The sequence below is a fragment of the Tasmannia lanceolata genome, unplaced genomic scaffold (genome assembly GCF_043159265.1).
Source record: "Tasmannia lanceolata isolate RefF3 unplaced genomic scaffold, GAP_Taslan_0.1 ptg000013l, whole genome shotgun sequence".
Lineage (NCBI taxonomy): Eukaryota > Viridiplantae > Streptophyta > Magnoliopsida > Canellales > Winteraceae > Tasmannia > Tasmannia lanceolata.
The window spans coordinates 35,728,193-35,800,281 of NW_027518690.1; the positions used below are offsets into that span (position 1 = coordinate 35,728,193).

At 37.8% G+C, this 72,089-nt stretch overlaps 1 protein-coding gene and 1 non-coding gene across 3 annotated transcripts; one reads left to right on the forward strand and one right to left on the reverse strand.

Moving 5' to 3' along the window:
- Window positions 1-14,495: 14,495 nt before the first annotated feature.
- Window positions 14,496-14,578, forward strand: TRNAL-UAA (transfer RNA leucine (anticodon UAA)). Its single transcript has one exon. It is a non-coding gene; the product is annotated as a tRNA-Leu (tRNA).
- Window positions 14,579-15,627: 1,049 nt separating this feature from the next.
- Window positions 15,628-36,896, reverse strand: LOC143890041 (O-fucosyltransferase 1-like). 2 transcript variants are annotated; one of them, XM_077394564.1, is made up of 9 exons: window positions 36,612-36,896; window positions 36,357-36,513; window positions 33,918-33,996; window positions 33,687-33,757; window positions 32,083-32,171; window positions 31,877-32,000; window positions 31,336-31,619; window positions 25,892-26,021; window positions 15,628-16,644 (listed from the first exon to the last, which is right to left on the reverse strand). In XM_077394564.1, the coding sequence occupies exons 1-9, from the start codon at window positions 36,617-36,619 to the stop codon at window positions 16,066-16,068; spliced, it is 1,521 nt and encodes a 506-aa protein (XP_077250679.1). In that variant the 5' UTR covers window positions 36,620-36,896; the 3' UTR covers window positions 15,628-16,065. The 2 variants fall into 2 exon arrangements, with proteins under 2 accessions (XP_077250679.1, XP_077250680.1); XM_077394565.1 differs by lacking the exons at window positions 33,687-33,757; window positions 36,612-36,896 and having other exon boundaries at window positions 36,357-36,494.
- Between the last annotated feature and the right edge of the window lie 35,193 nt (window positions 36,897-72,089).

A 72,089-nucleotide genomic window follows, 5' to 3' on the forward strand; every position in this document is an offset into this window, starting at 1 on the left:
TACCTGAGCAAGGATATGCTCAAATCTATAACTATTTAGGTTCAAAAGTTGCTTCATGAAGGGGTTCTCTAGACAAGGTGCAGACAAGTCTCTTCTAGAGTATGGATATTGAAATACAAGTGTGACAACCCAAGAGGAGGGGTGAATTGGTTAATTAAAAATTTTGGGCTTAATTAGATGGATTATTAAAATTAATTTACTAATTAAGCACTTATTAATCTAACCCTTGTTCAAATATTCAAGATAATAAAATTTAGGGTTTAGATATTACTTTAAGCCTATTTGCCCTAACCCTTGTTTTAATAAAACATAAATACAAGAAAGGGTAGAGATTACCAATCACTAAAATGTGCAAGGAGAAAGAGGAGAGCAAGCATCCACAAGGCACAAAATTTATAGTGGTTCGGTCTATCACAAGACCTACTCCACTCTTCCAAGTTTACCTCATTGGGGCACTCCACTAAAATAATGAGATTCTTCAAAGGGCGAATCTCGAAGCCGTACACCCGACTCCTCCAACTTTAAAGGGAACAACCCTTTTTCCTTGAAGCTTTGACGAGGGATCACACCCTCTTACAACGTCTTCACCTTTCTTAATGGGCCGAAGAGTAGACCCTCACAATGTCTTCACCTTTGTTACCAGGCCGAAGAGGAGACCCTCAAAATACAAGGAAGAAAATAAATGAAAAAAACTCTCAATGCCTCTTAATAGGCTGATTACAAACTTTGACAGCTCACCAACACTCCAAAGAAAGATAAAATGTAAAGCCTATGGCATTCCTCTTGATAGAATGTGCAAGTGCAAGATCAAAGAGGTTTAGCTTTTGATAAGAAGGTTTTGGCTCAAAGAAATAGGTTTCGATCTTTCTCAAATGTTCAAAAGCTTCTTTAGATAGGTTTTAATCATGTATATATAATGTATTTGAAAATATGACCGTTTGGGGGTAAAACTGTAAATAACTGAATTGAAAAGTCAACCTGCAAAAGCCCCAACAGCTAGTTTGTCCGACCGTCGCGGTCGACCGAGCCACCGCGGTCGCCCGCCCCTATCGGGGCGCCCTTTTATATTTTAAAATTTCTTACCGTCGCGGTCGACCGGCCCCATGGCGGTCGCCCGGCGAGGGCTACCTGTTCGTTCAAATTTTTGGCTCATAAACCTATCCCGGTCGACTAACCCACGGCGGTCGCCTGCCCAAACCCATGACAGAATGGTTCTATTTCAACAGAACCCATTTCGTGGTTGCCCGGCTCTACCCGGTCGACCGGCCCTCTATTTTTCACAAGTGCTGGAATTCCAACAAGCTTGCGGCGGTCACCTGGTATACTCAGGACGACCAGCCCTGTGTAAATTTCCATTTTAAATTTAAAAGTTCAGGGGCTTTTGGGCCACAGTCTTTGGGCTTAAGTCCAAGGTTTTCAAACACAATTTTGGGTGTGTGCAAGTTTTTCAAAGATGTAAAAAGTTAGATATGAAAACCTTTTGAAAGTGTAATTTTATATAAAATCAAGAGGACTCTAAATACATTCTAAAAATGATACCGTTGAGTCTTCTTGAATGTATCGGCTCCTTCGCACTTTCTTGGACTTCTCCGGCTTGAGTGAACACCTTGAACTTGATTCGGCTCTTGTGACTTCTCCTCCAATCTTCAATACATGTTGAAAGGTGCATGAGGTATCACCATGGCATGTTCAACTCCAAGCTCTTTCTTGACACTTGCTAGGAACTTGTGGAATCTTCATGTTGAGCTCCTTTACTTGAACATATTCAAATGAGGATGTCTTCACTGTAGGTACAAGCTCTTGGTTCCTTTGCTCCTTGATCCACAAGCCATGTGTTGTAAAAAGTTGTGTAATGACGATTAAGACATGAAATTCCTGTATACAACACAACACCTCAAAGCAACACATTAGTCCATAAATGCTAACCAATTTGAGTTTGCTAGCATCAAAACAAGAGGTAAGGTGAATGATTAGACCCATGGGAACCCTTGGGCTTACAGATATGCTCTGAACTATAATATAACTTTTTGAATCTAAGGTTACTTGCCCCTAAAGAATTACACATATATGAAAGTGATAGCTCCCCCTGACTATGTGCATCTAATCTAGATGCAAAAGATCCAAGCACATAGGCCTTTGATTCTAAATCACATTGACCATTCAAAATTTTTGCTCCATTCAAATGACAATTACAATTTGAATTAGAATGGATGATTATTAGACTAAGAATATGACAATGAATAGAATACAGTCTAATAAACACATGGATACAAGACCAAGAGAATAAGGAACACATCCATGGCATGCAAATGGTCATGTATATATAGATAAAATAACATACAGCTCCATATACATGATCAAAAGATGGAAGAGACATACCCTCTTCTCTTCTTAACGACATGTCAAAGATACACAGATGGGTGTGAGAGCCTAGTGCTATTCATCACCACTTCACAACTGAAACACATGATACTCTGAACATGATACCAAAATGAAATATAAAGCCCCTTTAGGCATCATCCATACATCCATAATTATGACACATATGGCATATCCATCCACATACTACAAAAAGAGAATAAAAGCCCCTACTGGGCATCCATCAACAATATCCATAAGCCCTTCTAGGGAAACATCCATAGCAGTCATAAAGCCCATACTAGGCAAGAGAGAACTAAACAAAAGATGATGATCAAGCAGCAATCAAGATAAGGCAAGCTCCAGTGCATCTGTTGCCAAAAGGGTGCTGGGCATCTGTCAGTTCTGAGGCGGAAGCCGGTGGTCACGAGGTGGACTACTGGAGTAGTATCTGGTGCTCTGGCTCCTCAAAAATTCTTGTAGCAGCTCAACATGCTGCTATGCTCGAACCTGTAGCATCTCAGTATGCTCCTCTGCTCGAGTCTGCCCCTGGGCAATTAGTAGATCCATCATCTAAGTATGATTAGTGGCTCTCTGACTCTTAGCAGTCGCGAAGCTGGTAGAGAGGTTGTCGAATCCAGTTGTGAGATCCTCTAATCTAGTCTCCATGATTCTAACATCTCTGACAAGCTCCTCATATGATCCAGTGGTGGGAGCCTGGCATTGCTGCTCCTGTACGCGAATCTGCTCATGTATCTGGGCCACTTCTTCATTTTCTTTTAAAGCCTCTTCAACCTCATCTGCTCCAACCACACTAGGACCAGTTCCACCTGAAATAGGGATTCTCATCAGAGTAATAGTGGTGCGGTTGAGAACAGGATCCGAGCTTGTATAGAATGCATTTTCCAGGTTGATCTTCTTAAGCCTCATAAGCTTAGTGATTTGTATCCCATATGGTAGACCTCCTTGACCTCTTTTGACGGCTTCATCCATGTATCCTAGAATGATGAATCCTAGGTTCAACTTGATATTTTTCATAATACAATGAATTAGGAGGGCTTCAAAAGGTTTTACTACATCAAAATTTCCGGCTATAGGAGTAATGTTGTAGGCTATAATCTTGTGAATCAACCTCGCAGTAGGATTCATCACATTGGCATTGATGTTCAATTTATCTGCAGGAGGGGGAATGGTTCCTAGTGCCTCATACACTTTTTCTTTTGTAAAGTCTTTTTCCATTTCGTCCTTTTTCCAAAAGAAGATCCTTCTACCATCATTAGGCACATCAAGCCATGCACAAAGGTCTTTCAAATTTAGCCCAAATACATTTCCTTGCATATATGTATCCATCACTACTCCTCTATGGGCAATATCTAAATTGCATAAAAATACCTAACTAGCTCAGGATAGACCAATGAGGAATATGTGAGAAAGAAAGTCCAACCTTGAAATTCGAATAGTGGTAGGAGGTCAAACTTCTCAAAGTCCTGGAAGATTACTTTTCTCCCGGAGATGACGCCTCGCTTTTGAAAATCGGCAAATCGATCCATTGCCTTCTTGTTTAAGAAGTATTTGGTGGGGAACACTTCCTCTCAAGGCTCAGTTCTCACCTGTTTGCCCTTTTGTGCGGTGGTCTTCTTCGAGGTAGACATTTTGGAATCTAGGGTTTTGAGAAAGGATGAGAAAAACAAGAAGAAAATGAAAAAAAAAAAAGAAAAAGAAGAGGGGTGATGAAAAATGTATGGAAGAGATCGAAACACAAAGAAATGGAGAGATTTGTGCGAGAAATAGAGAGATATGTGAAGAGAATCAAGCAAAGGGTGATTTTAAAGAAAGAAAAGAGAAATGGAAGAAATGGTGAGAGAAGTGGAAGGAAAGAGGAATGGAGGGTTTTTAATGGAGGAAAACGAAGGAGGATGAGAAATGAGAGATCAAGAATGGAAGATGAAGAAACTCACCCAAAATACCCTAATCTTGAAGCTTTGACACTGAAAATTGATTTGGGGACGAAGAGGAGCAAAAACCTTAGGAGAAAAAGAGAGGCGGAAGTTAGAAAAATGACTCGCGGAAGCCCGTTTAAAATGCAGTTTTCGAAATCCGCGGTCGACCGAGATATAACTGTCATCCGCCGCGACTCACCTGTCCATTTTTATTTTTCTTATCGTGAGCATCCGCGGTCGCCCGCCAAGGTTCGGTCGCCCTCCACGACAAACCTATTTCTTTTTATTTTTCTCCTTTTTACCTACTGCGGTCGGCCTCCAAGGCTCGGTCGACCGCCACACACCTGTTTTCACTTTCTTGATATTTTTCATGGGATTTTGTGGTCTAACCATTTTTCTCCTATTTTTCTATTTTCTAAGGGATTATGATGAGCATATAAACTTGATCCCTAGGCTATGTGAGGACATCTAAAAATTCATTTCTATTTTTCTAACATCTAAGCTCAAGTAGATGATTGGACATATATTTTCATTTGAGATTTTTGTGGATGTTCTATTGATGGATTTTGCTAGAATCAAAATGTATACATGTTTGATCTATGTCTAGCAATGATTTGACATGATAGGCTTTCTAATTGTGGATGCAAAGTGCATAAGGAGACTTTGCACTTAGATGGATTTTTCAAGAAAATTTTCAATATAGCACAAAATCTAGTCAAAGATTAAATGCAACATTGTTTTCCTTATACACAATGACTAGAAAATGATGTGATCATTAAGCTCTTATGAATATAGATACATTCAAGTTAAAATTTCATACTTATGAATATCTATATTCATGGATAACAAGATATATCAATTAAGTACAAGTGTTCTAGATACAAAGAATGATGCAATAACATGAAGTATCTAGAAGAAATTCATATGATATAACATTTAAGCACAAGCCCCTAAAGATAATATTCAATGAATAGCTTGAATGGGGGACTTTGGAACCCAAATTACTTTGGTTTCATTCAAGTTTGTTTGAGGAAGTGTATCTTTTCTTATCCAAACAAACTTGTTAGACTTCACAAATCTAAGCTTACACCTATATTTGTGATGTCCTTATCTACCACAATATGAACAAGAATAAACATTGGTAGATGAGGAACAACTAGAACCATGAGCATACACATGATGACAAACATGTTTGTCCTTTTCTTGTTGTATTCTTTGGTTCTTTATAAAGAGTTCTTTATTTACTAATTTAATCTCATTAAATTGATCTTTAAGGCAATTTATTTCATGAGATGAATTAGCTTTTAATTTTTCTTCATTTTCTCAACCAAGTTAATATTCTTTATTTAAATCCTTGTTTGTGTTTTCAAGGCTTTTTTTTTTTTTTCAAAGGCATTGCATCATTGAATTAAGTCATCATTTTTTTTTATCAAAATTTTGCTCAATTGACTTATTTTTTTCTTTCTTTTCAAACTTTCATTTACTTCCGATTTCAAATTATTTATTTGACTTTCCAAATCGAAAATTGAATGTTTGAAAGACTTTTCATTTGCTATAAATTTTTGTAAAGTCTCTTTTTGTCCAATTGTTTTATCATTTAAAAAGAGACAAATATTTTTCTCAAAAGTATTTTCTAATAAGGTCCAAATATCTTTTGCATTGATGCATGTAGAAATTTTCTCAAAAATACTTGGAGTTAAACCATAACATAATAAAATCATTACCTTTGAATTTGAGGAAAATAGTTTTAAATCAATTTTAGTACATTTCGTTGAGATTAAAAATCCCCTCTCAAGGACATCTAACATGTCATAATCTATGGATTTGAGATAGGCAAGCATTTGCACTTTTCATGCTCCATAATTCGTTGCATCAAGAAATGGAGGAATTATGGAGGATTGCCGTCTCTCAAAATTCATTTGGATTGTCACGGATCTTTCTCTTGTAGATTATAAATTTTAAAATCTCTTTAAGAGCCTTAGCTCTGATACCAAATGAAATGTAGGTATGATTATCGAATAGGGGGTGAATTGGTTGATTAAAAATTTTAGGCTTAATTTGTTGGATTATTAAGATTAATTACTAATTAAGCACTAATTAATCTAACCCTTGTTCAAAAGATTTATATAATAAAAGCTAGGGTTTAGATGTTACTTTAAGCCTATTTGCCCTAACCCTTGTTCAATAAAACATAATCACAAATTAGGTTAGAGTTTACCAATCACCACACATGCAAGAGATGAAGGAAAAGAAGAAGCATCCACAAGCCACAAGATTTATAGTGGTTCGGTCTATCACAAGACCTACTCCACTCTTCCAAGTTAACCTCCTTGGGATCTCCACTAAAATGATAAGATTCTTTAAAAGGCGAATCTCCAAGCCTTACACTGACTCCTTCAACTCCAAAGGGGACACACCCTTTCTGCACGAAGCCTTACCGAGGAACACTTCCTCTTACAATCAATTCACCTTTGTTAACAGGCCGAATCGAAGACCCTCGAATACAAATAAAGAAATAGAAAAGGAAAAGAACTCTCTTGCCTCCTGATAGGCAGATTACAAACAATAAAGCTCTCAAACTCTCCAAGAAATAGATACAAATGTAAAGCCTATGGAGATCCTCTTGATAAAATGTAAACATACAAGTTCAAAGAGGAACAACCTTTGATTTAAAAGTTTAAGCTCACAAAGATAGGATTTAATCTTGCAAAAAGGTTATTTATAAAGGTTTTTATGATGTATATATAGCCCATTTGAAAATATGACCATTTGGGGGTAAAACTGTACTAAACTGGGTTGAAAAAGTCAACCTACAACGGCTCTTTTGCTAGACCGGCGCGGTCAACCGGGCCACGGTGGTCGCCCGCCCCTATCGGGCACCTTTTTATTTTCAAAATTCAAACTGTTGCGGTCGACCGGCTCCATGGCGGTCACCCGGCGAGGGCTACCTGCTTCTTAAAAATTTAATCGCAAAACATTTTCGCGGTCGACCGGCCCTTGGCTGTCATCCGCCCCAAACCATGCTGGAATGGTTCTGTTTCGATAGAATCATTTCCACGGCCGCCCGGCTCACCCTGCTCGACCTACCCGCCTTTGGAACGCAAGTGCTGGATTTCCAGCCTTGCTTCCGCGGTCGTCCGGGAGACCCCCGGTCGACCGGCCCTAGTTAAAATTCCATTTTAACTTTAAAGTTCCAGGGGTTTTGGGACATGATCTTTGGGCTTATGTCCTAGATTTTCAAACACATTTTTGGGTGTGTTAATGGTTTCCAAAGATATAAAAAGTTAAGTATAATAATCATTTGAAAACCTTTTGAAAGTGCATTTTACATAAATCAAGAAGACTCTAAATACAATCTAAAAGTGTATACCATGAGTCTTCTTAGATTGTATTTGCTCATTTGCACTCCTTGGACTTGAGAGAACATCTTCAACTTGATATGGCTCATGTGACTTCTCCTCCAATCTTCAATGCATGTTGATTGGTACATGAGGTGTCACCATGGCATGTTCAACTCCAAGCTTCTTCTTGACACTTGCTAGGAAATTGTGGAATCTTCATCTTCGATCTCCTTGACTTGAACATATTCAAATGATGATGTCTCCAATGTAGGTGCAAGCTCTTAGTTCCTTTGATCCTTGATCCACAAGCCATGTGTTGAGAAGAGTTGTGTAATGGCGATTATGACATGAAATTCTTGTATATAACACAACACCTCAAAGCAACACATTAGTCCAAAAATGCTAATCAATTTGGTTTGCTAGCATCAAAACAAGAAGGTAAGGTGAATGATTAACCCATGGGACCCCTTGGGCTTACACTTTCCATTATAGTACTTATTATGTACTCTACCAATAGCAGTTGTGTTGTCACAGTGAATTAAAACAGCGGGAACAGGTCTTTCCCAAATATGTATATCATATAAGAAGTTTCTCAACCAACTAGCCTCTTCACACACAGAGTTTAGTGCAATCAACTCACATTCCATAGTAGACCGAGCAATAATAGTCTGTTTCTTGGATCTCCAAGAAACTGCACCACTACCAAATAGTAAATACATAACCAGTGGTAGCCTTGGAATCTTTTCACAAAGTATTCCAATCACCATCACTGAAACCCTCTACGACAACAGAAAATCTTTGGTAGTGTATCCCATTATTAATGGTTCATTTAAGATATCCCATGACACTTGGTATAGCATTCCAATATTCTATATTATAATTACTAGTATATTTGCATAATATACTGACTGCATATGCTATGTCAGGTCTACTACAATCTGTAGCATACCTTAAACTACTAATAATACTAACATACTCATTTTGATTTACACTATCACCTTCATTAGAATATAATCTAATACTATGATCAAAAGGAGTACATACAGGATTCCAATCAAAGTACTTATACTTTTTAAGTATCTTTTCTTTATAATGGGATTGGTCCAAAAATATACCACTTTCTGTTCTTGTGATTTTAATTCCTAGAATTACATTTGCTTCTCCGAGATTTTTCATATCAAAATTTTGCATAAGCAAATTTTTTGTTTCTTTAACTACTTCTAAGTTTGAACCAAAAATTAAAAGATCATCCACAAATAAGCAAATAATAATACAATAAATATTAGCATACTTATAATATATACATTTATCACTTTCATTGATTTTAAAACCATTTGATATAATGACATTATCAAATTTCTCATGTCACTGTTTTGGTGCTTGTTTTAAACCATACAGTGACTTCATCAACTTACATACTTTATTTTCTTGACCTAGAGTTATGAAACCACTAGGTTGGATATATCTACTCTTCTGGACTACCATTTAAAAAGGCAGTCTTTACATCTATTTGATGAATTACTAAGTTATGGATTGTCGATACTACAATCAAAACTCTAATGGATGTAATCCTAGTGACTGGTGAGTATGTATTAAAGAAGTCTGTGTTTTCTTTCTGTCTAAAACCTTTAGCAACAAGCCTGGCTTTATACTTGTTTATAGTTCCATCTGGTTTCAATTTTCTTCTAAGAACCCATTTACATCCTATGGTCTTAAATCCTGGAGGTAAATCTACTAATTTTCAAGTTTGGTTTGACATCAAAGACTCCATCTCATCATTAATGGCTTCGCTTCAAAAGTCAGCATCTGAAGAGGACATAGCTTCCTCTAAGAAAGAATGATCTCCCTCTAGGATAAAGACATAGAAATCCGACCCAAAATCCTTTGTTACTCTAGGTCTCTTGCTTCTCCTAGGTTCAATTTCAACTTCAGAGTTTGCCTCTAACCAAGGCTTGGTATCCCCACTATCTCCAATAGACACGGTATCCCACTGTCTAAATTTAAATAGAAACTTGTCTTCAAAAAATTCAGTATCCACTGATTCTACTATTATGTTGTTATTAAGGTCTAAAAATCTATATGTTTTACTTGTGAGAGAGTATCTAATAAAGGAACACTCTATGAATCTACTTCCTAATTTGGGTCTCTTGGTATCATGAAGTCTTACATAGGCTAAACAGCCCCAAACTCTAAAGTAACTCACATTGGATTTCCTATTCTTCCATAGTTCAAAAGGTGAAACTTTAGTTTTATAATTAGGAATTCAATTAAGAACATAGCAAAAAAGTTAGAATTGCTTCTCCCCATAAGTTAGATGGGGCTCCTGAACTTATGAGTAAAGCATTCGTAAGTTCCACTAATGTTCTACTTTTCCTTTCTATAACCCCGTTTGAGGCGGGGGAGTAAAGAGCGGTTGTTTCATATAAATTTCCTAATGACTTAACAAATTCAGTGAATTCTAAATACTCATATTCACCTCCTCTATCACTTCTAAGTCTCTTAATCTTCCTACTAAACTGGTTCTCAACTTCTAATAAGTACTCCTTTAACATCTTCAATACTTCACTCTTATGTTTAATTAAATAGATGATTGTAAACTTAGAGAAATCATCTATAAATATTATAAAGTATCTTTTACCACTGTGGGTTAAAATACCATCTAGTTCACATATGTCAGAATGAACTAATTCTAATAGTTTAGAATTCCTTTCAACACTTTTGAAAGGTTTTCTAGCAATTTTAGCCCTACTACATGTTCCACATTTTTTAAAGCCTTCTATGGCTACTTTAGGAATCATACCTATAACACTCATGTTATGCACATTTTTCCTATTTATGTGACACAATTTAGCATGCAATGAATTAACACAAGAAACCAAGTAAATAGAAGAATCACTTTCATTCATTATTTCAACATTCAGTTTGAACATTCCATCACATGCATATCCTTTACCACCAAAGGATCCAAATTTGGTTACAACATACTGGTCAGACTTGATGGTTTGTTTAAAACAATCCTTATTAAGAAGAAAATTAGAAACTAAGTTCTTCCTCATGTCTGGAGTATGAAGAACATCCTTCACCATCACTTTCAGCCCAGAAGTGAAGCAAAGTCCAACGTCCCCAACACCAAGTACATTTATTGTGTGAGAGTCCCCTAACAGTACTTTCTTCTCATTGTCTATAAGTTCATACGTCTTGAACCACTTTCTGTCATAGCACACATGGCGGGATGCTCCAATGTCAATCCATCACCCTTCAGATCCTCCAACAACATTAATTTCAATGATCATGGCCACAAGTGGCTCTTCGGTAGCATTAGTTTGAGGAACTGGTGGATTCTTCTTTCGTCGACACATCCGTGCTATATGACCTTTGAGACCACATATATAACACAACTTTTGAATAGTCATTCTTTTCAGAAGTTGTGTTTTGGTTATGACGTTTAAAGGTACCTCGATTCTGGTTTTGTTTCTTTTTCTTCAACTTCTTTTTGGGCTTCAGATTCACTTGCAGTTTCTAGTTTTGATTCTTAACTATAGATATGGCATTTACATTAGTTACATTTTCCATATTCCCTTCTTTCTTATCTTGGTTACGGTTTTCTTCTTCGATCCGAAGACGAACAAGAAGACCTTCCATTGACAGTTCTTTAGTTTTATGAAAAAAGGGAATTTCTTAACTCTTTGCAAGTAGGGAGTAATTTGTCAATCACGACTGCAGCTTGAAATTGTTCACTGACAGTCATTTCTTCTACAAGGATGACGTGAACAAGTTTTTGCAACTCTTGGGTTTGAGAAATCACCATCTTCTTATCCACCATATGATATCTAAAATACTTGCTAACCGCATCTTTATTAGACCCGACCTCTTTCGTATCATACTTCTTCTAGGCTTCCCAAAGTGTTTTGGAATCCTTACTGTGACTATAAAAATCGTACAATTCGTCGGAGAGGCAATTGAGAATATAAAGTTTTGTCATAGGAAATCAGAATCTTTCTAGTTCCTTTTCAAAGCAGATCTAACTGGTTCAAGTTCTTATCTCCAAGGCCTTCGGTCATCCAAAACATAGGCTACTTTCTTGGTGGTTAAATTGAAAAATATTTTCTTCTTCCATCTCTTAAAATTAGCACCACTGAATCAACAAGGCTTGTTTGGATTTGAGGAATCCGACATAAGCTCATCATGGGATGCCATATTTTAGAAAGAGGAAAAACATAAACGAAATTCACCTTAAAATTGTTGAAGAATTTTCTTCTTAAATTTAAATATCGTGTACCTAAATTTCTATGAAAACAAAAAAAATAGATGATTAGTAAAACCTTTTCGATGCAGCGAGATGAGGCATGGACTAGGTTGCACTCTTCAATAGCCCGACGCACCGTCGCTATTTATCTGAATTGCACGATCAGATAAATCCGAACCAAAAAAACGAACACTCTAAATGCCCAACCATCATAATAAAGCAAAGAAGGGAGAAAAAGGCAGAACATTGTGTAATATAGGGAGAGAGAAACAATGTTTTCTTTTCAAAAACCAGAGAGAACGGTTCTATTGAAAAACAGAGTGCGAGAGAGAGAGAGAGAGAGAGAGAGAGAGTGACTGTTTTGTCAACAGAAAATGGAAAGGCAAAATTAAAAAAGGTTTTGGTAAATCTGCTGTATATGAAAATGCTAGTGGGCTTCAGTTTTTATAGAGAAAAACATGTCCGTTAGACATGCCCTTTATGAAACGTACATATATAGATACAACTCTTAACAGTCATTTAAAATTTTAAATGTTCTTAGGGATTTTTTTAAACAGTCAGATTAAGAAGTAAATGAAAGAAGACGTCTTTTGAGTTCAAAAAGAAAATTCCGTTTAGAAAAAACCAAAAGACACGACATTTAGTGTTTAAAAAAGAAACTTGTTTAGGAAAACCCAAACCCAACCCATGCGCACCCGCGCCCACCGAGCCTGGCGTGCACGCACGTGTATGTTTATTTGTTCTTATATGTTCTTTGTATAAGCTCTCATCCAAACCAAATTCAATGCCCTTGAAACGCCATGTGGGACCTTCCCTCAACAAACCCTCGTATAAGGATCTAGAGATCTTTTCCAATTTCCCATGTGGGACTTTCTTTTCAAGAAGACAAAGAGAGCATTCTTGCAAATTCAAATGTTTTGGTTGGAAAACACAAAAAGAGAGAATCTTTTTGAATTTGAGAGAGACTTCAAAGAAAAAGGAATCCCTTTGAAAAGTAAAAAAGCAACTTTTAATATTAAAATACTAACAGCAATCAATACACACTCTTAATCTCTCAAGTGTATAAACATTTATTAGAAGATTGGACACATGAGATTAGGAATCCATGTTGAAATAAAGATTTTGACGAATGGGATTTTCCCTCACATCCCTTGTGGCCCCGCATTTCACATGGGCCCAAAACTGTTTATAGGTAATCAAGTCCTTTAATCACATATGATGGACGCATGTATTGGGTGATCAGGTTCGTTGATCTGGTATGTCTATGGTTGTGCATGTGCCCCACGTGTTAGGCGATTGGACCTTGATGTTGAGATCATAGTTAGCAAAATTCCATTTTAAATGGCATTTTTTGAAAGAAAAAAAATGTCGGGCTCCCGTTTAATGCTCCCATTTTAAAGCAAAAAAAAACTGTTTTTTTGGGGAAATTTTTAAAAGGCATTTTAGACATAGTAAACGCATTTTGTCAATCTTTTTAAATTCATCCCATCTACATTTTGTTAGAGTATTCAAAATAAAAATGATATTGAAAAGGTTTTGAAAAGAATAGAATATTTTATTTGGGAAATGGGTGTTTTTTGAAAGAGGTGAAAAGTGCACGTAGGAAGAGCAAAATAGTCCCACAGTGGAAAGTAAAAAAGTTGGAGAGGGTTTAATATACTCCCTTCCATTTCTCACTCTTGCTTTGTTGCACAAATGGGTTTTCACAAATGGTGGATCCTTGCGCAGTTTGCACACAACGTGGCAGTGGGGCGGCGCTAGTGGTGCTTTGTGGGCACTTTTAAGCTCTATAAAAAGAGTAGAAACTAGCCATTTGTTATAGATTTTGAAGACTTCCAAATTTAGAAATTCTAAATCAAATTTCAACCTCTTGAAAGCCTTTTCAAAATTGTTATTTACCATTTTCTAGAAGTTTTCTCCGGTGTTCTATTATTCTACATTAATAGACATAGTATCTTGCATATTTGTTAATCCAAGGGTGATTCGAGATGTTTCCGTTTAGTATGAAACGTCATATCGTGAAAATTCACTGGACTCCTTGGAGATGAATTCATGGTTCACCTTGCACTCTATTGTTGGGGTCGAATATTGCCCTAAGGAAAGCGACTACCGGCCTTGAAGCATCTCAATTTGCACTATGCATCATCTTCAGCATCAAATTTTTCGCCAACACATTTTAGAAATAGAAAGTTACCCAAGAGAGGGGTAACAACTTATGTTTGTCTTTTATCTACAAGTAATAATGCTTTTGGGATGGATTCTTTTTAAATTTTTATATTAAAGTTGATACATATATACTCATACACCCGTTTTTCAATCCGTTTATTTAAAACCAAAACATTCTAAAGAGGGTTGGCCTGGAGAAGAAAAGGGGGTGAATATATCACTTCCTTTTTCGAATTTCTGTTTACTTGACATTTTTTTTACTGTGCTTTTTAACCAATACCATATTAACCTAAATTTCTCCCCTCCCTTTGTTGTGCCCTATCACGTTTTGCTAACAATTTAAAGCTATGAATAATTAAAGTTCGGTACTTGGATAGAAGGTCTAAAGTTCGGCATTTATTGAGATAAATATAACAACTAAATTTCGGCATTTTCAAACAAACAGCTGGTTTGCCCGAGTGGTTAAGGGGGAAGACTTAAGATCTTCTGCACACAAGTGCGCATGGGTTCGAACCCCATAGCCAGCATTCTCCATTAATCTCTATATAAAGTTGTGTATTGCACGAATAGCTGGGGGCTTTTTTTTCGTTAAACTCTATTTTTGCTTTTCCTTTGGACATGTGCGGCCAAATAACATTTTTTTTTCCTTTAAAATAAATTTTTGCAAGGGTTTTTAACCCCTTTTCTGAAATAATTTCTAAACTAAAAAAAAAAAAAAAAGAATTAACGAACCTTGAAAAATCTTTTTTTTTAATCTAGATTGCCAAAAAAATTTCCCTTCTTCCTTAGGAGACTGATACCCGCACTACAATATTTTGATAATGGTAGTATCGTCCTATTCACTTTGTTTTTCACTTGCACTTTTTGCAATTAGGCCCTATTTGTTTGGCATTTTAAGAATTGATTGAGTCCAAAACTGATGATAGCATTAAAAAATTAAACGCAAATTTTGCTAATGTGTTTTGGGCTGAAAATCAATTCTCAAAATCCAAAATGGGCCTTAGCTTTTTACGGCCTTTATTCGAGATATGATAACAACATCCAATTAAAAGTGAAACAGATATCCTAGTGCTCCCAACCCTTATGTTCTACAAGCAAAAATACAGTGAACCATAAGAGTACTAATTACCAACAATAATATAAATTTGGTTCTCACGCTTGGTTTTAAATTTCGGTTTCGGCTAAAATTTTGGATTTATCCGAAACCGAAATTTCAGTCGAAATCCCGACATTTCCGGCGAAATTTGGTATTAACGCTTGAAATCCCTTTTTTTTTTTTTACGAAATTTCGATAATTTCAATAAATATTCTTTAACGGAATACAAAATTAATATTTTATTATAAATTTCGACAAAATTCCCGAAATTTACAAAATTCGTAAATTTCGTTCATTCAATTTCGAATCAATTTCGATACGTTTCAGTGTTGTTCCTCACCGAAATCCGAAATTTTCGGATTTCGGATTTCGGTCGAAATTTAAAACCATGCTCACAAGGAATGCATATGCTCTCTTTATCCTTTTTTTCATCTTTTGAGGTACATAAGAACCGTCCACTTTGTACCCACAACCTCAAAGTAGCGGCACATAGAACCTTCAATTTAAACACGAACTGAATCCCTTCTCAATAGTTGTATTTTCTACACAAACAACCATCAGAAAATATTATTAAAGGTGGTTGATCAGCTCCGCTATCTACATTTTCTTACACAATATGACAGTAGTCCTTCCCTCAATTGGTAAAAAATACAAAATAAAATGTTTTCATATGCCTCTTCATATCACCTATTACCACAGCCCCTCAATCAGTACACAATATCTGCCTATTACCACAGCCCCTCAATCAGTACACAATATCTGCTCCTCAACTCTCCAGACAGCCTAAATTCCAATCTATGATAATGTGCTCAGCAGGAATGAATTCCCAAAGAATACCCAAAAATCAGTTATTGTGACCTCTCACCCAGCCAAAAAAACACAAAAAAGAAAGACTGTTTAATTTGATGAGTTGGTGAGTTATGAATCTTCACTTCTTTTGATCTGCAAATGCCTATTGAGAACTTCCATGACATTCTCCGAAGGACACTTATCTCCAGCATTATGTGTTGATGTCTGGCAAAAACACTCAGGCCACGAATTCGTATAGAAAGATTCAGGTCGAACACGTTTGTGGGGACCTCCAAATTTGGTGTTGAACATGACTCGCCGAATGGCTTCCTCGAACCCAGCCACACGACCATTTTCTCGGTCGATGAAAATAGGGGCAAGTGCTTTCCTATCCGGTTGGATTGTTGTCCGAAAACCATAGTACAAGCGGTGGCCCATGAGGTTGTTGGCAAAGTTGCTTGGACCGTCATATGTTGGCATGAAAATGTCTGCTAAGAGACAGACCATGTAGTCCACTGCGGCCCCCACAAGGCCCTGGGCATTATTCTCTTCCAGCTCCTCGGCTGGAACCACTGTGCTATGGTTCTCAAGGCGAGGGAACATAGTTCGAAATGGCTGCATGAAATGCTCCCCACCAAACAATTCACCTGCAGCTAGGTATATACGGGTGGAGTTGTCAAATCCCATGGCACGCAATATGAGACCAACCTGCGCAGAAGAAGAGTGACAATTACTGTTTTGTTGCTCATTCACAAACAAATTCAGCATGTATCGTTGAAATTTCTCAATGCAAAGTCTATTCATATTGCAAGGCACAAATGAATTCCGGTTTTCCAAAGAAAATTAAAAGTGCTAACCCCAATTTGAATATACTGAACAAAATGCAAGCCAAATTTCAGTATTGTACAATGTTTTTTTTTTTTAAATGTTTATTTATTTATTTTTTGAAATGAGTATTGTACAATGTTAGCGTTCCAAGACGTTGACGGGACGAACTGGCATAACATGTCACTTGTTTTGATGTTTTTAAAACTCATTTTTTATGACTTGCCTGTCTAGGATGTCACTACAATGTTCAAAACTAGGACTAGGACAAGAACTTGGCCAAAGTAAAAAGCAGTAGGCTCACACAAGTCAACGATTGATGGGGTCAACTTTTCGTTAACTCGGGTACGTCAAAGGGGTTTTTAATTGACTTGGTAGAGCAAAAATCAGACTTAAAAAAATCAGCCAAGGTAAAATGGAATAAATGTGGGTGACGTACATAACAAGTCACATAGCACTTAACTCACTGCATATACACATGGATAATCAGCAATCATAAAACTTCATCCACTTCTCTCAACTGACCAATGCATCCTATTCAATTTACTGTCACTTGGACATGTTTGTACCAACTAAGGACGGACAGTCTTTGTTACAATTAAAGCTTCTCAATCACTTCCACTTACCATGATACCATCAAGCATACAGGTTGGTGCTCGGTTCTCCATTCTTGCATCCCAAAAACAAGCAAGTGCACCTGGACATATCGACAGGTGGCATGCCTCGAAGCATCCAGCACAAAGGCCTCAAAAATACCAGAAATAGGGACATCCATGTATAAATAGTAGAGTTTCACATACTTCAGACACAATAAAATATAAGAAAAAAAAGGAAATGCCATTGCCACTCTTCAAATTAGGCATGCCATCACGTCAATTAGTCATGTGTTGAAAAGTAAAAGCAAATCGGATAAGACAAACTACATGGTTAGTAAATGCCTGATTTTAAGCGTGACAACATCATTTTCTTAAGGCTCTGTTCACTTGCTTTTCGTCATGCAGAAAGGAAAGGAAAGCGCCCTGTTTTTTCTGTGGAAATGTAATTTTCTGTCGTTCTGTTGATTTCATCGAAAACCCGAAAATCATGGGTAAAATCGGGAAAAAAAAGACATGGAAAATGAAGTTTTCTGAGATTTTTCGCCTTGATTTTCAGATTCTGAGCAGCAGGAACTCGCGTTTCCGCGTGCTTATTGTGATAAGGGAAGTGTCCTTACCTTACTTACCAACTGTTCTCTATTTCGAAAAGATGACATGGAAAATCATACGTTTCCGCTCCGTTTTCCCAACGAAAATAAAAGACTTTACCACCCCCCTCCTTTCTCTCACCCTCTGAAGCTCACAACTTCTATTCCCCTAAAAAATTGCTAATTAGAAGACAATTGGCCCATCACTTACCTAACATAACTGATAACCAACTGAAACAAAAGAAGTGGGCCCTAACACTTAACTTAAAATAACCCCAAATAACACCCAATGAAATTAACAAGGGGGCCCCCATTTCGTGGAAAGATGAATCTCCATCCTTTACATTGTATCAACTGCCTAATAGGGTCCTATGTTTCTATTGGACAGTAGTGTTAGGCAAATCAACAACTATGATTGAGCCAGGAGGAGGAAAGTAAGGCTAGCTAATACATACGTTATTTGTAATTATTTTTGTCTTGGGGAGAGGGGGTTGATAGAACTTTCTAGTTCTCTTCATTTTCTTACATATTGAAAACCTCATGGCACTTTTCTATTATTCTATGTTATGCTATGGATGGATGAATGAAATATATTTTTCTCTGGCGTTCTTACAAATCATGGAAGTGAAGTCTACTTTCCCTAAGATGTGATGCCTAGGATTCCCTTGGTGCGAAGCCTTGGCTTTTCGGGGGTGAAATTCCAACTTCGCTATCTATCTCTTTGATGCTTCTTCTTTTTCTCATAAATCACCTTCCCAGGAACACCAAACCTCCATTAATATCATTCAAAACTTCTCTTGCATCAATTTTCATCTATCTTCTACCCAAAATCCCTAAAATATCCATTAAAAAATTCCAACCTTAGAAACATCATTCAAACCCATTCATGCCACGTGCCTCTTTCATTTGATCCCAAAACTAAGTTTCCCCCTCCCGAGATCCTTCGAAGGCTACACGGCAAATGTTTGCACCCTTCGAAACCAACTTAAACCTACTAGAAATATTTTTTCCAGTTTAATAACATAATTTAGGACCCAAAATCTTAACTTTTACCCATCATTTTTACCACTAATGTCCCTTCTACATATCCAACCCAATTAAATTTGGCATCAGAGCGAATATCAATCCTCCGTTCGATCATCCTACATCAAATTTGGTATCAGAGCACAGGTTGGGAACATGTCTTCTACATAGTGTCGAGCGAATAGTTGAGTGATTGGAAGGCTTAAACGCTAAATTTGAAGGGTTGAAGGGTTGCTATCCCACCTGGTTCGCATGGATCGTATTCCCCAAGATTTTCATGCACATCCCCTAGGCTTGGAGACTGCACAGGTGGCACAGAGTCAAGAGCTCATGCTGGGTCAATCATTGTTGCTACCTTCTACGGAGAGAACAAAATTAGAGCAACGGACCAGAGCTACTATCTACATACAAAGGTCAATCATTGTTGATACCTTCTATGGAAAGCACGAAATTAGAGCAACGGACCAGAGCTACTATCGATATACAAAGCTAGTTCCGACGATACATAGCTCATACGTGTTAAACGAGGATAAAGATGGTGACGATCTTTATTCAACACGCCTGGCATAGAAGACTCATTCGACATAATCTTCGAGAAGTTCAGTTAGTGCCAAAGGATGTGGAATGTGTTGCCAAAGTAAACATAATGTCATCTGTTTCATTAAATGGCCGTAAAGCTTAAAGATAATATTGAAAGTGTGCTCATTAGAGGATACAATTTTTGACATACTTACTAAGATGGAAATACTTAGCCAGTTGGAAAGGACAACCGTATCCGACGCGCATGAAGATCAAAGCTGACGAACTCCAACCAATGAAGCTTATAATTATACTCAGCAGGGACGAGTGCTCTAAAGCAGGGGAGTATGATGGGGACCATCTAAGATGACACGAACAATCGTGGAGTTAAAAACATGGGGGGCCATCACTAGTGTTAAAAGAATTTTATTTATTTATTGGAGTGTAATTTGAGTTTTTTTAAGTCATAGGGGGGTGTTATAGTCTTTTCCCATCAACATCACTTTCGGGTATCTTTGGATGCTGTGAGAGGGATTGGAAACGGGTTTTATGACATCAATGGTAGGGAAATGAAAGCAAGGGAATCGAAATTTTTTTTTATTCCGGCTGTTGTTTTTTTTTTTTTTGGGGGGGGGGGATGGGGGGAATCTAGCCATTGTCGACTTATTCTACCACTGGTAATCTTCAGACCATGGATGCTCGGAAGGTTATGTTGTATGTAGAAAATCGACGGAGAAAGATCCGATCAAAAGCAAGATAAAACAAACCACAATGACAATCCACAAAGAACACACTCGATTTACATAGTTCGGGACAAAGGCCTACATCCACAAGCGTTTCAGAGTAATATTCCACTAATCAAGAAGTAACAAAGATTACAGGAGGTTCCTCGATCAATCCAACACATGATCGATTCCCAAACCCTTCCCTTGTAACCCTTTATACAAAACCCCTTCTTGACTTCCTCTCTTGTTGAAAACGCAAGAGAATACAAAGCTTTCTCTTACCTCTCGTACGCGAAAGACATCCATCACCGTCGAAGAACTAGGAGAATCCCTTGAGGATGCCTTCACCAAGTTCTTTCCTATCTCTCCTTCCACCAAAAGGCACAAAGCATCTGTTTTTCTTCTCTTCTTTTTCCCATTCCAAGAAGGCACAAAACCCTAGGTTTTCATCTTTTCTTCAAAGTCATGAGAGCAAGATATTTTTTATTTCAATTCGGTTTTCCAAAACAAAAACACTTTCTATTTTGGTTTCAACAAAGCCACTTTACGGTATCCACAAACCACACAAGACATAGGTCGGTGGCTTGGGAAATAAGGCAACTTTCCAACACTAGAAATGGTCGGATTCAAGCCATGGATTTCATGAAGGTCCCATATCTCTTCAAACCATGGATTTCATGAAGGTTCTGCCATATCTCTTCAAACTATGGATTTGGGGAAGGTTCTAGCTGGATTCAAACAATGGATTCATTCTGCAACTCTGCTGCTGTAGAAAGCTCTTGTGGTAGAAAACGACCATGGCGGATCAGATGCAACGTGGTACTGCCTTGGAGATGTTGTTGGCAGATTTTTGGGAATTTGATTGTCAGATTTTCTGGGCTAATTGTTTCCGATTATTGCAGATATTTTAGGTTGATTTCCAAAATTTCTGAGAAATTTATGGGCAGATTTGTGTTGCTTTTGTTCAAATAACTCTATCATAAGAAGGATTTTCTCTCTAAATCTTTTCTATCCTATCTCAAAGCCATCTTTGTGCTGCTGGTTTTCTGTGTCTTGGTTTTGTCAGGGTTTGCCAGATTTTTGGCTAAATCACTCACCTCTTTCCCTTGTACAGGTGCATGGCACCCCATGGGCACCAAGTTTGATCCATGCACCAACATGGATGGAAGAAAGCACTGCGTTCCGGCATCATAGTAGCCTAATAGGCATGGAGACTGGGGATGTAACATCGTTTCTTGCTTGAAGCGGAAGCATCCAGACATCATAATAAGCATGGAGAAGTTGCGCCATCGTTTCCCGCTTGGAGAGAGAGAGAGAGAGAGAGAGAGAGAGAGAGAGAGATTCCAACATTTTCCTCTTGTAACATGAGAATAAACGAAGTCAAAAATGGTGCCACGTCAGCCGACAACGCACCGATAAGGAGAATGGAGATTTTCGAGATTTTGCTTTCCCGGTTAAGCAAACAGCATTAAAAGACATGGAAATGGAAAATTTTGCGGATTTTCATTTCTCTCCTAAGGTAGTAGGTCAAAGGCAGACCTACGTTGCAGCTCGGGCCCGAGGGCTTTTCCCCTCCTCGTTAATCCGACCTACTTCAGACGGTCAATCGGCAACCTCCCTGTAGCGCTGGATTATAGATATGACTAACAAAATTGAACAGAGTTTTCTTTATTGTATCATTTCGCCCCACGTTTGATTGATTTCTTTTTATTTATTTACTTATTTACGCTACTACAATGTGGCAAGATGAAATTGACCATGCTCAACTTCGATCTAGTAGGGGCAGTCTCTGTGTTCGTTCAATGCTTTGCCGGTCAAACATTTCACGTATTTCTCTAGTAGTATAGCTGACTAAACACTAAGACAATCTTGATGAATTAAAATAAACATCTTTCATTGTGGATTCAATTGTCAAAAAAGAGGATTTGATTGAGTATCAAGGAGCAAAGGAATTTAGTCTGAAATACCAAATGAAAGTAGATCGATTTTTGCTTCTTGACAATTTAAAACAGACTTTCTAAGTACTTAAATATTATTTAATGGATGAAAATGGGAGTGGAGGAAGAGCACATTAGTAGATTATTTGTTAACTAGATTATTTAACAATATTTTGAAGACTAAGAAGATGCCTAATGAGTGGAGGAAGAGTACATTAGTACCTATTTATAAGAATAAAGGGGATTTCAGAGTTTTTTTTTTTTATGAGTGGGATATTCAGAGTTGCACCAATTACCGGGGAATCAAGCTAATGAGTCACACCATGAAGCTTTGGGAGAGGTTAATTGAGCATAGACTAAGAAAAGAGACTAAGGTGTCAGAGAATCAGTTTGGTTTCATGCCCAGACGATCGACTATGGAAGCTATCTTCTTTTATTAGGAGGTTAATGGAGAGATTTAGAGAAAATAAAAAGGACCTTCATATGGTTTTCAATGATTTGGAAAAAGCGTATGATAGGGTTCCCAGGAGTGTTATGTGGTGGGTCCTTGAAAGGAAAAAAGTGCCTACTAAATATGTTGATGTGATTAAGGATATGTACGACGGAGCAGCAACTAGTGTCAGAACCACGGATGGCACGTCTAGCGAGTTTCCAATTACAATAGGACTACACCAAGGATCAGCTCTAAGCCTTTATCTTTTTACGCTAGTTATGGATGAGCTTACAGAGGGTATCCAGGATGAGGTGCCGTGGTGTATGTTATTTGCAGATGACATAGTACTAATCGACGAAACCAAAGCAGGAGTAAATGCAAAATTAGAGTGATGGAGAACTACTTTGGAATCCAAAGGTTTTAGACTGAGTAGGACTAAGACAAAATATATGGAATGCAACTTTAGTAAGGTAAGGAGGCGGGACGAGGATGTAGTAAATATGAGTGGACAGGAGGTACCTAATAGGGATATCTTTCGCTATCTTGGTTCAATTCTACATAAGGAAGAAGAGATTGAAGAGGATGTTAACGATAGAATAAGAGCAGGTTGGTTGAAGTGGAAGCTTGCCTCAGGAGTTCTGGGCGACCGTAAAATCCCTACCAAGTTGAAGGGAAAGTTTTAAAAGACAGGTACGGCTCAGAATGTTGGGCCACCAAGAAGCAGCATGTGCATAAGATAAGTGTAGCAGAGATGTAAATGCTTAGATGGATGTGCGGCCACACAAGGTTAGATAGAATTAAAAATGAAGACATTCGTAAAAAGGTGAGGGTGGCACCAATTGAGGAGAAGATGAGAGAGCACCGCTTAAGATGGTTTGGACATATCTAACGTAGGCCTTTAGATGCTCCGGTGAGAAGAGGTAACTCATGCCAAATTGATGGAGTAAAAAGAGGTAGGGGCAGACCAAAAACAAGTTGGATAGAAACAATGAGGAAAGACTTGATAGCCAGGAACATAACAGAGAACATGACCTTGGATAGGATAGAATGGAAGAAAATGATCCACGTAGAAGAACCCAACAAGAACCAGGATTAGAGCAGGGTAGATTCTTTTTACCTTCTTTATGAATTTTTTCTAAAGGATTCATTAAGCCGACCCCAACTAGTTTGGGACAACGGCTTTGTTGAGTTGAGTTGAGTATGAAAATGGGAGAATATATAGAAACTAATATTCACTTCTACGACTCCAGATATTCAAAGGAATCTTTTTATGTTATGTTCTAGATGAAACAGAATAACTGGACTCTCAGTATTACGAATGGGCTACTGAAGGGGCTTCATTGATATTCCCCAATTTGGAAGATATCCATTTCGGAGGCATCAAACGGACCCTTAAGTTCTTTGTTTGTGTGTTTTAAATAGGCCCCACACATATAATGGGAATTTTAAGTATGAAGCAAGTATTTAAGTCATTAGAGGGCATTTTGGTCCAAAAGCATTAGGTTTTTTAGGGTTTTAAAACTTTCTAGTTCTCTTCTTTTCTTACATAGTGTAAGCCTCGTGGCACTTTTCCATTATTCCTTGTTACGCCACGCTCTAGGTGAATGAATGAAAAACATTTTTCTCTTCCTTTCTTACAAATCATGGATGTGAAGTCTACTTTTCCTATGGTGTGATGCCTTGGGTTTTCGTTGGTGAGATTCCAACTTTGATATCTATCTCTTTCGTGTTTCTTTTTTTTTCTCAATAACCTTCCTAGGAACCCCAAACCTCCATTAATCCCACCAAAAACCTCTCTTGCATCATTTTTCACCTATCTTCCTCTACCCAAAACCCCTAAAATATCCATTAAAAAATTACAACATTAAAAATATCAGTTAAACCCACCGATTGCATGTGCCCTTTCATTTTGTCCAAAAACTAATTTTACAGCTTCCAGGATCCTAGGATCCTTCGACAGCTTCATGGGATATGTCTGCACCCTTCCAAGCCTACTTAAACCTACTAGAAATATTTTTTCCAGTGTAATCTCATAATTTAGGACCCAAAACCCCAACTTTTACCCATCATTTTCAACCCTGTCGCCCCTTCTATAGATCCGACCTAGTCAAATTTAGTATCAGAGCGAATTATCAGTCCTTCCTTCGATCTTCATGCAACAGGTTTTTAGGTGGTTTATCGATTTTCCATAATTCCTAGAGGGCCCTTCTTGGTGAGTGGAGACGTCAATAAGGTTCTATGGCTCATGGGCCCTTCTTGATTAGTAGATATGTCATCACAAAAGGGGCCATTATATGTATTGATTCATGTTAATCCTCAATACCATATAATATTATTTAAACTAGCAATTCATAACTGCAAGGATAAGTCTACAAGGCATAATAGGAATAAAAAATGAACAAAAATAATAAAACACACTAGCCCATCTGATGTCTCCAATTATCAATGATTCCAGAAAAAAATCAAATAATCTATTAGGGAAAGGTCTTTCGCTTTTTGTAGTGGATAGAAAATAGAAGTTATAGACCTCCCTATGTAATCTTGGGATCAGCCTACTTTCGGCTGTTGCATCTTTGTTTAGGACTTGTAAAATGGTCGATCCACTCACACCAGAATGCAACCGACTGCAGACGCAAGGCCTTGGGTGGAGATTTCGTATCAAGGGATGTGGGCGCACAAGTTATGATGCATCTGGATCAGTCTTGGACACTTATTTTAAAATTTAAATAAAAGATACAAACTAAAGCATTAAAGCCTTTTTACAGTAGATTGCATGCTTAAAAAGGTCACACGCATGGCAATGATGTGTTGACTCGTAGGGCAATGATGTGTTGACTCATTAAATTCAGGCATTCCTTACACGTTCAAAATGGCAAAATTGCCTAACTGGTACTGCCCAAGGAAGACATGTGTTCAATTACTCTGAAATTAATCGAGTCTTGAGTCTTGGTTCCAAGGGGAGAGTCTGATTCGTATTTGAAGAATGTAAGAATACTTTTAGGGGCGTCATGATCTAGATTCAAGGAATAATCTAGGATATGCTATCACCTATTATACACTACTTTTTGAAACTGACCTATTATACACTACTAACAACATAAATAAATGCTAAAGCCACATTTGCTGCGGCAGAGACAATCACAACAGTGGGGAAGAAGTCGAGAGTCACACTTGATTTATGACAATGTGACTATTTGTGCTGCTGATTTATCAAATGATTAATAACCTTATTGAAAGTCAATGTTAAAATAATGGGGTCAATGGATAACAGGACACGATTACAAAAGGACTATAAGAGGGAAACATGTACCTCTTCTGGAGTTAGTGGACATTTACCGATGGCTCTCCTTTCACTATAAACAAGTTCTTTCTCTTTAAAGTTTTCCTTCCGATACTTCCTCAAGATACTTTGTTGTTGAGGAGTAAATATGTCCAAGCACCTGCAAGTTTCCATATAAAATTTAGACAACCTAACCTGCCAAAATAAAAATAGAAAACATTGGGAAGATGCCACTTTACTATTGACCAACTTTTTGATTTAAGTTGCATTTTACATTCTTTCTGTAGGAATCATTATGCAGATTATTGAAGCTTCTACTTTTATAGTGCAACTTAAGAAATTTTTTTATGTCATGGAAATGGCCAATGACTTAATTAGACACAACAAACATATACACATGTTAGGAGCTGAAGGTCTTCTAGTTATATCATATGGTTTATAAGGTAGCATGATTCACAAAATCATAAAACACCATATATATGTGTGTGCGCGCGCGCATGCGCTCCCATGATTCAATGTTTAAGCTTTTGTCCTATCAGATACTAGAAAGGATCAGGTATGGGGATCCCCATCAAATATTGGGATAAGGGAACGGCAAGGATCCGATCTGTTATTGCCGTATAGAGGGAAGGATGAAGAACTAATAAAAGACAACAACTGATATTGGATTAATTTAATCATGAATGAGTAATAGTACCATAATTTTACCTATACAAAAAAGTATGGTAACATTCTATGAAGTACATAAAAAGACAAATAAATCAAAATGTACTTGAAATTGAGTTACATTTTTTTATAAAGACAATGGTGTATCCCCTAACCACAAGTGAGGTTGTAGCACAAGTGCTAAGGTTGACTTAGTTATCTGCTTGTTGGTTTAAGTCATAGGTGGAATATAATATAGTCAATAGACTTGAAATTGCACTATTTGCTTAGGTAGGGAAATAGTATAGCCAATGAACTTGAAATTGCATTAGTGTTTTTTTATGAAGACAATGGTGTAAACCGTACGGGTGTGGCTCTTTGGCTTAAAGTCATGGGTATGCTCCCAATTGACACAAGTTAGAATCCCCCTGGGCTTACCCGATGCACGTGGTTTACGGATGATTGCGAGCATCCGTAGGGAATAGTCCCGCCCTAAAAATTGGGGTGGAGAAGAAGAAGAAGAAGAAGAAGAAGAAGTGGTAAGGTTGACCTAGTTGCCTGCTCGTTGGTTTAAGTCACAGGTGGAAATAATTTCTAAAGCGGGGAAAATAGTAAGCCTATTCTGAAACATAAAAAAGGGCAAAGTAGGATCAGGCTTAGGAGTACCCGAGGCATATCCCTTTCCATTATCCGAGTACCCTGATCCAATATTTGAATACACCAGACTTTTTATCATAGATTCTACCAAGAGATGACTCCAACTTTTTTTCTGAAACGATACCACGAGCTTTATTAAAGAAGAAACAAAATCACAAAAGGCGCAAAGATTGCCCCACACATAATACATCTATATTAACCAGTATTTCAAAACGAGGATGCAGGTCAAAATGCAGCCAAAGCAAATCCTAGTCAACTAGGCACAACGCGGTCGAGTAGGGCAAAACGCGGACTCAGACAAGAACCCAGCCAAGGTAAAAGGGATTCGATGCAGGGGAGTTTCGAAACTATGATATTGAGATCCACTTTCACCAAAGGACTGGCTATGAATTTTATTACGTTTTATTATGATACTCCTGGCCAAGTTTTCTTTCTTTCTTCTCTTTTTCATTATCTAGATATTAAAATCCCATTCCCCAATCCAACTTCCCATTGAACTGGTTTATGTATCTTTACAGTTGTATCTTTCGATCGTCCTCACTCAATAAATTTGAGGGAATTTTACATAAAAGTTAAAAAAAAATTTACCAATCGGGATAATATGGATGATATAAAACAAAGAAAGAAATCATTACATTATGGTTATACGGTTTGGAAATCTGTGGAGGAGAACGCCTGAGGTAATGGATGGAGGGTCTGCTTTGTTTGATTCATCAAAGTGAGGTAAGCCGCTCCATTAATCTTTTCTATGATCTTCCCTTGACTCTGGATTTTAGTCTCACTGCTACATTTTAGTCTCATTGCACTCCTCCCTTCCAAAGTTATTTTGGCGTGTTCCACTCTTATAATCTTTGTACCTCAGTTCAGCATTGCTTTCACTTCACGCCAGGGGAGCCCTCCTCTTTGCAACTCTGGAAATGGACAGCTCAAAGCCACCTGACCCAAACATACTTCACAGACGAATGCTAGACGACTTACTAGAAGAACAAGACAATATGGATGCTGGAAACATCCCAAATACACATAATTGGTTTGCTAACAAAGGGAAAGGATAGAGCTACCACCAAGCCTCAAGAAGGGCACTCCTGCCAGGAGATCACTGAGGAGCCTTGCCCCCACCGCCACCAACCCCCCTCCCCTTCCCGCGCGGGTCCCCTACCTTGGCAGCTTTCTTCAACCATCAAATGAGACCCCCGACGATAAATACAGAGAGCCAAACTACTGATTCAATGGTAGAATTCTCCAAGCCAAGATTTCCAACCCTTTATGCTCAACGATTCAGATTTGCCAAAAAGGAAGCTGCAAAGATCGCCATGACCGGATAGAGGATGAAGAAAACCCGTGAAAATGGAAAGCCAGCAGGTCAGGATGAAAATCCCACGATAACTTAAATTTCAAATGGAACACCAATCCCGCCATCATGTACTCTTCCCAGAAAAGGAAACTTCTCAGAAATTAGGCCAAATGATGGAGAGAATAGAGGAGATTTTCAAGGAAAATCTGTCACAAAGGCAGCTCAAGAAAAAAAAAGGTGGCCCAGTGCACGAGGCTCCCGCCATTTCGGGTCTGGAGAGGGCTAGATGTACGCAGCCTTACCCCTGCTTTGCAGAGATGCTGTTTCCGTGACTCGAACCCGTGACCACCGGTCACAAAGGCAGCTCAAGACCAGACAAAAAATTCCCCCTACTAAGCTGGGAAAACCAATAGCATCAACCCCATTGGCAGTCAAAAACCCTCCTAATTTGGGAAAGTCAGTAGAAACATAACAAAAAGATGGAACCCAGCTTCTCAGAGAAAGGATTATCAGTCGGGGAAACTAGGAAACAAGGGAATAACCGGTAAAGATGGCAGAATTTGTCCAACCCAAAATTAAAACCTCCAGGGTCCGACCAGACAGGTCCACACTGAGCTGCAATACATTAACCCAGGAAATGGAGCTAAAGGAGACTCGCTAGTCGACCTTCAAGTAGAAGATTTCTAAGAAGCTGAAGAAAAATGGGAAAAGAGTATCTCCTTGTCAAAAGACCGTAGTATGTAGCTTTAAAGGAAGCTCTAAGGAAGAAGTATAATCTTAAAGAAGATTTCCAACTATTTGCACTTGAAAATGGATTCTTCCTCTGCAAGTTTGAGAACCCTAAGGGCAGCACTCACGTTCTGGAAACCAACTACTATAACTATGGAGGAAGAGCTCTTATCTTGAGGAAATGGATGCTGGACATCACCGTGGAAAGGCTTTAGCTCAAGACAATCCCTATCTGGGTAAACAACCCCCAGGACTTCACCTCAAGTTCTGGACCACAAAGACTCTAAGCAAGATGGCTAGTGCGATTGGCAATCCTCTGTACATGGACACAGAAACGGCTGACTCGACTAGACTAACCTATGCTCGAGTCTGTATCAACATAGAAGCAGGATCCCAAATGCCGGATAAAATCGATATTGCTACAGCAAAAGGGGTCATATCACAGAGAGTGGAGCACGACTGGAAGCCCAGAACTTGCAATAAGTACAGATATTTCTCCCACTCCACTATGAACTATTACAAGGAAGAGCATTTGGCGACCCAGAGGAAACAAATCTGGAAGGAATGGAGGCCAATCACCACCAAGCTCTCCCAACCAGCAAATCAGATGACAGAAAAGATCCAAACCAAAGACCAGAAAACAGGAAATAAGCAAAAGGAGAGGGTGGATGCCAACAGATTCAAATGTCTAGAGAATGAGGACGAAGGAACCACACAGATAGAGGAGGATTCTCAGTTAGACCCCGACCCGGATGAATACGAAAGCAAGGGGCCAAACCCAGGAAAATTCACAAAGCCCTAGGGGAGTGAACTACCAGGATAACTTTGAAAGCACCAGAAATTTAATTACAACGGAGGTGAAAAATATAGAGGAAAGGACCCGTTGGCCGAAGAGACAATGACAGAGCCCATAATCAAAGCCCAGAACTCATGTGTAATTTGAATGAAAGCTCCCCCGACTCAAGTGTTGAAAGCATGCTTGCCAAAGTTTCAAACCGAAACGATCAAATGATTACGCTAGGATCTTGGAACATTAGAGGCCTTGGATCCAAATCCAAAAGAAACGAAATTCGAACCCAGATCAGGAATGGAAAAATCTCAGTTTTCAGCACCCTTGAAACAAAAGCCACTGAGCAACAGATAGGTAACTATATAAGTCAAATCTGCCCAAATTGGAATCCCCACGCCAACACCGCCCATGTTCAAAAAGCAATGTGGATGATTTGGGACCTGGTTGTTATAAAGATGGACATTTTAGCAGAATTAGACCAATTTGTACATGCAAACGCTGAATTACTTCATAACAGACAGTCTTGGTTCCTCACTGCAGATACAACAGTTGAATTGGAACCATAACCAATATGTTTTTTTTAAATGATAACCAATATGGTTGTTTTCCTTATCTTGCCACTAGATAGAATGAAATTTTGAGCAACAATGTTAGAAGCATTTTCACGGCAAATGTTGCAGTTTTCTGTTTTTTTCTGTAATCTTATCAATAGGAACATTGTTGCTAAGATCATTAGGGGTATAAGCATTAACAATCAAATCAGTCAAACCACTCTCATACGTAGGACTGTGTCCATTAGAAAGAGGAAAACATAAAGTTAAGAGTTGTGAGCTAAATTCAATTGAGAAGAATCGCCAGTGGCAGGGGTGCTAATAGAATTACCTAAGGAATTTCCTTGGAACATGGAACATTGATTGTCTTTTTCTTTAGGCTTGAAAGTTTTCCCTACCCATGTTTTGGTGGCTATTCTTTTATCTTTTTTTTTGTCTCCCCATCCATCGCAGGGGTTTCTTACTAGTGTATATGTGTTTGTGTGTGTGTGTGTGTGTGTGTGTGTGTGAGAGAGAGAGAGAGAGAGAGAGAGAGAGAGAGAGAGAGAGAGAGAAAAAGAGATCTTAACCTAATTTTAGTAACCTTCTCATAGGGATGTTTTGTAACTCTTAAAAACATTGTTTCAATGTCAGACAGAAGCAATACAAAGTAAATAAACACATGTCAAATTATGCTTACAAGTTTTAAACTCCATATGTGTATGAATGAGAAACACATGCGAGATATTTTTGTTTTTTATGGCATCATCCCCCATGTTCCAACAAGAGAAGACGTGTTTTACAGCATGAAAAAGGAAGGTTATCATACCCAGCAAATGCAAGCATATCCATCTCGAACCGAAGGTGAATTGCCATGAAGTGGCCGTGCGCACGGAGCTTACTAACTATTGTGTTACTTAAGCTCATAATATGTGGCTTAAACCTAAGTGCATGGTAATTTACTCGGCATCTCAGCCTCTGGTATTCAGGTTCATCAATTTCTTCCGCCAAACGATGTGAAAAGGGAGTGAGATAAATGGCACCATGCTCTTTCATCTTCCCCAATGCAAATGTAGTATACCAACTAGGAGGAGCATCTCTAGGAGGTCTTATCTGAAAAAACACACAAAAAAAAATTGGAAACTAACATTTACAGCCCCCTTGTTTTTGATAGATACGCTTCTCTTAATTTATTCTTTTCCCATTGGTGGTCACAACTCCAAGAGAGCTGTAGCAGCCAATGAATTTTAAAGCATAGAGGTACAAAGGAGTGAAAATATCAGCTCCCTAAAAACAGTACATGAATATTAGAAGCAGGAACTGATGTGTTTTAACTCCATTGAAGAGAACACTTCATACTAGCACCTCACCTGATAAGCTTTCATCTTCTTGGTCTTTCCATGAGTATGAATTTCAGGAAGGCTTTCCACAATTCGAACATCATACCTCAGTGACTTGATGAAATGATCAACATCATAGATACCTGGAAAACCACTGGATGTGGAAATTTACATTACAAATAGGCCAAAATGATTATAGAAATAAAGTACATGGGAATTCGTAAGGAAAGGGATACCTCTCATCATGCCAAAAGGAATTTGTATCCAGCTCAGGAAGAACAAGTGTAGCGTTCATGATTCGTGCAGCAAGAACCGCATTACATATCTAGAGATCCAAGACCAACAGTCAAAAGTTAATATGTAGTACTAAACAAAATGCATAAAATAGGAAGCATCGTCTTAGCTAATGATGCAGAAAACATGAAAACTTAAAGAAAAACATATCAATATAATATGATTAATGTCTATTTGAAGATACAGTAAATACAACAACTTGCAATTTGAAATTCTTATTTTAGTGTTCTACAAAGAAGAACACAATTTAAATAAAAGAAAATTTAATCTTACCAGTAAGGAGTCATAGCATCTACTACTACACTCCCATATGGAAGAGATCTATTAACATTCCAAGTGAGGTTTTGAGCCCTTCTAAGTGGAGACCATGCAATAATTGACAGGGAGGCCTCTCAGTCCCAAAATAAACCCCTATAGGATTCTTCGTGGGTCTTAGGAACTCAAAGACAGTTATCAAGCTTATGAAAACCTTTGTTGAGTGCTCCTCCCGTATTGATAGGGAATGAAACTCTAAGCATCCTAATAGGGTAGCTAATTTTGGGATCCTTAGTAATGATTTAGTCGATCACTTGTTTGTGGTGAAATGTCGAGTTGTAATTTCTCCTTCTGTTAACTAACCAACTTCTCCAAAAGCTTAAGCTGTTGGAGAAAGGCGTTATTTATCTTTTATACTTTAACACTCCCCCGCACGTGTGGCCCACTTGGCAAACATGTGGCACATGTGGTCCCACTTTGGGCCGACCATCGCATGTGGATTTTTGCTATCCTGGAGGTTTGAACTCGAGACCTTTGGCTCTGATACCATGTTAACTTACCAACTTCTCCAATAGCTTAAGCTGTTGGAGAAAGGCGTTATTTATCTTTTATACTTTAACAATTTTATTTATGAAGTATGCTAATTTTAAATGAGGGCAATGGTTATTTCGCCTCTCAATCTGTGTATTTTGTCCTGTCTCAAAGCTTAGTGCATGGTATCGTTTCTACTTAGGAGAATCCTCAGAAGGATGTTTTACTTCAAATCAATTTGTCATTGTCCTGATAATTGCAACGAAGTCATCCAAAATATTTTGTCAATGTTTTGTAAAGATTTTTTTTCTAAATAAGTAATACAATTGGAGAAAAGGCAAAAGCCTTATAGACCAACAAAACCAAGAACCATGAAAGAGAAAACTGATATAATTTGAGAAACGGAAAAAATTCTTTTGTGCAAAACCTAGAACATCAGAAATATAAAAATGAAGAAAAGGCAAGGCGAAGGTGTTCACTTACCAACTTCTCCAACAGCTTAAGCTTTTGGAGAAGTTGGTAAGTTAACATGGTATCAGAACCAAAGGTCTCGAGTTCAAACCTCCCGATAGAAAAAATCCACATGCGATGGTCAGCCCAAAGTGGGACCACATGTGCCACGTGTTCGTCAAGTTGGCCACACATGTGGGGGAGTGTTAAAGTATAAAAGATAAATAATGCCTTTCTCCAACAGCTTAGGCTATTGGAGAAGTTGTCATTTAACTTTTACACTTTAACAAAAATAAAAGACAATACAAACCGCACTACGTTGTTGATTTAGGCCACCATTGCAACGAACCCGTAAATAACCATTGCTCTCATTTGGAGGAGCTGCCACATTGAAAAGGAAAAGTAAAATCGTAACTTTATGATTGATCGTGCTACTAGTGTAATAATCAAATTAAGCATATAGCGCATTTCCATAATGAAATTAATCACTTAAGTTCATAAATTGCAAATTGGTTGAAGGAAACAATGGAAAATTACATACGGGGCCAATCAAATCGTGGGGCAGATGATGGCCTCCAACCGCCAGAAACAGCAGTTCCCCAAAGCTCATCCAAGTTGACCTGCATGAAGGTGACCCCAAAAGGAAAAGAAAACAATAAAAAATAAAGAACAAAAGTAAGCACATGTAGGAAAATTCAAGCAAAACCGTCAACAAATTATGAGGATCAAAACTAAATCATAAAGATGCACACATGTTACATATATATATATATATATATATATATATATATATATATATATATATATATATATGAGGAAAAGGATTGTACGCTTGAGCGTACCAAGCTTATGGTACACTCGAGTGCCCAATCACATGGGTCCCACATTTTTTGTGGTGATCCAAAGCATTCATTTGCAAGGCCCTATCATAGATAGGGTGTGTGCCAAAAATCAGCTCCATTGAATCATCCTAACCCCTCCAAAAGTGGAGGGCAAAAATGGGCAGATTTGTGGACAAACAGTGTTTGTCCATTTTGACCTCCACAAATGGATGGGTTAGGATGATCCTATGGAGCTAATTTTTGGTACACATCCCATCTATGTAAGGGCCTTTCAAATGAGTACTTTGGATCATCCTAGCAAAGTGGCCCCACGTGTGATTGGGCACTCGAGCGTACCATAAGCTTGGTACGCTCGAGCGTACAGTCCTTTTCCTCTCTCTCTCTCTCTCTCTCTCTCTCTCTCTCTCTCTCTCTATATATATATATATATATATATATGTGTGTGTGTGTGTGTGTGTGTGTGTGTATTCATAAGCTTCATATTAAAAATGACTATGTGAGGAAGATTAATAATATGTACTAAGCACTTTGAATGAACATATGATATGCAATGAATCATCAAATCAATACACAATAAGCTCGAAAATGCATAGTTTTAAAACTCTCCCGCATCATCGTGGACTCCCCCAAGTCAACTCCCTTTTCCCTTGGCCGCGTTTTACATTTTGCCGCCGCGTTCCGCATTTTGCCAATGCATTACGCGTTTTCCCTACAAAGTCAATAAAAACTCCTTTGACTCTCCCGATTTATGACTGCATCAATCGAGAACTCAGACGTGTCAACCACGTTCTTGGCCGCATCCGCACTGAGTCTACAAGGATTTTTCTTGGCCACATTTTGACCCGCATCCGCGTTTTTAAACACTGTGACAATGTTAAGGGCATGGTTTTAAATTTCGGCAGAAATCCAAAATGTCGGATTTCGGCCGGGATCGAAATTGAAAACCATACTTGCAACTACATACCCACTTGGAGAAAACCTGGGCAGATGCACCAAAGTTGACTGCAACCATGTCATGGCAAAAATATGTTTCTACTATGTCGCAACAATTTAGTACAGATTCGGATGCCATATCCAGCACACGCTAGATCTATTGAGTCTAACAATGATGACAAATAGTGAAAACAACTTCTTTGCATTTCCCATGTAATACCAAATTATAGCAGACAACCGAGTTACATCAGATAAAGAACGTCCATGATGAGATTACTTGCTTGCACTATGAGGCATATGGTCAGTTTCTCTGGTACAGGTTACGTAACTGAAGTAATCTTACAATAGCAGTATTGCAGAGAGAAATACAAGCACAAATTATCATTTAAACAAGGAAGGAAAGGAAGAAATATCCAACATCTACATGTTAAAAGAGACCATGTAGGCTTAGTACTTGCCTACTTGATTATAGCCATCAAATAAATAAGATTCATACGAATGTATTTAGCTGTACCTATATCTTATTCAATGTCATCATATTAAATGTACATGGGTATTCCGACCTAATATAAGCATCTCAGTAGGTCATATAGATGCACATGTGTGCTTGATATGGCTACAGGGAGAGGGAGACTAAATGAGTTCCAAACATAAGAAACACTAATGCATGATCGGATGCAAACACCACCGACGCACGCAAACAGACATGTAAGCCAGATGGACAAGCACAAAAACAAGACATGGATCAAGTGCTGAGGCAGCTAGTTTAGAACATAAATATGGACCATGAATAAACATTATAAACTGGTTTGTCATTATGTAAGGTTGCCAATTTACAACACAAAAATGCACTCCACATTGGACTCCATAATACTAAGATAAAGCTAGATTGTCTTACAACACTTATCCATTTCCACTCCTACGCGATAAACATTTATTAAGTTTACAGCCCTTAATTATTAAGTTGAAATTGTAATTCAAGATCAAGAATGACATTAAAGACGAAAAGGCAAACAGGCGTGTTCTTTCCAACTTTACCGTTCAAAAAAAGGAAAAAAAGATAGAAAACAAGAAACTGTAAATTCGATAAAATCGTACCAAAAAACCAAACTACATTGTCAAATCCTATTAAACAGTCCAGATTCCAGAAGAGAAACCAAAACTGAAAAATGAAGAATAAAATGGAACTGCAAAAGAAATCAGACCTCAGATCGAAGGAGCGGGCGATTTCCTCCGATCGTTGAGAACAGAATGAAGGTGCAGATCAATAGCACAATGACCGCGAGAACCAATTGCTTCATTCCACCACTCAACTGTTTCAGCTGCCTATGCCCCCCTCTCCTTCCCAAAACATCTCCAGCTCTGCAATATAACAATAATAATAATATCAAGAGAGAAGAAATCAGAGATCAAAACCGAAATTCGTAGGTGGGAAATGTAATGGAAGAAGTATAGATTACCTCCTCATCTGATTGAATTCTTCTATCCAACACCAGCAACTTCAGATTTAAGCGATTGAAACGAAACCCTAAAAAAATACTCGGCTAGGGTTTTTTCATCTGATGTTTTGCCTCTCTTTCAAGGAATCTTGAGACTTGAGAGAAGAATAGGTGTGGTAGGGGGGATGTTCATTTCGGTGCCGCGGTTTCAACTTCCAACTAAAGTTACAAAGAAACGTCACTGCCTCAATAAAATGGTAGGAAAAGAGGGCATTGATATCTGCACTATCTTAGTTTGATAATGGCTCTACTCACTTTGTTTTAACACTTTTAATTAGCTATACACACCTGTTTTGATGCTTAAGTTGCTATCAAAGTCTAATAAAACTAGTGTAATACAGAGTGAGCAATGTCGTTATCAAGATAGTTCTGATATCAGTCCCCCAAAATATGTCGAGGGAAAACGAGAAGGGGAAAAAGATGGAATAATTACATTTTGGGGCAGTTTCAATTCTTTTCACCTAGGGCTGGCAACGGGGCGGCGCAGGGCCTGATGTTGCATTCCCCGTCCCCGCCTCTAGCAAAATTCCCCATCCCCGCTTCGGGGATGGTAGGAAATCCCCGTCCCCACCCCACGGGGAATATTTAATCCCCATCCCAGCCCCGCACAATAAAAGGCAAAGGCAAAAGGGCATATTTGGAATTTTAAAAATATAAATTTTTTTTTTTAAATACATATTATGTTCTGTTAATGGGGTAATGTAAGGTATTAAATTGGGGCGGGGCGGGCCTAGAGCCATCCCCGCCCCCGCTCCGGGGAATTTTTAAATCCCTGTCCTCGTCCCCACCCAAATCGGGGACCCCACAGATCCCCGTTTTTTCGGGTTGATTGCCGGCCCTATTTCACCCAGGCTCACATTGTACAATCCTAAAGAACCACAAATTTTTTTCACCAAGCTTAAACTCATTATCAAGATATGTTAGTGCAGCTATCAGTCCCCCAAACAAGTGTTACGTGCTTAAACAGGACCCACTTGTGGTGGAATAAATTAATATGCTATTTTAGAGAATAAGGTCGACTCGTACCGATCTGATGTATTTAGTAGTTAGGATAGATTAGGATATTAATACCATTCAAAAAATATATATTAGGATATTAATTTAGATTAGGATAGTCTTTAGTTAATTATTTCTATTCCTATAATAAGATCTTTCTAAATCTTTCTATGTTTAACTTTGAGTGCTTTATATAAGCACATGTTATTGTTAATAGAAATCAATGAAGAAACTTATTCCATAAATTGTATCTTTGCACAAGGAGGAACAACCCTTCCCTCGAAGTGGGTCAAGAGGTTGATCTTCCCTCTAAGAAGATCAATCACGTTACGAATCTTCTAAGGCATCTAGCTTCTATGAAAGACGAGTTCAATGAGACAGCACAATCCCTTTGCGTGAGGACAAAAGAGCCTCCATGTCTGCAGAAACGAACAGAAGAGTTAAGTGAGAGCACCGTCGAGAAGGCTTGCACAATGATAAGTAAACGGCGAGGCAGAAAAGAGGAGAAAAGAAGAGAGAAAAAATCAACTAGAACAAAAGGCAAAAAAGCCACAAAAGAAAGTTCGTCGCCGAAGAGTCTACCGTTCCTCTCAAAATGTCTAACGCCATCGAAAAAAGTCTTACCCGCCGCCGTCAGTGCGTTAACATCCAAATCATTCCATAAAACACTAAGAAGGAGCTTTGATGAATGCCGCATTGAGATTGGTTTGAAAATGGGGTTGTCTCAACCATTGATGACGACATACCGCGTGACAAAGAGAAGAAGAAAAGGAATGAGACGGAAAAAGACTTTTGAAAAATGCACGATATTTGATTTTTCACCAATTGGTCCACAATCTCCAACCTTGAGGACAAGGTTGATTTCATAGAGGGTGGGATATTACGTGCCTAAACGGGACCCACTTGCGATGGAGTAAATTAATATGCTATTTTAGAGAATAAGATCTTATCTTACTAAATCTGATATATGTGGTAGTTTGGATAGATTAGGATACTAATTTAGATTAGGGAAGTCTTTAATTAGTTATTTCTATTCTTACAATAGTTCTTTCTAGATCTTTCTATGTTTATCTTTGGGTACTTTATATAAAGCACATGTTATTGTTAATGGAAATCAATGTAGAAACTTATTCCAAAAATTGTGTCTTTGCACAAGAAGGAGCAACGACCCTTCCCTCAGAGATAAGTGGCCGATCTTCCCACTAAGAAGATCAATCACGTTATGAACCGATTCGGGTTTGTAACAACGTCTCTCTCTCTCTCTCTCTCTCTCTCTCTCTCTCTCTCTCTCTCTCCACACCCTCTTTGTTTTGCAAGAAAGGCCTCAATCCCACATTTGTAGGGTAGCCATGGACAGTGGAGTTCCTCTTTCTTACAAGTTTTGTCCTGATGATCATGGCGTAATAACTTATGACCTCACACTTATGTACTTCTTTGCATTTTTCTTTTGTGTATTAATTGTTTTTCTTTTTCTTAATTTACAACTATGCAACTTAAAAAAACATTAAAGTTATTTTAATATTCTTTATTGATTTAATACAATTTTTTTGATTAACAGAGGACTACAAACCTTGGGATATATGCATTGCTCCTTGCTATAGGTTTTGTCATGAAGATCATGAACTATTATCACATTATCTTGAAACATGATTCTTGATCCCCTCCTTCCTTACAATAAGATCAACCATATAAATCTTTACGATTACAACCTTGATGTGCTCGCACTTGATAAAGAGCGGCAGGACAGTCCTAAATCCGATTTTATGAGGGGTGCAACTAGGGTTGGGTTGGGTCGGGTTGAAGCCGACCCGACCCAACCCGACCGGACCCGAGGAACCCATTTTTCCAACCCGACCGGACCCGAGGAACCCATTTCTCCAACCCGACCGGACTCGACTTCAACCCGACCCAACCCGAGTTTTTAAGCTTAAAAAAATAAAAAATTATAAAAATGTCTGGTTTCACTCGGCGTGGGTTACCAAACCCTCGACCCGAACCCGACCCGGGGTGAGAAAAGTCAACCCGAACCCGACCCAAACTCAACCCGACCCGACCCGAGCTTTTTTCGGGTTTGGGCTTAACCCGACCTGAGTTGCACCCTTAGATTTTATATACTCTTTTAATAAAATACCCTCTATTTTTTTATAACTTGTGTTATTTGAAGGTTATTTTAATTAGTAAAAAAAAATCATATGCATTTTTAACTAATCCTATTTTTAGTATTTTTTTCATTCATCTCTCACAAGTTTAGAGTCGCCCTCTTTTGTTCCTTCTCTTCTCATTGACCCAAAGTCCCTAGCTTATTGCATTGCTGGCGCGGCCTCTGTGGCTTACCCTCACACCTATCAGTCACTCCCGCTCACCCTCTTTGGAGAATAAACAGAACCGAATTCAAGATTTCTTTTATTCTTTTTCCTTGAATTAATAAGAGGGTAATTAAGTAATGTAGAGGGACAGAGATTCATGGCTAGTTTTATATATTCTATAACTCAGAAGCAAGACGTGAGCTAAAATGGTAGACTACAATGGACGTATGGGTTTGAGTGAAGTTGGTGGGACCCAAAGCAAGGTAGAAAATGGTAGGCTCGGCCATTTTATTGGGAAAAGTTTTCCAATAAAAATTTTGAAATTTAGGGAAGAATGACAAAGGAAAAAGGTCTAGAAGTATGGATGTAGCCAAGGAATAAACATCTAAAAGGTTCTAGAGATCAAGAGGTGGGAGGGCGAGGGTAGACCAGTCTTTTTATTTGCCTTTTATCATCGATGGTTTGTTATGATATGGCTATCCTAAGGATTGGTCGAGTTTCACTATATGAAGATATTGAATAAACTTTCCTGTTTTCAGGAGTTTTTATTATTTATTATAAGCATTACTCTTTTATCATTGCTGTTTGAAATACAAGTGTGACAATCCATGAGGGGGGGGTGAATTGGTCAATTAGAAATTTTAGGCTTAATTAAGAGAGATTAAAAATTAATCCATTTAATTAAGTACTAATTAGTCTAATCCTTGTTCAAATATGTATATCAATAAAAGCTAGGATTTAGACTTTCTAATCATGCACATTTAGCTAACCCTTGTTCAAATAGATATTATAATGCTTAGGGTTTAAAAATTTTAATCAAGTGCATTTACTAACCCTTGTTCAATTAAAAGCATAAATACAAGTTAGGTTAGAGATTACCAATCACCACACGTGCAAGAGAGAAGGAAAAGAGACATCCACAAGGAACACAAGATTTATAGTGGTTCGGTCACAATTTGACCTACTCCACTCTTCTAAGTTTACCTCCTTAGGATCTCCACTAAAATGATGAAGCCGTACACTCGACTCCATCTCCAAAGGGAACAAACCCTTGCTTTTTCATTCTCAAGGGCCAAAGCAAAGCCCATCTGCACGAAGCCTTCGGCGAGAGGATACACCCTCATTCGACGTCTTCACCTTTCTTGGGCCGAAGAGGTGACCCTTGTCTTCACCTTTCTTCACAGGCCGAAGAGAAGACCCTCTTCTTCACAATTATTACCGGGCCGAAGAGAAGACCCTCAATGAAGAACAAATAAAAATGAAAAACACTCAATGCCTCTTAATAGGCGGATTACAATTTTGAAAGCTCACAATCACTCCCAAGAAATAGCAAAAGAAAAGCTCTATGGAGTTCCTCTTGATAACATGTAGAAATGGAAGATCAAAGAGGTTTTTAGCTTTTGAAATAAAATGTTGAAGCTCAATGAGAAATAGGATTTGACATTTCTCTAATGTTCAAAAGCTTTTAGAGATAGGTTTTAATCATGTATATATATATATGTATTTGAAAATATGACCGTTTGGGGGTAAAACTGTAAATTATTGGCTTGAAAAAGTCAAGCAGAAAACGCCCCAACTGCTAGTTTGCTCGACCGCGGCGGTCGACCGGGCTACGGCAGTCGCCCGCCCCTATCGGGCGCCCTATTCTATGTTCAAATTTCTTACCGTCGCGGTCGACCGACCACATGGCGGTCGCCCGGCGAGGGCTAATTGTTTGGTCAAAAAATTTGGCTCAAAAAAAGTATCTCGGTCGACCGACCCACGGCGGTCGCCTGCCCTAGACCAAATTGGATTGCTTCTCTAGAAACAGAAGCGCATCCGTGGTCGCCCGGATCTTCCCGGTCGACCGGCCCAATAAAATTCGATAGGGCCTGGATTTCCAAGTTCCATCCCGCGGTCGCTCGGCATAGCCCGGTCGACTGGCCCTGAGTGAAATTCCATTTTTAACTTTAAAAATCATGGCCTTTTAGGCTATGGTCTTTGGGCTTAAGTCCAAGGTTTTCAAACACATTTTTGGGTGTGTTAATGGTTTTCAAAGATGTAAAATGTTAAGTATAAAAACCATTTGAAAACCTTTTGAAAGTGCATTTAAACATAAAATCAAGAGGACTCCAAATACATTCTAAAAATAAGAACCTTGAGTCTTCTTGGAATGTCTTGGCTCCTTTGCACTTTCTTAGACTTCTTCGGCTTGAGTGAACATCTTGAACGTTGTCATGGCTCTTGTAACTTCCTCCAATCTTCACTGTATGTTGAGAGGTCAATGAGGTGTCAGCATGGTATGTTCAACTCCAAGCTCCTTCTTAACACTTGCTTAGGGAACTTGTGGAATCTTCATGATGAGCTTCTTGATTCGAACATCTTCAAATGATGATGTCTTCAATGTAGGTGCAAGCTCTTGGTTCCTTTGCTCATTGATCCATAAGTCATGTGTTGTGAAAAGTTGTGTAATGGCGATTATGACATGAAAATCCTTTATACAACACAACACCTCAAAGCAACACATCGTCCATAAATGCTAATCAATTTAGTTTGCTAGCATCAAAACAAGAAGGTAAGGTGAATGATTAACCCATGAAAACCCTCGCGCTTACATTCGCCCCCTTTTTTATGATGGCAAACAAATTGATTAGGGAGGCAGGAGATATTAAACAAATATATGAATGAGCATTTAAACACTATAAATAATTAAGCAATGCTCCCCTCACTATATGCACAAGTGTAATGTATGAATGTAAAGCACGAAGTGCATGTAAGATATGGACTACCTAATCAATTTCAAAAATTCTCCCCCTTTTGGCAACAACAAAAAGGTAGGGATATGTAAGTAGACCCGGCAAAATGGGACCTGTACCCACGGGTACACTCGGCCCACAGGGGTACGGGTACCAATTTCAATACCCGCGAAAATAAATACCCGCACTCAACCCGTACCCGTGACCCGCGGGTGGGTCTGGGTCGGGCGTTGGTGCCCGCGGGTTACCCGCCATTCGGCTTTCAACTTTTTATTCTTAAGGCCTAAACACTAAAGACTAAAAAATAGACTATTTGGGTGGGCCAACAAAACAAGTCAAAGCAATCAAACCATGTGACTATTATCTTTGGTTGTACCAAAACAAACATTTGTTAAAGTAAATGCAAAATTGTGAGATGAATCGGCATGTAAACATGTATTCATCATCCCATCCTTGATATTTGATCCAACAGCAGCTGACTTGTTAAGAAGCTGATGTTGGATTAAATATCAAGGCTTGTACATCCATCGTACCACTTTTATGTGTTCATACACCCATTCATCATATAATTTCTTTTTGTATATATATATATATATATATATATATATATATAGATATAAAACATTTCCTACACACTTGTGTAGGTAAGTTACCTACACACTAGCTTAAAATACAGTGGAGGCCCACATTGTTTGGGTGATCCAAACCATTCATTTGAATGGTCCTCACAGAGATAGGGTGTCCACAAAAAATCAGATCCATAGGATCATCCCAACCCTACGATTTGTGGAGGTAAAATGGACGTGTATAAACCTTCACAAATTAGTCCATTTTTTGCCTCCATAGTTTGAATGGTTGGGATGATCCTATGGATCTGATTTTTTGTGGACACCCTATCTATGTGAGGACCATTCAAATGAATGGTTTGGATCACCCAAACAATGTGGGCCCCCACTGTAGTTTAAGCTAGTGTGTAGGTAACTTACCTACACAAGTGTGTAGGAAATGTTTTCTATATATATATATATATATATATATATATATATATATATAATTTCTTCTTTAAATTTGCCGGGTTACTCACGGGTATACCCGTACCCTCCCGGGTGGGTTCCGGGTTCATAAAAGGCTACCCGTACCCGCACCGGTATTTCTTACCCCTACCCGCCGGTACCCATACCCTCCCGGGTTACCCGTTTGCCAGGTCTATATGTAAGTGTGAGTGCAAGTGGGGTGTCAAGATGAAGAACAACTCATAAGAGTTATTCAAAGTGTATATGATGTGTCAATAAAGCTCATATGATGCTTATCAAAATAAAAACAACGTGAAATGCATGATAAGCAGAGTTTTTTTTTATTTTTTAAAAGATATGTAAGTTAAGCACAATTATGGGGCAATAGACTATGTGAGCATATCACAATGGTCTATATGAACATGAAAAAACAACCATTTGGCTCTCCCTCCTTTATTTGTCATTGGCCATAGGTGAAACCTATGTGATAAGGCATGACAAAAGGCAGAATGGTTTAAAAGGTGAGTGATTTAAACACTTGGGCTTCAATTGCAACTTGTAAGAAGATAAGTCTCTACCTTAGCAAGGATATACTCAAGTATTAGACATAACTTTCAAGTTCACAAGTTGCATTGTGTAGGGGATTTCTTGACAATAAGCAGACAAGTCTCTTCTAGAGCATCAATATACTCTGAACTATAATATAACATTTTTTAGATGACTTTTTTCTTGCTCGTAGAGATTTACACTTATCAAAGTGAAAGCTCCCCCTGACTGAGTGCATCTAATTTAAATATAATAAATCAAGGCACATAGAACCCATGATTTAATTAATCACCTTTAACCATTCAGATTGCTCCATTCATAAACCAATCACACTTTGAATATGAATGGATGATTATTAGATAGAGGATATGAGTTTAAGGAAGATGGTCTAATAAACACATGGATAAGAGAATGAGATTAATGAGGTACATATCCATGGCAACCAAAAGATCATGTATAAATAGATGAGAACCATAAAGCTCAATATACATGATCAAAATGGAAGATTAATACCACATTATCACTTCGAGAAATGATAAAAGTGGTATTTGGAAGTCTCTCGAAAAAAGTAAAACTAAACTTCTTTTCTTCTATCTGGGACTCTTCTACAGATGATTGTTTAGAAGAGCTTAGATCAATGCTTGAACCTTTCTTCCATGTGAGGGAGCATCATTTGACAAATCTTTCCGGATTGAGAGGTTGGGTACTTATTTTAAATCTTTTCCTTCAACAAAGGGTCATCCTTGAAAGGATGATCGTGAAGTGCACATGCCAGCCCCTAGACAGAGTCTTCAATTTTCTTAGTCCCTGTTCATCCTTCACAGTGGAAGAATGTAAAGATGGACAGAGAAAAATTGAGTACATCTACCATCTTATTACATCTGGCACGATGGAATGAGACAAATACCATAAATAAGCTACGAAGGATATGATCTAAGTGGGGTCCTCCGAAGCTAAAATGTTGGAAGAGATAATGGGACATGACAAACTCAAAAATATTTAAATCATCCCTCTTCTAAGAAATTGTCATTGGCCTTTGATAATTCTTATAGTGCAAGGCCTGACAATACACAATGGCTAGAGATAAGAATGTAAAAGCATAACCATTAGAACTTATCATGATTAAAGATGTTCTTATCTTAGAGAGCACATGATAAGAGATTACTTCATAGGAGATAAGATGATCATCCCAATCACTATTCTATGAAGAAGAGTTCTAGATATTTTTCAAACTCTAGAAAAAGATACTTATCATTGGCAGAGATAGAAACATATAAGTCTATCCAAGATAAGTATAAGGCCTGAGAAGATATGGCAGTGAAGCACAGGCAAAGGGATCTTGTTAAAAGATGAAAGATGATCTCAAATGTAAAGAATAGGACAAGACCTAACTACAACACACATGGAGCAATGTGGCTCCACATGAGTATACTTATCATATGTGATGCACATCATACATCATATGATAAGGTGGATGGACAGACATTGAGCATGTATAGCTCTCCCTTTGTAAGTGACCCATACAATGTATGAATCCAAAGGGCTGTCCAACCACAGAGACACCAAGGGATTTAAAGGTGAATGACTTCCAAACCACCCATGGGCCATTAATGCATGATTTGCTATAGGTAGTCATATAATACCAAAAGAGATGACGACAACCTAGCAAAACATGCTCCCCCTAAATATGTGCAAATAATATATATGTATATATATAACACACAAGGCACATATGGCTTATTATGGTTAAGATGTTGGCTAAAAGCCAAAGAAATTAGTATTTTAATTAAAAGTGAGTGTACACTCTCCATCTTACTAGGTAAGAGGACTAAGAGTACCTATTGAGTGATTTTTAAATTTAAGTTTACCATCTTTACCATGTACCCAGTAGCATACAAGGAAAAAACTATAGAATATATATATATATATATATATATATATATATAATATCAATTAAGCACAATTCTATAGGACTTAGACATTATAAGAGGGATCAATAGAATCCCATGTCTAAGAGAGACATCCATAGCTCATTCAATGAGAGCATTCATGGATAGTCTACCATGTTTAGACACACGACTCATGGTCCAAACATCTATGCCTATATCCATAAACCACCATACAAAATAGGACATTTAAGCACAAAGTGCAAAAGGCCCATGAAAAACCAAGATGTGTGGGAAACAAGTGTTCCCATCACAATGTGTTTCATGATAACCATAACAATGAGAAACTGCCCAACAATGGTACTAGATTCCTATGACATTTTCAGTTTTACTCAATTGAGTTTCATACATTGAATCTAGACTCATTTTCAATTATCTACACAAACAAAAATATTCATGCAGGACTGTAGAGAATAATCCAAGGACTTCTAGAGAATGTCAAGTGATGAACACCTTGGAGACATGCATTCCAAAAAGAACTATTATGACTAGATAATTTTATCTTAGTCATGAGCGAATATTCATTTCAGGCATTTTTGGAATACATCAATTTAACCCGTCAAGATTTCTTATGCATTTAATGATAGTCATTAAGCACATAAGAGTGGGTTAGAAGGACAACTAGGTGCATAGTAATAAACATACTTACTCACCTAGGGAAAAAGAGATGTCTAAGAACAGATTTGAGTGGATTTACTTAGACATGACTTTTAACACCCAATTTTGCTAGAAATGATATTCTTCCTAAGTTGAATATACAAAGATCTAGCAAATGCCAACATTGTCATAATTAAAGTTCAAGAATAAAAGGAATGAACTTAAAAGATCAATTTGAACTCGACGGCAAAAAATAGGTGGTCAATTTTCATGAAAGCACATATATGGTTTTCACATTAAATTTTCTATTGTGAATTTACTATGTGGATGTCAAATGCACAAGTGATGTAATTTGCACTTAGATAGGCTTAATCAAGAAAAATATTTAATAAAGCACAAAACTATAATCAAGGATAAAAAAGATGTCATTGAATTATTCTTAGATTATAGAAATAAAAATATATGATCATTTAAGCACAAGAAACTAGATACAAAATGTATTCAATGAATTTAAAGTATCTAGCATGAATAATGATAAAATAATTTAGCATAACCCCTAAACCAACTCATTCACTAATTAGATTAGAGGGACTCATTTGTAACCCAAATCCCTTTGGTTCCATCCAAGTTTGTTCGTGGGAGTGTACCTTTTCTTATCTAAACAAACTTGTTAGATTTCACAATTCTAAGCTTACACTCAGATTATGATGTCCAAATCTACCACAATAATTACATTAGTAATGATCGGTAGATGAGGAGCAACTAGAATCATAAGACTTTGAAATATGTTTATCTTTTCCTTCATGAAGTCTTTGATTCTTAATGGAGAGTTCTTCATTTTCTTGTTCTTCATTTTCACAAACATGTTTATGATTTTTATTTATGACAATATTTGTAATTTCAAGGCTTCTAATTTCTTTTTCAAAGGCATTGCATCTTTGAAATAAGTCAACACTTTTATTTATCAAAAATATGCTCAATTGACTTAATTTTTTATTTCTTTTCAAACTTTCATTTATTTCCAATTTCAAATTTTCAATTTGAATTTCCAAATCATAAATTAAATGTTTGAAAGAAACTTTATTTGTAAAAGATTTTATAAAGTCTCTTTTTGTCTAAGAATTTCATCATTTGAATAGAGACAAATATTTTTCTCAAAAATATTTTCTAATGAAGTTCAAATATCTTTTGCATTGATGCAATTTAAAATTTTGTCATAAATGTTAGGAGTTAAACCACGACACAATAAAATCATTGCCTTTGAGTTCAAGAAAAATAATTTCATATCACCTTCAGTGCATTCCCTTGAAAAAAAAATTCCCTCTTTAATGACATCTAAAATGTCATAATCTATGGATTTGAGATAGGCTAGCATTTGTGCTTTCCAAGCTCCAAAATTCTTTTCATCAAAGAATGGAGGAATTAGGGTGGATCAGCCTTTCTCAAAATCCATATGGATTGTCACAGATCTTTTCTCTTGTAGATTTTTAAGATTTAAAAATCTCTTTAAGAGCCTGAGCTTTGATACCAAATGAAATACAGGTGTGACAATCCAAGAGGGGGGTGAATTGGTCAATTAGAAATTTTAGGCTTAATTAAGGGAGATTAAAAATTAATCCATTTAATTAAGCACTAATTAGTCTAACCCTTATTCAAATATGTATATCAATAAAAGCTAAGATTTAGACTTTCTAATCATGCACATTTAGCTAACCCTTGTTCAAATAGATATTATAATGCTTAAGGTTTAAACATTTTAATCAAGTCCATTTACTAACCCTTGTTCAATTAAAAGCACAAATACAAGAGGTTAGAGATTACTAATCACCACAAGTGCAAGAGAGATAGAAAAGAGACATCCACAAGGAACACAAGATTTATAGTGGTTCGGTCACAACTTGACCTACTCCACTCTTCTAAGTTTACCTCATTGGGATCTCCACTAAAATGATGAAGCCGTACATTCGACTCCTTCATCTCCAAAGGGAACAAACCCTTGCTTTTCCATTCTCAAGGGCCAAAGCGAAGCCCATCTGCACGAAGCCTTCGGCGAGAGGACACACCCTCATACGCCGTCTTCACCTTTCTTGGGCCGAAGAGGAGACCCTCGTCTTCACCTTTCTTCACGGGCCGAAGAGAAGACTCTCTTCTTCACAATTATTACCGGGCCGAAGAGAAGACCTCAATGAAGAATAAATAAAAATGAAAAACACTCAATGCCTCTTAATAGGCGAATTACAACTTTGAAAGCTCACAATCACTCCCAAGAAATAACAAAAGAAAAGCCCTATGGAGTGCCTCTTGATAACATGTAGAAATGGAAGATCAAAGAGGTTTTTAGCTTTTGAAATAAAATGTTGAAGCTCAAAGACAAATGAGATTTGATCTTTCACTAAGTTCAAAAGCTTTTAGAGATAGGTTTTAATCATGTATATATAGTGTATTTGAAAATATGACCGTTTGGGGTAAAACTCTAAATTATTGGCTTAAAAAAGTCAAGCAGAAAACGCCCCAACGGCTAGTTTGTTCGACCGCGGCGGTCGCCCGCCCCTATCGGGTGCCCTATTCTATTTTTAAATTTCTTACCGTCGAGGTTGATCGGCCACATGGCGGTCGCCCGGCGAGGGCTAATTGTTTGGTCAAAAAATTTGGCTCAAAAAAAGTATCTCGGTCGACCGACCCACGGCGGTCGCCCGCCCTAGACCAAATTGGATTGCTTCTCTAGAAACAGAAGCGCATTTGTGGTCGCCCGGATCTTCCCAGTCGACCGGCCCAATAAAATTCGATATGGCCTGGATTTCCAAGTCTCATCCCGCGGTCGCTCGGCATAGCCCGGTCGACCGGCCCTGAGTGAAATTCCATTTTTAACTTTAAAAACCAGGGGCTTTTAGGCTATGGTCTTTGGGCTTAAGTCCAAGGTTTTCAAACACATTTTTGGGTGTGTTAATGGTTTTCAAAGATGTTTTCCAAAAGTCAAATTTCACATGAGTGGGGCCCACTATTCTCATGATTTGATATGGTAGGACCCACTACAACCTCAAGTTTATTAAAAATCTTGAATTCGGTTATGTTTGGATAGCCATATCATAACAAACCATCGATGATAAAAGGCAAATAAAAAGACCGGTCTACCCTCACCCCTCCCACCTTCTGATCTCTAGAACCTTCTAGATGGTTATTCCTTGGGTGTTTACATACATCTAGACCTTTTTCCTTTGTCATTCGTTTTCCTACATTTGAAAATTTTTATTGGAAAACTCTTTCAAATAAATTGGCTGAGCCCACCATTTTCTACCATGCTTTGGGTCCCACCAACTTCACTCAAACCCATACATCCAGTGTAGTCGACCATTTTAGCTCATGAATATATCTTAGTTGCTATAGACTATTTCACAAAGTAGATAGAAGCTCAGTCATATGCTTCTCTATCTTTTATATCGGCAGCTAAGTTCATCCGCATAAACATCATTTGTCGATGTGGGGTACCCCATGAAATTATCACTGACAATGGTTCACATTTCAAGAAAGAAGTGTCTTCCTTATGCAAAGAATTCAAGGTCAAACATCTAAGTCATCTCCCTACCGACCCCAAAATTCAAGGAGCACTAGAAGCTGTAGCAAAAATATCAAGTCAATTGTCAGCAAGATGGCCAAGACATACTAAGCTTACATGGTCACTTTTAACATGCAAATGTTGGATATTTCTTCCTTTCTGCCCTTGTTTAAATGAAAATTAAGATCACTATATCCAAGAATAACTTGCAGACGAGGGATAGTAATAAGTTATTCTAGTCAAAGAAAACCTTTATGTATCATTTGATTTGCATGGTTGTATTGATATGTGGGTCCACCATAAAATACTTAGTCTGCCTTATAGTTGTTATTGTTTGAGATCATATTCTAGTATGTTGGACTATGGTGTAACCTACTGTTAGAGTATATGCTCTGAAAAGCCAGTAGAATGATATTTATTAATTAATAAAGGTTTATTTTATGACATGAATGGGTAATTAAATTAATAAATGTGTGTGATATGCATGTTTATTGACACATGTTCGTCCTTAGGTAGCATAGTAGAAATGATATGCTCAAAGGATTCACAGATCGAAGGGAGCAAGGAGATATGACATATCGATTCTATACAAGCCTTAATAGTTCCTAATTGGGTAAGAGACCAGACATCTCTTTTTGTATATGGGCAAAATCGGCGAGAAAATTTTTGTTCTACGCGATTTCTAGTTCCACTACGCGTAGCGAATTCCCTCAGGGTTATAACCCTTCCAATACTCGCTTCATAGGATGATCCAAATTGTTCATAGGATGACCCAAAAAATATGGGGCTCTCTTCACAAGTTGATCCAAACCGTTCATTTCCTGGGCCACAATGTAAATAGGTTACACCACGTAAATCATCTCCATAGGTTGAACCTAACCATCCGATCTATAGAGATTTCTATAGCAGGATATCCCGTTGTAGTCCAAGAGCTGAGTGTACTATCGGTGCGGTGATGCCTGAGTGAAGACTAGTATAGCCCTCGTGGCTCCTGCTAATAATACGCCGAATAGGTCATCTCATATAACATCCACCACATCCATAGCAAAAAATAAACACATAACAAATAATAATATGCAAGGGATGCAAGTGAGTGTGTGCCCTTGTTTTATTACGCGCCTTTTTGGTGACCTGGATTTCTAACGATAAGGTTCCCATTATTTGAATTTTTGCCCAAATTTCTTCAAAAGTAATAATAATGGCATTTTACAGAGTTAGGCAAAATCAAAAAGTCGCCAGCAGAGTCGCCAGCTTGTAGGACCCTCAAGGGAAATGAAAACCCCTCGATCTCCACATGAGATGGAAAGCTCCACAGTGGCTCTCATATAGTGAAAATGAGCTAGGCAACCTAAGAGGGGGGTGAATAAGGTTTATAAAAATTGTAGTTTAGATAACCCTTGTTTTAAAACTCTTTCTTCTTGATTTATAAAGTTATTAACTAAGCAAGTATTTGTAATGTAGAAAGGTTAGAATGTTACCCATGTGATTGCAATAAGGTAATGAGAAAAAGAGTAGAAGGCACACCACAAGTACACGGAGATTTATAGTGGTTCGGTCCACAAAAGAGACCTACTCCACTCTTCTTGAGGTCGCACTCAAGGTTGTCCACTATCCGAATACCACACAAAGCCTGGCTTCAAAGCTCCTTACAAATACGAGTCTTTAAACTCACCAAGGGTAACAACCATTCACTTACAATGGTAGATGAAAGAATTAAAAGCTCTCAAGCCTCTTCAATAGGCATATACAAATGTAGAAGCTCAATAAACACTATTGCTTGTCACTCAATAACAACAACCCTAAAAAGATCTCTCTTGGAGGATTAAATGTAATGGCACACTAGGAAATCAATGAAAAATGAATCTCACATTCAAGTAGAAGATTAGAGTAGGTGAGAGTTATTTTTCTTTGAAAGATGGTAGCTTAGGTTTTGATTACAAGAGTTGTTGTTTTAGGGTTTTCCAAAAAGTGTTTAAATAGAGTCACAGAGGAAATCCTAATTTTTGGCATTTAAACCCGTCGCGGACGAAGTGCTGGACTTCCGCCAATTATAGCAGTTTGAAATTACGACGCGCGCCAAAGTTCGTTCACGGACGTTCGCAGGATCCCAGACGACCGCCGTTTTCTCGGTTATTTTTATCTACCCCATCAGGGGACAGACGGACGCCCGCCATATTCCCGGACGACAGCCATTTAAGTGCAGACGGACATCCGCAAGTTTCTCGGTTATTTTTCATAAACACTTGGGGATAGACGGGCGTCCGCAAATATCCCAGACGTCCGTAAATCCCTCAGTTATCCAGATTTAAAAATCAAAGTTCAGACGGACGTCCGCCATAATCCCGGACGTCTGTAATTCCTCTGGATGTTTTAACTTTTGTTTTCTAAGAAAATTTACTACGGACTTGAATCAACTAAAGGGAGTGTGATTCCTATACATGTCTAATGTTAGTTTTAGGACTCCCTAGGTGCCAAAAACATAATCAACAAAGAGATAGCATACAATCTAATATTTCAAGAGCAGCTTCTCTTCTGAGTTGCTTGATTCTTCAATCTTCTTATTGGCTTCAATCAGTTTATCTTGGATCTTCAATTTGTGTTCACTTTAGTTTCGAAGATCACTTGTAATAACCACAATATCTTGCTTCAATGCCTCGCTTGCTTTCTTGAATAGAACATGTTCAACTCATATATAAGCAACTTGTAATGTTCAATCAATATGGGTTTGGGTTCAATCAAAACAAGAGTGATTGATAGTCGTTCGGCTTACACTTCCCCTTTTTGATTGATGGCAAAAACCCAGATTGATTGCGAGGTAGGAGCTAGACAAATAACATGAAGTATTTGCTCCCCCTCAACAGAGGCTCCCCCTGAATATTAGCAACAGTTAATTATGTAATTTGGGAGACTTCTATGCAATAAATGATAGTAGGTGTAAGCAATCAACTAATATCTTCTCCCCCTTTGATATAAGCAAAAAGGGAACATCGAATAGACAAACGATTATGGTTTAGACGTTAAAGCAAAACAGTTACTGACTAGAATGCCTATCAACTATCTAGTTTTAATAGAAGAGTTATGTAAGCAACTCATTTAACCCGTAGTAAAATTAGCAATGGTAAAGGCATTCATATCAAGTGTGCAGCAAAATAAGCATTTAATATATCCAAATCATCCACATAGTAAATATCCAAATATAATGTAAGCTATGGTATCCAACAAACCCATAGCGACCAAAATACGGAGCTATAAAGCCACGAGAATAGTATCAAGTGCAGTGTGGAAAGTGTAAAAGTAGTATGGGAAACCTGAATAATACATACCAGAAATATGAAAATGAAAAACAGTAAGCAGGCATGCAAAAAGGACTCCAAGTCCTAGTCCTCTGGTGGTGGTGAAGATGGCGACGCGGCACCAATGCGTTCCTCGAACGGAGTGAACTCCTCATGAAGATATGTCATGTCCAGTGACAGGTCCACGATAAAGCCAGTAAGGGCATCATATTGTGCCTTGTTCTCCAAACGAAATTGCTCCACAGAGTGCTGGGGCCTATCATAGTGATGAACAAAGGAGTCCTGGAGACCACGGTATAGGATGTCGAAATCAAGTGCGGTGCCGGTGAAAGTAGGAGTAGGACCTCCAGTAGAGGGGTACGGATGTGGAGGTAGTGGTTCAACAGTAGGAGCATCGGGAGCATCGGCCTCATCGGCACTGTCCCATGGAACATCAGGACCACCATGCGCAGGAATGTTCTCTAAAAACTGAGGAATGCACATTCTACGGAGAGTAGTTTGGTCGATATCTATAGTGGCAGCATAGGAGTTGACATTCTCAAGAGGAATGTCAAGGAATTGAAACAACCAGTTTAAAAGAAGACCGTAAGGAAGATGAGTGTGTGTCTTTGTAGGGACCTTTGCCATATGTCAAAAAATGACATAGGCGAGACTCACAGGGGTGTTCATAAGGAGAGCAAATGTAAGAAACGCCTCTAGAGGGCGTACCTCATCCTTACACCGACCCGTGGGGTGATTTATTGTAACTGATCATGTGGTAAATACGAGCAGTCTCAGAAAGGTCATGGGTCTTGACTTGAGTGGATGGATCATAGGCTTTACAAATGCCTGAGAACACGGTGAGAGATGGGATATTTTTGGCCAAGTTTATTTGGCCAAAAATAAACTTGGGCTCCATCATTGGAAAGTTCAAAGACATTGGCAAATTCGTCTAGTAAAAAGGTTACTTTTTTATGACGAACTTTGGTAGTGAGGGTTAGGTTTTCAAGGGAAATCCTAAGGTTTGTGTAAAATTCGTAAACAAGAGCAGGGTAGACACACAAAGGACTGTAAGAGAGAATACCTTCCCAACCAAGAGCCGTAAAGTTGTTGACGAGTGGAAATCGTTCGTAGGCCTCAATGTCGACGCGTCGTCCGCTCATAATCTTTCTCTTTGGGATTTGTTGAAGCATGAGCTCCAATACGTTTGAGGAGGCGGCGGCGGAGGAGAGGGAGATCGATCTTGGTTGTAAGAATGAGTAAAGAAGGTAAAAAGTGAAGAAAATGAAGTAAAAATGGGTTTATAACCCATCGTCCGCGCTTCAGCGCTTTCTCCCGGACGTCCGGGAGACGGCGGGCGGGCGTCCGTCCGCCCAGAAATATCAAAATATGCAGATTTGATCTATACCGTCCAATTTTGAGTGAATACTTGTACATTTTGAGTGCACCATACAAACCAAAGGTATGTGAAGCTAGTGAATCATAAAAATTATACAACTGTCACACATAATAGCAAAGAAGACTTGCCCACACATCAAATAATCAAAATTTTCAATGATAATTATCAAGTTCTAATACATGAGACGTACTCCAAATATTTAAGCTACTACAGAAGTCACGAAAACGATCTTCATTTAAAGGTTTTGTGAAAATGTCCGCTAATTGATCATTGGGATGAATGTATTCAATTGAAATGTCTCCTTTTTTAGAGTGATCTCTCAAGAAATTATGCATAATCTCAATGTGCTTGGTTCTTGAATGTTGAATGGGATTTTTGGTGAGATTTATAGCACTAGTGTTATCACAATGAATGGGTACACATTTCATATTCAAACCAAAATCCAATAGAGTATTTTTCATCCAAAGAATTTGAGCACAACAAGCACCGGCCGCAATATACTCGGCCTCAGTAGTAGATAGAGCAACAGAGTTTTGTTTCTTACTAAACCAGGAGATAAGAGAACTCCCAGGAAACTGACATGTTTCACTAGTGCTCTTCCTATCTACCCGACAACCGGCAAAGTCGGCATCGGAGTAGCCTTCTAGTTCAAATGAATTATATTTACCATACCATAGACCAAAAGAGGGAGTACCTCTCAAATATTTGAAAATTCTTTTAACTGCAAACAAATGGGACTCTCTTGGGTCCGATTGAAAGCGTGCACATAAGCATACACCAAACATGGTGTCAGGTCTACTAACAGTTAAATATAAAATACTACCAATCATACCTCTGTATTTCTTTTGGTCAACCTTAGGACTACTATCTTCTTTAGATAGTTTTGAAGATATGCTCATAGGAGTGTGCTTCACAGGTGATATGTCCATGCTAAACCTTTTCAAAAGCTCATGAGTATATTTTTCTTGGTTAATGAAGATACCATTAGTCATTTATGTATTTGAAGACCAAGAAAGAACTTGAGCTCACCCATCATACTCATTTCAAATTCGTTTTTCATGCATTGAGAAAATTCATCACACATGCTTTCATTTGTAGCGCCAAAAATAGTATCATCAACATAAATTTGCACAATCAAGATATCATTTTTCTTTCTTTTGATAAATAGGATTTTATCAACTTTTTCGGTTTCAAAACCATTGTTTAACAAAAATGATGTCAATCTTTCATACCAAGCTCTAGGAGCTTGCTTTAAACCATATAGTGCTTTATCCAATTTGTAAACATGATCCAGAAGTTTGAAGTTTTCAAAACCAGGGGATTGTTCAACATATACTTCTTCCATTATATAACCATTCAAAAAAGCACTTTTAACATCCATTTGATATAGCTTAAAACCTTTATGACAGGCAAAGGCAAGGAGCATTCTAATAGCTTCAAGTCTAGCAACCGGAGCAAAGGTTTCATTATAATCGATGCCCTCTTCTTGGTTGTAGCCTTGAGCAACAAGTCTTGCTTAGATCCTTGAGATATTTCCATGTTCATCAAGTATATTTCTATACACCCACCTAGTGCCAATGACGGATTGATTGTTAGGCCTAGGAACCAATTTTTAAACTTTGTTTCTTTCGAATTGGTTGAGTTCCTCTTGCATAACAATCATCCAAAATTCATCTTGTTCGGCTTTGGTGATGCTTTTAGGTTCAATATGAGATATAAAAGCAAATTCTGCTCAAATGGTTCTATATTGTGCTCTAGTCTTGATTCCTTGTGATGGATCACCTAAGATTTGTGAATTAGGGTAATTCTTCATATTTCTTTTTCCTTTATTAGTTAAAGTTTCTTTTTTATCTTCTTCTTCTTCAATTTGTTCTTCATTCTCAAGATTAACTTCTTCTAGTTTCTTAGATATATCATTTGTTTCATTGTTTTCTTGAGATTTTTGAATGTCTTCCTCATCATCATCAATAGTTATTGATTTAGGGTATTGAGATTCATCAAATTTTACATGGATTGCTTCTTCAACAATCAAGGTTCTTTTGTTGTAAACTCTATATGCTTTACTTCTATTGGAATATCCAAGGAAGATCCCATCATCCGACTTAGGGTCGAATTTATGAAGATTATCCTTGATATTTATAATATAGCATTTACAACCAAAAACTTTGAAGTGACTTATGTTAGGTTTTCTTCCTTTCCAAAGCTCATATGGAGTCTTAAGAGTCTTTAGTCTTATGAAAACTCTGTTAATGACATAGCATGCCGTGTTAACGGATTCGGCCCAAAAGTTTCTAGGGGTGCCATAGTCATTTAACATTGTTATTGCCAACTCTTGAAGCACTCAATTTTTTCTTTCTACTACACCATTTTGTTAAGGAGTTCTAAGTGTAGAGAAATTATGATGAATTCCATATTTAGAGCAATAGTTTTCAAAGTCAATGTTTTCAAATTCAGTTCCATGGTCACTTCTTATGGATGTTATAGATTTTCCTTTTTCATTTTGAACCTTATTGCATAATTTGAAAAACATTTGAAAAGTTTCATCTTTGCTCCTCCAAAACATAACCCATGTGTATCTAGAAAAATCATCAACAACAACTTACACATATCTCTTCCCACCAATGCTTCAAATTTTCATAGGACCAAAGAGATCCATATGAAGAAGTTGTAGAGGTCCAGTGGTAGACATGACACTTTTAGGTATAAAAGAGTCTTTGACTTGTTTTCCTTTCTGACAGGCTCTACAAACATGATCGTTGGAGAACTTAAGTTTAGGCTAGCCATTGACAATTTCTTTATTGCAAAGTTTTGACAATAATTCCATGTGTGCATGCCCTCATCTTTTATGCCAAGTCCATGAGTTATTATCAATAGACGAAAGACATTTTACATTTTGTGATGTGAGTTCCTCTAATGCAAGACTGTAAACATTATCATTTCTAGTGGCAATGAAATTAACTGTGTCATTGTGTGTGCCTTTTTCAATGCATTTATCATTTCTAAATGTGACTTTATTTCCAACATCACAAAGTTGACTAATGCTTAGTAAATTCATAGCCAAACCATCAACAAGCAAAACATTAGATATAGTGATGTCTTTAAAAGTATTGTACCTTCACCGATAATTTTACCTTTCTTGTCGTCGCCGAAGGTGACTTTACCATGATTCTCCATGGTAATGGATGAAAACTTGGATGGGTCTCCGGTCATGTGTCTCGAGCACCCGCTATCCAAGTACCATTTGTCGGTTGTGATACTCCCTTTTACACAGATCTACAATGACAAGGTTCATTTTCTATACTTATGTACCCAAGTTCTTTTGGGTCCTTCCATGTTAGTATCATACAACTCATCTTTTCTTACCCAAACATATTTTACATTTACTTGCCTTTTTACTTTGCAAGCAATATTGTTATGTCCAATTTTTTCATAGTAATGACACGTAGGAACAAAAGAGTTAGTCTTTGTATTAGATATTGAGTTTCTCTTTTGTTTATATGGTTGGACAAACTTATTCTTGTAAGATTCCTTCTTTTGAAATGGTTGGTATCCCAAACCTGCCATTCCATTAGAAAGATTCCTCTCAAGAATGGTTGTTTTTCTCATTCAATTATTGTTTTTCAAAATAAGATTGTCAATCCTTTGATTTAAATAGTTGTTTTAATAGACGAGAAGATCTCGTTCCCTTGTTAATTAAAGTTCCAAACTCTTTGGTAATTTTTTTCAAGTGAACTCTTTAGATTCATGGTTTTTGAAACTTCAAGAAGTAGTCCATCTTGAAACTTTTTACAAACCTCAAATAGTTCATCATATGTAAAAGGATTGTTAATATCATTTTCATTTTGACATGATTCATTTTCGGAGTTAAATGATTCGATATATACCTCTTTTTCATGGGATTCAAGTGTTATGAAGCATATGTTAGCCTCTTCTTCCTCGCTTGACTCGCTTTCCGATGAGCAATTGAGATAGTCCAAAGTTGCACTAAAGCTTTTGTTCTTTTCTTTCTTCTTTCTTCTTGAATTGTCCTCTTGTTTGTTTAAGGGACAATTGGGTCGGATGTGTCCGACTTTCTTGCATCGATAACATCTTGGAGAATCATCTTCCTTTGCATCTTTCTCTCTCCATCAAGGCTTATCCTTCTTGAAGCCTCCTTTCTTTCTCCTTGAGAAATGGCAAAACTTCTTTGTGAGGAGAGCTAGTCCCTCTCCCAGGTTCTGAAATTTTTCTCCTTCACTTTCGCTATCACTCTCCGTATTTGCCTTGAAGGCAATTTCTTTCTTCTTAGGATCATCTTTGTGACCTTGTTGATCGGCTCTCTTTTTCATCTTCATCTCGTGGGTGATAAGAGACCCAACGAGCTCTTCTAAAAGAATAGTATCAAGATTCTATGATTCTTCAATAGCAGTGATCTTTGGATCCCAATAGGCGGGAAGTGATCGAAGTAATTTATTCACAATTTCTTCATTTGTGTAGGTCTTCCCTAGTCCTTCCATCTTATTCAAAATGTTAGTGAACTGAGTATACATATCGGATATAGATTCATCATTTTCATTTTAAAAGCTTCAAAATCACTAACCAAAAGATTTATTTTGGTCATTTTAGCTTGAGTGGTTCCCTCGTGAGTAGTTTCGAGGGTGGTCCAAATATCTTTGACCGTTTTGCAAGTAGAGACTCGGTTAAATTCTTCGGGAGACAAAGCACAAAAAAGTGTATTTACTCCTTTGGAGTTTAAGGCGGCTCTCTTCTTTTAAGCATTCGTCCACTCACTTCTTTTGATTGTGGGTAAAATATATCCATCTTCTACAAGTTTTCATATATCATAATCATGTGATTGAAGAAAGAAGGTCATTCTAGTTTTCCAATAACCATAGTTAGTTCCATTAAAATAGGGTGATCTTGTCATGGATTGTCCTTCGACATTTCCAGAAGAGGTTGCCATGATCTTTTACTCTTGTAAGATTTTGAGAATTTAAAATCCTATTTTAAGAGTCCAAAGCTCTAATACCAAGTGAAAATGAGCTAGGCAACCTAAGAGGGGGGTGAATTAGGTTTAGAAAAATTGTAGTTTAGAAAACCCTTGTTTTAAAACTCTTTTCTTCTTGATTTATAAAGCTATTATCTAAGCAAGTATTTGTAATGTAGAAAGGTTAGAATGTTACCAATGTGATTGCAATAAGGTAATGAGAAAGAGAGTAGAAGGCACACCACAAGTACACGGAGATTTATAGTGGTTCGGTCCACAAAAGAGACCTACTCCACTCTTCTTGAGGTCGTACTCAAGTTGTCCACTATCTGAAGACCACAAAATGCCTAGCTTCAAGGCTCCTTACAAATATGAGTCTTTAAACTCACCAAGGGTAACAACCCTTCTCTTACAACGGTAGATGAAAGAATTAAAAGCTCTCAAGCCTCTTCAATAGGCATATACAAATGCAGAAGCTCAATAAACACTCTTGCTTGTCACTCAATAACAACAGCCCTAAAAAGATATCTCTTGGAGTATTAAATGTAATGGCACACTAGAGAAATCAATGAAAAAGGAATCTCACATTCAAGTAGAAGATTAGAGTAGGTGAGAGTTATTTTTCTTTGGAAGATGGTAGCTAGGTTTTTTATTACAAGAGTTGTTGTTTTAGGGTTTTCCAAAAAGTGTTTAAATAGAGAGTCACAAAGGTAACCCTAATTTTTGGCATTTAAACACCTCATGGACAAAGTGCCGGACGTCCGCCAAAGTCCGTTCACAGACGTCCAGAGGATCCCGGACGACCGTTGTTTTCTCGGTTATTTTTATCTACCCCATCAGGGGACAGACGGGACGTCCGCCATATTCCAGGACGACCGACATTTCCTCAGTTATTTGTTTTGAAAAATTGAAGTGCACACGAACGTTCGTAATTTCCTCGGTTATTTTTCATAAACACTTGGGGACAGACGGACGTCCGCAAATATCTCGGACATTCGTAAATCCCTCAGTTGTCTAGATTTGAAAAATCAAAGTTCAGACGGACGCCCGCCATAATCCCAGACGTCCGTAATTCCTCTGGATGTTTTAACTTGTGTTTTCTGAGAAAATTTACTACGAACTTGAGTCAACTAAAGGGAGTGTGATTCCTATACATGTCTAATGTTAGTTTTAGGACTCCTTAGGTGCCAAAAACACAATCAACAAAGAGAGAGCATACAATCTAATATTTCAAGAGCAGCTTCTCTTCTGGGTTGCTTGATTCTTCAGTCTTCTTGTTGGTTTCAATCAATTTATCTTAGATCTTCAATTTGTGTTCACTTTAGTTTCGAAGATCACTTGTAATAACCACAATATCTTGTTTCGATGTCTCGCTTGCTTTCTTGAATAGAACCTGTTCAACTCATATATAAGCAACTTACAATGTTCAATCAATATGGGTTTGGGTTCAATCAAAACAAGAGTGATCGATAGACGTTCGGCTTACAAATAGTATCCTCACAGTATGAGTTTATGGCATATGATACCACTTGATTTGGAGTAAGAGCTCGAAACCAAGTCGTACCTGACTAAGTGTGCCCACTCATAACAAGGCACAGACCATTTCTTTTCTGGTTATCTGTTGCATAGAGATCATTATGGGTTCCAGGCCTAAATCCTGGATGGCAACTCTATTATTTTCAGTTTCCCATCGGATCCTTGGATTTGTGTGGGGACACTTAGTCAGGTACGACTTGGTTTAGAGTTCTTACTTCAAATCAAGTGGTATCATATGCCATAAACTCATACTGTGAGGGCACTAATCGAGAGCCATTGCGGAGCTCTCCATCTCATGTGGAGATCGAGGGTTTCCATTTCCCTCGAGGGTCCCAAAGGGGCTAGGATCACCATCCTATGGAGATGATTCATGGGGTGCAACTTATTTACACCGTGGCCTAACAAATGAACGGTTGGGATCATCCTTGTGGGACCCGATCCCGCGAGAGGGGCGCGGCATGTGACCCTCCTCTCTTGGTCTCTCGTACCCACGCGAATGGCGTGTGCCATTTTTTATTATTGATTTAATTCATCTTTTTCATGAACTTGGGATCACTAAAGCAATCCGAATTTCACGCAAAAGAGAATGACAACGTCTCCACCTAGATGAGAGATCTAGGACCCATAATTGACCAGAAATCTAGATTCGTTACCTGATTACGAGAATGGAAGGTATGGGGAGTTACCACCACATGCACTATTCTTGCCCGATAATCTGGTCTTCAATTTCAAAAGTTAACTCTCTTGAATTTCTTTTAAATTGCTCATTTAACTCTATATTAATGTGTGAACTATATGACATACATCCTAAGATCTAATTTCAATGCATTTCTAATGTGTATCTTGATTTTCTTAATTCGTTTGGATTCAATCTATGTGAATGTTCTCCTAAAATTCTAATTTGAGGGAAATCCTATATATTTAGTTAAGAATTTATAAAAAAACTAATATACAAAACCCCACCATTTATGGTGGGCCGACTCGTGCTCGGTATGCCATTCAAAGCATCCAAAGCTGTTTACGTATCCAAGCCTCACTGGAATCAGAGTCGGTCATAGTTCAGTGGCCTTAATTAAGCTACATTCCTAAGACATCTAGGACACCAATCTAGACTGGAATGACTCTTTCAACAGTTTAAAAGAGATTATTTAGTTTAAGTTGAGTAGATTTTATTATCCTATGACTCCATCTAAGATGTTATATGGTCCTACCTAAGTGCAAGATATCCCTTAGACTAATGCAGGTGAACCTACATCATAGGTAACTAGGCTTGTCATATGAGAAAAAAGGGTAATTAGTGTAACTAGATTATGACTCAATTGCTAATAATAGCAATCGGTCGTGATGTGGCTGAACTCCCTGACTCTAGAACACCCTAAAACCTAGGACACAACTTGACGTAAGTGTTCTTAATTTGTTCTAAAGGTTCCTACGAAGTGATACCGTTATCCAACAGTTCCAAAAGCATAGATCAAATGATCTTAATTTATTAAGTTAATGATTTTTAATTTTTCAAAGATTTTCGATTCCTAACATTTAGGAATACCAATGGCTCTATTATTGGCAAGTTTCAACCTCGAGTTGCATTCATAGAAGGGAATCGTGCTTTCTACCCTTGCATAATTTAACACGTAAGTTATAGTATGTTATTGCCTGGCATGTTTCTCAGGATTTCCGTGGACAGTGGACCTCGGAGCCAACAACATACTATAATTTAAATGCTCAAATTATTAAGGATTGATCGCAATTAAGATACGATTATGAACGCAATCTTGGAGATTAAACTATCATCGCATTGGAAATTTACAAAGGAAATCAATGATTCCTAAGGTTTCTGTTTCAATAGTTAAAGATTGAATACATGATGTGGTATTAGATTTCTCTAGAAATTTTTATAACAAATTGAATTTATTTCGATTTTATTAAGGATTTCAAAATTTTCAGTTCAGATTATAGATTTACACATCAACTTATAGCAAATCTATTCAGATTAAGCTGAAATATTTACAGCATCTTTCTCTTGACCAGAGAAGATTACCGTAAAATTTTCATTGATTATAAATATAATTTACTATCAATTTTTTATTTTAAAAGTATCTGTCCAGATTATGAATTTTCAAAGAAACACATAGTAAATCTAATTGCATCAAAATGAAAACTTTACAATAGATTACTCTAGACTAAAGAGGATTACTGTAAAAATGTTATGAATTTTAAAGATGATGTACTATCAATTTTTTATTTTAAAAGTATCTATCCAGATTATGAATTTACAAAGAAATACATAGTAAATCTAATCCAAATCAATCCAAACTTTGTAAAAATATGTAATTCCAGAAGTAAATCTCAATCAAATATTTCCAAAAATTTTCATTGCAATTTACTATTTTTTGATGATTTAATATGGCATGCTTGATTTGGCATAAAAAATCATAAACAAGTATCTAACAGCAACAAAAAATCTTAAAAAATTCACAGGAGATTAGATCAAGTCTTAGTTACTTCTCATCTAAATTTCATCTCTGGAAACTCTATATATCTTTCAAAAATTAGTTTTTTTTTTAAATACCCTTAAGATTAAATAATTTTTTAAACCCCTTAAATTAAATCCAAAATTCTTCAAATAATTCTTATTTTTTCAAAACCTTAAAATTTTGTTATATTTAAATTTTCATTGATTTTTGATCTGTTTTGACATCTTTGAAATTCGATTTTGAGAATTTTACCCCTTTAAGGATAAAGTTCAAAAGGTCAAAACGGAGTCAAATTTTTTGAAAATTTCAGATTTCTATACTTTTTAATACACAAAAGACTCAGAGATTGAAAAATTTAAGAAATTTCAAAGGCTTATTAAAGTTGCTATGTAAACTGAATTTAATCCTCTTAATTTCAAATTTTGGATTTTAATATTAAAAAATAGATTTTCTAAGAACAATTTTAGATTATGAAATAACCTAAACCTGATATATTCTCCTCAAATTTTCACATGCAAACAATTTCATATTCATAGCTTTTCAAAGAAAATCACAAATTCAATCATACCATGCTTCAAGTTTAAACTACATGAAAGAGGGTTTTGGAAGACCAACCTTGCTAGTTCTCCTTGTCTCTAGGGTAAGTAATCTTTGGATATACACTTTGACTTACCCTTTTAATATCAAAAGAAACCCCAAAGAATCATAAAATAGCTTCCAATATATTGAATATGTTAAATATATGAAAGCACTCTGTGTAGAACCAAGTGGAAGAGATGAACACCAAAGTAACAAAAGAGATAAATGAATTCCAAGGAAGAAGAAAAAGAGGGATGAATTTTCTAGAGAGAGGCCAAAGGTTGTGCTTGCTTTGTTTTTATAGAACAAGTTAGGGTTAGATTGGATTTGGAAGTTTCAAATGTGAGGACTTCTACCTTTAGTTAGTTTCCAATTCTCACATATGGCTTACTTTTCTCTTACCTTCTAAATTGGATTTACTTCTAATATTGATTTCTTGCAAGCCTAGCAATGCTAAATTACACAATGGAGATCCTTCAAGATCAATCTAAAAACCTTCTCACATAGGAAATTAGCTTTTATGAATGATTTTCGTCCAAAAAGGTCTGCCCGGTATTTGAGCTCATGTTTGACCTATTTAGAGGCTGATTCGGGAAAAGTTATAAACTAGAAAGTTGTAGATATTTTTGAGACGTTCGAAACAAGTATAAATGCAAATTTTTTGGACAAGAAAGTAAAACGTTATGGCCATTTTAGTTATCTGACCACACAAGCCATTTCTAATTATAACTCTTCATTTCTTTATTATTTTTTCAAAACAAATATGATGTCACCAACCACCTCATCCCATGTTGGACATTTTTGCATGTGGCCTCCTCATGTGGAGCACCCACTTATGTAGCCGACCCACATGGGTGTGTTCACATGGACCCCCACCTTGTGCATTTTAGCCCAATGGGCCTTATGTCATGTATTTTAGGTTTTTTTTAATGAAAATTCAATAAAATCCTTTAAATTTAAATTTTTTATTAATGAACCCAAACCATATGACATTTATGGTGCACCATCGATAAATGGTCGAACCATCCCCTTTAAAAAAAAAAATTTCAGACCAAAATACCCCTATTCGACCATTACACATCCAAATGGGACCAAAATACTCTCAAATTGGTTCATCCCTTCAAGGGAAAAGTTAAAAATGGAAAGTCTTTGTGGTCAAACTTCAAAAATAGAAACTTTAAAAATTGAGTCCTTTTGGTGGGCAATATCAAACAGGATCATTTGGTACCCCCTGAAAATACCCAAAATGCCCTTAACACATAAAATTTCCAAGTCAAGCGAAACCCCTAAGAAACTCTAAATTTAGCAAGCTTTTCAAGATTTATGAAATGATCTAAGATTCCTTAGACACACCCTAGAGGTCAAATAAAGCATATTAGAAATGACCAAATTACCCCTGAGGTACAAAATTTGATGAAACTAGGAAAAACACTGAGAAATTTAAAAAATAGCAGGTTTCCCAAAATTCAAGAAACGACCTGGGATTTCTCAGACATGGTCCAATGATCAAATGAATCACACAGGAAAAGACCAAAATACCCCTGGAGTGCAAAAATAAGGGAAACCTTGAGAAATCTAAATTTAGCAGGTCTTCCAAAACTTATGAAATTACTCATGATTTCTCAACCATACCCTCAAGATGATTTTGGATATATAGGAAATTATCGAAATATCTATAAGATGATGAAAATATGGATGCCCTATGAGTTTCTAAAGTAGCAGGTTCCTTAAAATACTTGAAATTTTTGAGGATTTTTCAGGCATACATTAGAGAGAATCTTTAGGCACACCAGAAATGACCAACACAAACCCCAGGATACCCAAAAATGGGGAAAAACCCGGAGAAATTCCAAAAATAACAGCTTTTTCAAAACTCGTGAAATCGCTCAAGATTTCTCATATACAAATCGGGAGTCAAACGGGACACATCGGGAATGACCAAAATACCCCTGTAATGCAAAAAAATGGCAAAAATGAGGGAAATCCTAAAAATTCTAAAAATAACAGGTTTTTTCACTTTTTTGGAACTTGAACTTTCATCTTACAGATACTATTGGAGCACCCTATAAACCTTTAAGATTGTGAAAACACCTAATGAGATGAAATCTACCCTAGAATGCATAAATGCCTAATCTATTGCAGAATATCGACTTGAGACTAAACAAACCTTTCGTTTTTTAAAGAGTAGCAAAATGGGGGTGTCTACAATCCTCTGAAGTGGGCTTGCAGTACTTTTTGAAAAATATTAGACTTCTCATGCATATAACATAAAAATCCCTTAATTACCAATCTAGCTAATGAATTGCAAAATAGTGGGCCCTAACATTTTGATAAAATGGGCTGCCCCTAACCCATGCATAAGGTGGAGCCCACAATATGTTGTCTGTAGGAAATGTCTTCCCCCACCATTTACCAAAACAATATTGTCTGATAAACTTAACTATTGAGGAGGAAACATTTTCCTTATAGTTATCAATGATATGGAGAGAGAGAGAGAGAGAGAGAGAGAGAGACTTTATATTAAAACCCTATAATATAGGTACTTTAGAGGAAAAATTGCTAACTTAACGAAAAATTCCAAATTTGGAGGGGCAACTTTATAAAAAATAGCTAACTAAACCGATTGATTTGTTGGCAAACCAAATTTCAAGGAGGGCAGCGATAAGAAAATTTGCAACCTAAACCAATCGAAATGGAAAAATCTTAAATTTCAGGGCGGCAAGGCTCCACCACTGGATGGCACCATTATGTGATTTCATGTTCGTCCAGTACCAAGCAATGCAATGGACCAAAATGTCGTCCTCTTCTCTATTTTTTTCTGTTTTTTCATCTCCATCACTGCCAACGATCGATGCAACTCATAAGAGGAAGAAGAAGAGGAAGATAAAGAAGAAAAGAGGAGGAAGATCTAGAAAGAGAATGGACATGAGAAAAATGGGAAGTGCCAGAAAAAATGGAAGGAACCAATAAAATGTTAAAGGAGGGGGAAAAGAAAAATCAAAGCCAAAAAATTAAAGACGTCGGGAAAATGGAAAAGAAGAGAAACAAGGAAAAGCTGGGGTAGATTCATTAAAAGTTTAGCTCGTCTCGAAAAAAAATTGGGGTTGATTGGGAAAAGGTAAAGTTGGGGTTGACTCGGAAAAAAGTTAGGGTCGATCATAGTGCCATTTCATTTTGATCTTTTACACCTCATGTTTTGATGCGGTGGGGCCATTATTTTACACCCATGCATATAATGGCCAACAATGCTACATTTCATTTTATTTTATTTTTTAAATTAGGATTTGTTTTCTACTTGTTATTTCCTATCATATTTTAAGAAGAAATTATTTATTGGATGACTATTAGCGCAAGGTTTCCCATGGGTTCAACTAATCACCTTCACCTTGTTGATTTGATAATAGCAAACCCAAATTGATTAGTGTTGATGGACTAATGTGTTGCTTTGTAGTATTGTGCCTTAGACAGGACATTTAAATGTCAAACCAAGTTAACACATCTAGCACAATACAACTCAACACATGGCTTGCGGATCAACAAGCACAATGAACCAACCGAGCTTGTACATACAATGGAGACATCATCATTGGAAGATGTTCAAGTCAGAGGCTCAAGTTAAAGATCCCACAAGCAAGTCTTGCAAAGTGCCAAAAGAAGCTTGGAGATGAACTAACATTTGTGACCACCTCATGTACCATCGAAAATGTTCAAAGAATGGAGGAAGTCACAAGACCCAAAGAAAGTTGAAGAGTTCACTCACAAGTTGAAGATGTCCAAGAAAGTGCAAAAGAGCTAAGACAACAAGAAGACTCAAGGTTCTACATTTTATAGATTGTATTGGAGTCCTCTTATCAAATGCATTTGCACTTTCAAAAGGTTTTCATAACAAACTTGACATCTATGAAAACCATCGACACACCTCAAAATGTATTTGAAAATCTTGGACAAAAGCCCAAAGACCATAGTCCAAAGTCCTAAAGTTTAAACATGTAAAAATAAGTTTTCAAAACAGGGTCGGTCGACCGGGGCATCCAGGGCGACCGCGGGATGGATTTTGGAACTCCAGCATCTACTCGATGAAAGTGGGCTGGTTGACTGAGGCAATACCGGTCGACTGCGGATGGACTCTTGAAAATTTGGGAGCCATCCAGAAAGGTCTCGACGGTCGACCGCCAATGGTTCGGCCGACCGCGGATAGGTTTTTGACAAAAAAATATAAATGTCCAGACGGCCCTCGGCGGTTGACCGTGACAGTTCAAAAATTCAAAAAAAAGAGAAGGCGCCTGATAAAGGCGGGCTACTACACGACCCCAATCGACCGCCCCCATCTGGCAAAGTACCCGTTGGGCTTGCGAGACTTGTTTTTTCTTGGCCCGTTATTTACGGTTTTGCCCCCAAATGATAATATCTTTGCTTGGGTTATTTATACCATATCCTTGACCTTCTAAATAACCTTTTGCAAGATCATTTTATATCTTTTTGAGATTACACATTCAAATCTAAGGTTTCTCTTAAATCCTCTCCTATGCTTTGATTTGTGGATTTACATTCAACAAGAGGATCTCCATAGGGCTTTATTGGTGTAATATGTTGGAGATATTGTGAGCTATTTATTGTTTGTATTAGCCTATCAAGAGGCATTGAGTGAGCTTCCATCTTCTTCCTATTTATTATAATCGGGGTCTACGATTCAGCCAAACAACAAAGGTGAATCCGAAGCGAAGAGGAGATTTTCCCTTTGAGGCGGTTTGCAAAGACTCCGAAGAGGGATAACTACCTTGGAGGCGATTTGCGAAGATGAGTGATTTCCTTGGAGGCGGGTTTGCAAAGAGGGATTGTTCCTTGGAGGAGGTTTGTATAAAGGAGGTTTGTTCCTTGAAGGAGTCAAGTTGTAAAACCCGGAGATTCGGGGTGTAGAATCTTAAATAGTGAAAGAAAATCCCAAGGAAAGACCATGTACTTAGGTAGTAGAGTAGGTCCGTTTGTGACCGAACCACTATACATGATTGCATCGTCTCTGTCTTCTTCCTCCTTCTTGTGGTGATTGGTAATATCTAAACCATACTTCTTTTTAATATGCTTAAATGAACAAGGGTTAGATCTATAAATGCAAAATTGTTAAAATTAGTTTTAATATTCCACTTAATTAAGGCAAAAATTTTAATCACCTAATTCACCCCCCTCATGTGTTGCCTATTGAGATTTCAATGACAAACTTGTATTTGTGGTACGAAGGAAGTATCAACCTTGATATTTGAAAAGATGCTGCGGCTGGATCAAATATCAAGGGTGGGATGATGAGTACGAGTTTGTTGCATGGTTTTGAATTTCGACCGAAATATGAAATTTTAGATTTTGGTGAGGACTGAAACCGAAATGTACCGAAACTGAAATTCCCGAAATTTACCCGAAAGTTTGGGAATTTCGTCGAAATTGAAATTAAAATAATAATATTTTAATGTGTTACAAAATTTCGAAAGATCGAAATTTTGTCCAAAAAATCCGGGATTTCGTGAGCGTGTACAAAATTTCGCTTGAAATTCTGGATTTTGGCTAAAATTTCGATTTCGGATTAGTCTGAAATTTTAGCCCAAACCAAAATTTCAAACCATGGTTTGTTGGCACATTCATCTCGGAAAACCAATTTGTGGCTGACTTTGGACTAGTGAATAGACAGACACCCAGGGTCACTTTTCACCTGATTTTGTCTTACTCAATCATCTTAGGTGGCTGTTTTCTTGTGCAAAAGTCAGCTACTAAATGGCTTTCCGTGTAAGAGTGCATTACACTTGGTTGAATTTTGGGAATTCGAGTTGGGCTTTTACCTCAACTGGACCACCCGAACCAAGTTGCACCCCTATTTCCGTGAAATTGTCCAGCAAATCCCTTTCTCTACTGGGATTTGCTCGGTAATGTTTTGGAAAACCATTTTGCGGCTGACAATTGCACGAGTGGACAGACACACAAGCTTGCTTTTCAGCAGATTTTGTCTTATTCACTTAATTGATCACGTGGTTGTTCCCTTGTGCAAAAGTGAGCCGCGAAATGGCCTAACAAATCACTCCTCTAATTTAAGAGCCAAAAAGAGCAAATACCAAATAAGCATGATATTTTTCAGTGGTAAATGAATGTTTTACCCCTTATCTCATTAGAATAAGCAAAGGTGATCTTATGTCAAAACCCTTGATCGTGCGGTTGAGATCCCTTCCATCCCAAATGGCGGGAAAAGAAATAGACCTAGGGTTTGGAACTTGTTAGGGGTAAAATCGGTACATCTGGCACCGAACCTCAAACCCCTTCTCCATTACTCAACCTGGTCGACACAATCCCTACAACAACGCTCGGTAATGAACTTTGATTAGACTTCCTTGATACTTCTCCCTTGGACGGTACCGAGCTACACAGGGAGCTAAACGCAATCGCGGAGATCTCGCCCCCTAAACGGGAAATCCGGACGGCCGATACGCGTATGGCGCGACTTTCGAATTTGAAACATCCTGCCTAAATCTCCATCCTTGATAATCGCCCGTAACCATCGGAAACCGTATCTCCACGTGTTTATTCGCCAGCTATCAAGCCCCACGTGGATTGAATCAAGGATATGATTGATGTTTCCATATGCCTCCACGATCTGATTCTCCCACCATCACGCCCCATGTAGGCGAAATCAAAGGCACGATTGATATCTCCAAGATCGTGGATCTCCACCCCTATAAAAAGGGGACTTCGCACTCAAGCAAAGGGGTCGAAAAGAGACTCAACCTCTCTTCTTCTCGGGTCTGGTAACCTGATTAAGCTCTCTCCCATTTCCCGTCCATTGTCTGTGATTGCCCGTTTCTAACTTGAGTGTCGAAGTGGCCGTCCGGAGTCACAACTCCGGGCCCGCTGACGCTTTTTCTGTGATCGCAAGATTATAATTTCTACGAAGCTAGTTCGTGCAGTCAGATTTTGGGCGTCATCAGATTGGCGCCATCCGTGGGACCCGACATGCCTAAGTCGAAAGCTACCTCCCAACTCAACGGTGAAATGGTTACGAGAAGCCAAGCCAGCCAATGAGACCACGAACCGCTAGAAGAGATGGAGGAGATGGTCACCTCCGGCGACACTCCGGTGACAATGACCGCCTTCAATCAACTCACGCAGCAAATTGGAAGTGTTGCAATCACCCTACAACAAGTACTCCAAAGGATCCCTCTCCAACCGGCGGCACCATCTCCACCTGTGAATGCGCTGGGCAAAAAACTTCGCCCCCTCGAGATTCCAGAAGTGCAAGGATCCTCAAAAGGACGAAACCCTCGGAGTCAGAGACCCCCTCATCATCAACAAGGGTCTGCTTCCATCACCAGCCCACCACTCGACCATCGCCATGATGTTCGGTATCGAAGGGGTGACAACTCAAGAAGGGAACCAACAAACCTTACCCAGCAAAACGAGGGCCAGGTACCTCAGCAAATAAGGAGCCCAGCGAAAAATGTCCAAGTAGGAGACAACCCAGCCGTTATGGCTGAACTCCAGCGCCAG

Bases quoted from the DNA above. Each gene is read 5' to 3' on its own strand.
- LOC143890041 (XM_077394564.1), bottom strand. The intron at 32,001-32,082 runs GTATCCCTTTCC...TTCCACATCCAG, and splicing joins TCCTTTTGGCATGATGAGAG to TGGTTTTCCAGGTATCTATG. The intron at 16,645-25,891 runs GTACATGTTTCC...TCTTCTGCGCAG, and splicing joins GTCCACTAACTCCAGAAGAG to GTTGGTCTCATATTGCGTGC.